Source organism: Theobroma cacao, chromosome 2 (assembly GCF_053813885.1).
Source record: "Theobroma cacao isolate CCN51 chromosome 2, ASM5381388v1, whole genome shotgun sequence".
Taxonomy (NCBI): Eukaryota; Viridiplantae; Streptophyta; class Magnoliopsida; order Malvales; family Malvaceae; genus Theobroma; species Theobroma cacao.
Genome location: NC_142640.1, coordinates 40,900,393 through 40,972,481, shown reverse-complemented (window position 1 = coordinate 40,972,481; position 72,089 = coordinate 40,900,393). Strand labels below are relative to the sequence as shown.

Below are 72,089 nucleotides of genomic sequence, written 5' to 3'. Positions count from 1 at the left end.
AATTTCGGAGCAAAAATATGAATTTTTACCCACTAGGGGCATTTTCATAATTTACAATCGAGACTGATAATTTGCACCACACTGAGGGACATTAAGTTAATTTGGGTGCAATTGAGGTATAGAAACTGAAAAGAATTAAATTGGAGTTTAAACGGACGCGTTAGGAATTTAATCGGGTGATAAGACGAATTAGGCCAATACTGAGTTTAGATAGTTACCAGTGCATTTTTGCATTCCATATCATGCATTGGTAGTCAAAATTAGTTTAATTTTGATTTAGTACCAACTTGGTGAAATTTTCGATTTTGTACTATGTCAAGGTGGTGAGTCCTTCGATAAAGGCAAGGAAATTGCATCCGAGGACCAGTAGACAAAGTGCTTCGAAAGTCTGCATTCTAGACATTGTGAGTAAACTTACTGTCATTTTAATTATCTTGGGTGGTTTTTAGATGCTTTCATGAATTCTATGGAAAAAGGAATTTAAAAAGGCAAATTTTCATGTTTTATGAATAAATGAGTTTCAATGAAATTAATTTATAAATTGTTTTCGAATTAATTATGATTTTGAAAAATAGAGTACACGGAGACTGTTAATTGTGGCAATTTGATTGTTTAAATTGATTGGCTTATGATAAATCGAGTATGATTGGCTAGTTGGCAATTGTATTGAAATGCGAATTGTTTGGTTGCCTTGAAAAACTGCGAATTACAAAATTGCCATATCATGTTATTGAGTTTTATTATATGGTGGATTATATATTAATTAATCACTGCAGTAGGGGGTTTCTGTGGACCAGCCTTTTAGAGGGGTACGGTAAACCCCATTATATTCTTATCTCAAACGAAGAGGCGCGTAGGGTATCTCTTAGGGTAAAGTTTAGGGTTCACTTCACGCTAAACCATCACGTGAGGGGAAACTCAGCCAACGCCAAAGAACGGCTATGTTTTCAAAACAAAAATATGATTTATGTGAAATGTGAATTTTAATAGCCTTAGTAGTCTCGGTAGGATGCCTCGGTCAAGGTGTCCCCGAGAATGGATTTATGGCACAAGCTTAGATTTTTATGAGATTCATAAGCCTCTTTACGTGTTTTGAACAAAATGTGTTCTAATGCTATAACCCAGTTTATGATGATTTACTTTATTGTCTCCATGTACTCAACTCTAGATGTTTATGATGATGTCTGTTTACTCATTGGGATTTTATAATCTCACCACCCTCATTTCCACCCATTTCAGGTTCAGTATAGACTGTAGATAGCTGATCTCATCGAGGACTATCGTTGGATCTGTATTTTTTCAAACCGTAGGTTCACAGTCCTCTTTACTTTTGTTTATTCGGGAGCCATCTTGTTATTGTAAATTAAATTAAATATTTTGGCTTACTGTATTTAAGTATGTATAAATTTATTTAGCTTTTACGCTATAAAAATTATTCACGTATAACTCTATAAATATTGTTTTATAAGAAAATAGAATATTTTACTTAATATTTCTTTTATTTTCTTATTATATTGAAATAACCATAATTTCGTTTTAAATGAAGATTTTAGACTTTTAAACTCATTTTGAATATGAATTATGTGTTTTGTACTTGTATATTACGTTTTAGCCAGTTTCAAAATTTTTAAAAAAATGACCAAAATACCCCTGTGAGACGAAAAATTAATATTTTATTTGTTTAAAGTTGGAAACAACTTAAAATCTTTTAGAACACGATATTTGACAATGGTTGCTCACAAGGGAACAGAGAAACTGATAGTAAAGCCTTGCGGGATTTCGGGTTGACATTTCGGGCAATGAGTGTCTACCAGGACACCGCGACCGTTGTCACGGGCTCGAGGGGAGTACCGGGTCATGACATCAGTAATCAGTACAACAAAGAAAAATTGTTAACATGTCCAATGATTAATCTTCATATCTCCTATTCATAAAAAAAATCAAAAATTAAAATAATAATTAAATGACTATATTAATTCACCCTATGAATCTAGTAATGAATTCCACTTGGAATATCTTTAATTCCTTTGGCATCATTAGCAGTTTCCTAGTAATCTTAGTATGTTTTCCAACATACCAAGCAATTTGCATTCTAAACTTCTCAAAGACTCTTGCATTTTAGGAAATGCTCCACCATTTCCATCTCACCACCAAATGAAATTATTTTAATCACCTTAAGGGTTAACAAGAAACAAGAAGGTATATTTTTAGGTTCATGCCATTATAGATCTCTAATAAATGCTTGAACCCAAAAAGAACAAGGATATCGTAAAAGATTGCAACTTTACAAATGCATAGAGTAACTGTTAGATGTACTTTAATTCATACAGTATAAAGGCGAAAAGTTTCCAAGTTAATAAAGCTTTCAAGCAACTCAGTTAGTCCAAGTTTTGGATGCAAACATTGCCTTCTAATCGATAAATGGATCAGGTTAGGAAACATAGGTAAAGGCTTTTTGCACAAAATTAGAGCCTAAAATTAAAAAAATAATAATAAAACAAGGGAGTGTAAGATTATAAAGTGCAATAAAACTGCAAATTCAATATATTACATTACTGAAAACCATAAATCCATTAAGTAAGTATTCACAAGCATCCTTTTGTGGTCTCTTTTGATACTATCAATAATGGGACATTACCAACTATATTTGAAAAAATTACAGCATCAATAAGAAATAGTTAGTGAACATATCGAATGTAAATCATCATTGCATGAAAGTGATCAAACATTACTAATTCCATTTAACAGATTAGTTGCAACATCAAGGTTGACCAACTAACCTAAACGAGGATGTAGAGTACTCATTGCAGCATTTAGAAGAGAGTGTAAATTTACTAATGAATCGTTGTTTACTATACCACCAAGTAATTGAAGCAAACAAGACTTGGGGCATTAAAGGCAACATGAAAAGCTTAATTTGAGTTATTAGGATGATGAGACAGAGTTAATCTTTGCAATGAAGGTTTAGAAATATCTAACTCTATTAAACTGTGAAAATCCTCAAAAAAACTCTATGAACAACTTTTCAAGTACAAGGCACCCAGACAAAAGCCTTCGAAGGAATAATAATCTACAAAGTCTACACTGTCAACATGGAAACTTTTTAGACTTGAAGGTAGACATGAGTAAGAATGGCCATAATAATATGACGAACATGTACTTTTAATTTCATGACTGTCTTATTTGTAAAGAGACTCGTAGGTAGCATGGCATTACAATCTATCAGGTCCTAAGTAGTTAAAACCTAGAATTTGATTTAAGTCTAATTTAAATCATCACACTCTCAATTTAATACAAATTGCAACCTTTATGTGTGACCCATTAGGTTTCTAAGATATTGGCAATGGAATTGAATTATAATATTATTAATTAATTTAATTAAATGAATCATATTCAATTTTAAATTAACTAATTCAATTCCATATACCATGATTGGCATCTAGCAATGCATCATGGCCACCCAATTGTTAAGAGAGTCAAAAAATTCTTTGACAACCTTTCAATGTATAGTTTTTCAGTGCAATTCATTCCCTCATCATATATCCCGAAGATGATAAGAGCTTGGTGCAGTGCTTACTCTTATTGATCTCCATATTTGTTCTTACAGTTAGATCATTAGCTTTATGGAGACTTATGAAACTCATTTCATAATCTCCTAATCACCTTGGCCAAGGATTTGATGAAGCTAATATCAATCAAGAACTAATGAGATATTTCCCTTTGAATCACTTGGTGTGATGATTCCTATCTTAACCACTCATTTGCCTTCATATGTTTCATATTATACTAAAAAAAAATTCTATTTTGGCATCCTTGATTAGGCCCCAATAAGGATGAAATCAAAGCATAATACTCCACATATAAAACAACCTGGTGTCTCAAGTCTAAAGAGTTGTCAAACCCTGCTTTGTAAAATAATTATGATGTTATTCACATGCTCGATAGAATGTTTGTATATTGAGGAAGCCCGAGAAATCGACAAAAGACGGTATTGCCCCTAGAGGTGCTGTGAAGTTGATTTGTACCTCAAGCTAGTTCAAATGAAAAATTTAAAAGGGATTTGAGAGTTCTGAAATCCCAAAATCTACTTGGAATGGTGATTCGGAGTTCGAGGATCAATTTGGAATCAATCAGGAAATTTGACCCGTTATGGGGTAAAATGGTCATTTTGCAATTTGAGGACAAAATGGGAATTTTTTTTTTAAAAAAGATTTTCTTGGACCCATTTGGCATATTTGAGTATGATATGAGTATTGAAGTACAATTGGAAGATTTAGCAGTGAAAATATATGGATTTTTGATATTTTTAGAGTATAGGGGTAAAATGGTAATTTTGCCATCCGAGGATGAAATTGAATTTTTCGAGAGAATTTAGATCAAATTTGATTACATGGAGCATGATATGAGTATAAGGAGTGAAAATTATGCATTTTGGTAATTTTCCAATTTTTGGGGTAAAAATATAATTTTTCACTTTTACGGGGGCAAAAGTGTAATTTTTAAAAAAATTTGCTCCACCAAAACTTTGAAAAAGTCTAGAAATTTCATGGAAGACATGGATAAGTGAAGAGGATTGAGTGGTAGAAAAAGAAAGTTAAAAAGATGGCTAGAAAAAAATAAAATAATAAAATATTCAAAAGGTAAATAAAATAATAATATTTTATTAAGCCTATTAAAAGGCTTGAAAATTCCAGAATTATTCATTGGGAGGGTCAGCCAAAACCAGCAGGAGAGAGAGAGAAATAAGAACAAACCCTAGAGTGAAAAAATTCAAAGAAAAAGTGTGATTTTTCAAGGAATCAAGTGTTTAAAGGTATGATTTTTCAAGCTTAGCTTAAGATTTATCATTTCCATGCATTTCTCCTTATTTTCTATGGTTAAATTATGTGTTTTGATGATGGATTCAAATCTGATCATATGGGTTTAGAGAGAGAAAGTTGTTAGATTAATTTGATTTTGAACTATGTTAGTGTTTAGTGTTAGTTTAGCATGTTTATGAGTAAAACAACAAGAAAAATATTCATTTTCTCCATGAATTTCTCTAGGCCGAATCTAGCCAATGGTGTGTGAGGATGAGGTTGACTTTATTTTAAGAGAATTAGATGGAAAAATGATGAATTATGAGGTTGGAAATTAAATGGGAATTTTGGGTGTAAAAAAATTGAAATTTTTACCCATTAGGGGTAAAAGCGTAATTTATGATCCGAACTGATAAATTGGACCACATCCATAGTCATTGAGGTATTGTGGATATAATTGGATAATTGAAATTGAAATGGATGGAATTGGAGTTGAATTGGAGATTTTAGAAATTTACACCGTGTATAGGCGAGTTAGGTCGGACACATGATTAAGCGATTGTCTAAACATTTCACACCCTATCTAGTGCATACGCATGGATAAGAGCCTGAAATAATATATATTGATTTGACACAAATTATTGAATTTTTGTGTCATGTATTGTGGATAGGTGGTGAGCTATCTGATACGGGTAAAAGACTACACCCAAGGACCCAGAATAGGAGTATATCTACTCCTAGTACAGTGAGTAAACTTACTATCGTCTTAATTATCTAGAGTAGATTTATTTAATTGTGTGATTTTATGGAAAAATGGTTTAATTGGAAAATTATTGTGTTTTATGGTAAAATGGGATTTTATAAAATAATTTTATAATATTTTTGAAAATTTAATAATTATTTCAAAAATAGAGTAATTGGAGACCTATACTATGATTGTGTTGTTTATCCATGATTTTATATTAGATGGCTTATGATAAATGTGGGTATGACTGGTTGTTTTTATGATTTAAAGAATATGTGAACTGCTTTGATTTGCCTTGAATGTGTTAAGTGAGCCATGTCATACAATTGTGATTTTATTGGTTGGTGGATTATAAAGTGGGCATTGCAGTGACGGGGGTTCCGTGAGCCAACCTAATTAGAGGGGCACGGTTCCCAATTATTGAGCTTACCTTGATTGGAGAGGCGCGTAGGATAACTCCCGAGGTAAGATTTGAGTACACTTCACGCTGGCCACCACGTGAAAGTGGGACTCAGCCAACGCCAAGGAACGGCTGTGTTGTCAGAGGTGAAATGTGTTTGTGTGTGTGACAATAAACAGCCTTGGCGGTCTCGGTAAGATGCTTTCGCGAGGTATCCCCGAGAATGGATTTTTAGCAAGGGCCAAGTTTTTGAAAAATGCATAAGCCATGTTGAGTAATTAGATGAAATCCAATTATTTATATGGGTTGAGATGAATTATTTTAATTGTCTCCTATTACTCGGCTTTAGATTATTTTGATGATGTCTGTCTACTCACTGGGATTTTATAATCTCACCCCTTCTTCCTATACATTTTTCAGGCTCAGAATAGGCAATAGACTATCAATTGCATCGAGAAGTAAATTTCGGAGTTGCATCCTAGAAAGTAAGGTTATAGACTTAAATTTTCTCAGTTATTTGGGGGCTCACGTGTCATTGTAATTTAAATTACATACTCCAATTTTCTATATTACAGTATGTATAAATTTATTTTGTTTTTATGTGCAGAAAATTAATTTTTGATGTTTCAAATATATATATATATATATATATATATTGTTTTACATTAAAATAGATTATTTTAATTAATATTTTTATTTTATTTTATTTTTCAAAAAAAAGAAAAGAAAAAAAGAGAGAGAAATGGAAAAACTGGTACGAAAGCCTTGCGAGGTCTCGAAGGACATTCGGGGGAAGAATGTCTGTCGAGGCTTCGCGGCGGTTGTCACGGGCTCGATGGGAGTTCCGGGTCGTGACAAGAGTAGTTACACAATTGACACATGAGAAGTATTGTACAAACACTTTAGTGAAATACCAAATGCACTTCTCATGGCGGGTCATGTTCAATGAACTCGCTATCCCATGGCAAGCACCCACATGCTAGTTTCAAGTATCTCTATACTTCAACCTATGAAAACGATTGCTTACTTTACAAGTAAGAAACATAATACAATGATCAAGAAACATATACTTTGATGCCCTGTCTCAATAATACAATGATCAAGAACTTTTAGGAACAATGCTTTAATGCATAAGGATCTCATAATTGTATCCCAATATAATTCCTTTGCAAGGCATATATAGTTCCATGGGCTTTATCTACATAAGTAAAAAAAGTAATTAAATTACAAACTTATGGATAAAGAACTACCTCAATGTTATTATGAATAACAAAATGTCATACATGAATATCTCAAAATTACAGTTCCCATACAACAACAGATTGACTTGAAGGGCTTATCCTAATAGGAATTTCCTTCTTAGTTAATAAGCCCCATGTTTCTCAAATATGTGGAGTTATAGATCTTAACCAAACACATTCATGACTTACCTCACAAATTGCTAAAATTTCTACGTGGTTAGAAGAAGAAGCAACTATAGTTTATTTTGCAAAATGCCATAAAATAGTCATACTTCCTTATGTGAATATGTAACTTGTCTAGGATCAAGCTTTTTGTGGATCAGATAAATATGCTACATCTACATAACCAATTAAATCTAATTTCAATGCATTTGAATAATATAAGCCCATATCCATTGTTCTTCAAAGATATCAAAATATATGTTTGATTATAGTCTAATATCTTTAAGTTAGAGAAGAACTATATCTTGCTAATAAATTCACAAAAAAAGATATATTAGATCATGTATTACTAGCAACATACATTAGTGCTCTAATTGCACTAAGATATGGTATTTCAAGACTAAGAAGCTCTTCATCATCTTTGCAAGGTCGAAAAGGGTTTTTTTTTCCCATCTACTAACGTTACAACCATTGGTGAACTCAATGGATGTGTTTTTCCCTTATAAAATCATTTTAGCACTTTTACTATTGATGTGTGTATCAAATACAAACATTCAAATGGAGATTAAATCCCTAATTAGGTCAAGTTAGATTAGATTTAGGTGTTTTTAGTTATTTTATTAGTTTAGTTTAATTTATATTTAAATGTTTATTTTAAGTTAATAATGTTAGTTTTATGTTATTTATGTTTATTTTTATGTTTTTGTAAGAGTAGGATCAAAAATAACTTCAATTGGTGAAAAAAGGTGCATAATGGACAGGTGCTTTGTCTGCACATGTTTAGGTTTTTCAAGCATATCTCAGACTACAGAAGTCCAAATGTTGTGATTCTTTGACAACTGAAAAACTAAGAGGAAAGGCTACGACTTTGATATTTACCACTTCACCCAGTTCTGATTGAAAGATGGTCAAAATCTTTGTCAAAATGTAAGTATTGTACTAAGAGAACAGAAGTCAAGACAAAACCCTTGAGAGCCATGGCTTTGAAGAAGGAGAGCCATGGCGCTCAAGGTATTTACGCTTATGAGATTTTGGAAGTTAGGCACTTGAAGGCAATTTATCAAGCTTTTTTCGAAGGTTTTTAAGGGAGCAACAAGCAATTTCTCAAGAGAAAAAGAGTCAAAAACAAAGTAAGAAAGTAAGAGAATTTAAAGGAGAATCAATATCACAAAGCTTCAACTATTAATTTTCTCTCTCTGCTTTTATGTTTTTCTTATTTTCTTGACTTGGATTAATGGCTAATTTTCTTTGAATAAAATTTTTAGTAGAGATTATGAGCTAAACTATTTCTCTAGAATTGTGGTGGATTTCAACATATAGTTTAAATATTTGTTTCTCTTTTATTTACTATGAATGGGTAAAATTTTGCTTATTAACATATGTTTCTAATGATTTTAACTGTCTGATCAACAATAACTGATTTATGAATCTAATTAAGACTCAATAGAGAGATTTTAGATTGGACTAAGATTTGAATAATGTATGTTCACATCACTTAGGTGATTCAATTCGCGATTCCAGTTAACATACACCAATTGTCATACATAGCAAAAGTAGAATACTAGCTTAATGAATCTTATTTAATTGATTACTACAGACATATAGTGACCCAATTAAGTTAGGTATTTGTGCAAGCATCTCGACGGAGACATGCACATACCTGTGGATTCTAGATTAGTAAAACCACCAATGAATATAAATAATAAGAAAAGTTGGTATCAGATGAAGTGTTGAATAAACCCATAGTCCTAGGTTCCAATCTATTGCTTTTCTCAATTGAATTTTTAGTTTTTGTTAATTAATTTAGTATTTACTTTAATTTAGTTTCAATTAATTTTCTAAAACATCAAGTTACTTGAATAAGATTAATTTGTCATAATTTTAGTACTTAGTGAACAATTAGAGCAAATCTCTGTGGGATACGATTCTAAACTTACTGTCTATATCACTTGTTTGATACGTATACTTAAGTGTATTAAAATTGACAACGGCTATATAATTAGATTCATGGACAAAAATTCCATTTGTCAAGTATTCAATCTGAAGACCCAAACAAAACTTTGTTTTTATTAGGTCTTTCATCTCAAATTCTTTTTAAAGTAATCCATAGCTTTTAATAACTCTTTAGGAGTTCTAATAATGTTTAGGTCATCAACAAAAACAGCAATTATCACAAATTCAAATCTGAATCTTTTTATAATAACATATAGGCATATAGGATCATTTTAATAGCCTTTTTTCCAACAAATATTCACTAAGGTGATTATACTATATGCGTCCAGATTACTTTAATCCAAATAAAGATTTATTTAATTTGATCAAATAAATTTCTTGAGAATTCAAATTTTGTGCTTTAGGAAACTTAAATCCTTTAAGGATTTTCATATAGATATCGTTATCAAGTGAGTCCTATAAATAGGCTGTAATTATATCCATCAGATGCATTTCAAGCTTTTCATATATCACCAGACTAATTAAATATCGAAATGTAATTGCATCTACCATAGGAGAATATGTTCTTCATAATCAATATAAGGTTTTTGGGAAAAACCTTATGCAACAAGTCGTGCTTTATATCTCACAATCTCATTTCTCTCATTTCACTTTCGCACAAATACCCATTTATATTCTACTAGTTTTACACCATTTGATGTACAGACTATAGGTCTGAAAACTTCACGTTTTACAAGTGAATTCAATTCCACTTTGATTGTGTCTTTCCACATTAGCTTATCATTTCTATGTATACATTCTTCAACAGATGTACCTTTAAGATCCTCATTTTCTATCATAATATTGAGCATTATATTATACATAAAAATATTGTTAAGGTTTATTTCATTACGATTCCATCTTTTCTCTGTCATGACATAATTTATTAAGATCTCTTCATTTTTAGTGATATCAGGTACCTGAATTTCTTTTGAAATTATGTGAGGGGTTTCTTCTGGAGTTTTTGTTTCCTCTTCTTGACCATCTTGAATATTTGCTAATTATCTTTTTCGATGATTTTTATCTTTAGAACCAATTAGTCTCTTATACTTTTGACGTGTCTTAGACTTATTAACAAAAACAGATTGTTCTACTAGGACATCAATTCTGATTGCAGCATTTGCAACTGGTATATGAGATTTAGTTACCCTATTTAGGTCAGTAAATGCATCTAGTAACTGATTTGCTATATTTTGCAAATGAATTATCTTTTCAATTTCTTATTCAAATTAATTTATGCAAAGATCAAAACTAGATAATGATAATGCATTTCAAGACATTTCCTTTTTCAGTTGTTTATTTTCTCTTTCTAAATTGAAAAAATTATTTCATCAAAATGATAATCAGCAAACCTTATTGTGAATAAATCTCCTATTGATGATTTTAGATATTTAATTATAGATACAGATTCATATCCAACATATATTCCTAACCTTCTTTGAGGGCCCATTTTTGTGCATTATGGTGGAGCAATTGGAAGATATACCACACATCCAAAAATTTTTAGATGGAAAATATTTGGTTCCTGACTATAAACTAATTGTATAGGTGAGAATTTATGATAACTTGTTGGCCTGATACGTATAAATGTTGTTGCATGCAAAATGGCATGCCCTAAGCAAAAATTGAGAGTTTAGATTTTATAAGCAATATCTTTACAATCAGTTTAAGACACTCAATAAACGATTCTACTAAACAATTTTGTGTATGAACATGAGCAACAGATTGTTCAACAGTTATTCTAACTAATATGCAATATTCATTAAAAGGTTGAGACGTAATTTCACCAACATTGTCACGACAAATTGTCTTGATTGCATAATCAAAAAAATATGCTCACAAATGAATTATTTGTGCAAGTAATCTTCCAAATGCCAGATTGTGAGTTGATAATAACCACACATGTGACCATCTTGTCGATGCATCAATTAAAATCATAAAATATACAAGTGGTCCACATGATGGATACATGGGTTCACATATTTAAGCCTGAATACATTCCAAAAATATAAGGAATTCAGTCCCAACTTTAACTAGTGATGGTCTTATAATTGATTTACCTTGAAAGCAAGCAACACATGAGAATTCATTCAATTGATAATTTTTTTGGTTTTTCAATGGATGACCATATGAATTTTCAATAATTTTTTGCATCATTCTGGATTTAGGATGGCTTAACCGGTTTTGCCAAACATTAAAATTATTAGTAAGCTTCTAGTTTACTGCAGCATAAATTTCAATCATTCTAATTTTGTGTAATACATTCTAGAGGACAAAGCAAGTAATTTTTTCAATACACATTTTTTACCCAAGATAATAGATGTAATATAAAGGTATTCGATGTCTCTTTCATTCGTTTTCTCAATATGATATCCATTTAGACGAATATCTTTCAAACTTAATAAGTTTTTTTAAGACTCAATAAAAAATAATACATCTTTTATTATAAAACTTTGTTCCTCAAAGTAGTGAAATATTAACTTTTTCGAAGCCTTCAATTAATTTTGTACTACTAAATGTTGTATTAACATTGGCTTTTTCTATTATCAAGTGAAAAAAATATTTCCTATCTTTAAATATAATGTGCATTGTAGCAATATCTATTAGACATATATCTTTATCATTGATCTTGAATCCAACCGATGAATATCCATATCCTTTTCAATAAAATAAAATATATAGTAAGAAACTTACAAATTGACATAAGAGAACATTAAATATAAAATTTATTATTAAAACACATGAAAAAATCTTCCTAATAGACTTATGCCAATAAAGTTATACTAAAATATACTAAGTTCCTAATAAAGTTATACTAAAATATACTAAGTTCCTAATAAAGTTATACTAAAACACATCAACAAACAATTTAAGAAATTTCATTCTTGAGATTTCCATCACTAATTAGATGATCGATTCGTCCTTCAGGGTGAGCAAAAAAATTAGCAATGGCTATCATCTTCAACAAAATTTGTTTCAATAATTTTTCCTCTATCTTTCAATGACGCTTGATATGTCACGACCCGAAACTCTCATCGAGCCCGTGACAACCGCCGCGACGTCCCGATAGGCACTCATTACCCCGAATGCCGATCGAAACCCCGCAAGGCTTAGCATCAGCTTCCGCATCTCCCCAGTGAACGACAATTATTAAATCTCACATTTCAAAAAAATCATAAGTCATTTCCAAATTAAAACAATAAAATATTACTTTCTGGCTCATAGGGGCATTTTCGTCATTTTTTTTCGAAAATACCGAAACTCGTCAAAAACATGGTGTAAAAGCTAAATATATTCATACATACTTTAAATCAAATAACTGAAGAATAAAATTACTTTTACAGTGACACGTGGGCCCCCAACTGACTAAGAAGATGTAGGGCTATGAACCCTTACTTTCTAGGATGCAACTCCAAGATTAATTCTTGTCTTAATCAACTATCAACAAATTGTTCTGAGCCTGAAAAATGGATAAGAAGAGGGGTGAGATTATGATAACATAATCCTAGTGAGTAGACAGACATCATCAAAATAATCTAAAGCTGAGTAATAGGAGACAATTAAAATAATTCATCCCAACCCATATAAATAATTGGATTTCATTCAATTACTCAACATGGCTTATGCACTTTTCAAAACTTGGCCCTTTCCAAAAATCCATTCTCGGGGATACCCCGCGGAGGCATCTTACCGAGATCGTCAAGGCTGTTTATTGTCACACACATAAACACATTTCACCTCTGACAACACAGCCGTTCCTTGGCGTTGGCTGAGTCTCACTCTCACGTGGTGGCCCGAACGTGAGGTGCACTCAAATCCTACCTCGGGAGTTATCCTACGCGCCTCTCCAATCGAGGTAAGCTCAATAATTGGGAACCGTGCTCCTCTAATTAGGCTAGCCCACGGAACCCCCGTCACTGCAGTGCCCACTTTATAACCCACCAACCAATAAAATCACAATAGTACGACATGACTCACTTAACACATTCAAGGCAAATCAAAGCAGTTCACATATTCTTTAAATCATAAAAATAACCAGTCATACCCACATTTATCATAAGCCATTTAATGTAAAATCATGGATAAACAATACAATCATAGTATAGGTCTCCAATTACTCTATTTTTCAAATCATTATTAAATTTGCAAAAATTTTATAAAATTATTTTATAAAATCTTATTTTCTCATAAAACACAATAATTTTCCAATTAAACCATTTTTCCATAAAATCACACATTTAAATAAATCTACTCTAGATAATTAAGATGATAGTAAGTTTACTCACTGTTCTAGGAGTCGATATACTCTTATTTTCAGTCCGCGGGTACAGTCCTTTACCGGTATCTAATGGCTCACCACCTAGCCATAATCCATGGCACATATTTCAATTAAATTGTGTTTAACAGTCATAAGCTATTTCAGGCTCTATATATATGCATGATATGAAATGAAAAATGCACAGGTAGCCATCTAGACCCGGTATTGACCTAAGTCGATTTTTCATCCAATAAATTGACCAATGCGTCCAATTTCACTCCAACTTGCTCCATTTCTTTTCCAATCCCTCAATTCACCAAGCACAACTAATTAACACACAATTAGGTAAAATTTATCTTCACTTTTCTTCTTGGAACTTTCGGCCAACAATGGTACACTAACTCCGTGATTTTTCCTACTTAATTTTCTCTCCATAATTCATTAATTCCTACACCAAAAACTATTATTTCTTAATCAAATCACCTAGAATAACATCTCATTCTTCCTCTTTATTCACTTAGAGAATTCGGCTATTGATGGGCACCAAACCTTTGGAGATTTTCTTCACTTGTTTTCATGCTAAACATCATTAATCACCTAAAAACACTAACATACCTAAAAATCAAACCAATCCAAGATCATTCTCTCTCCATACCCATTTTGACCAGCCATGAATTCATCATGAAAACATGTAATTTAACCATGAAAATTAAGGGAAAATGCATGGGTAAGGTAAATCACTAGCAAAATCAAAGAAATTTTACCTTTGCTTGATCAAATCCTTGAATTCCAACACTTTCTCTTTGATTTTTCCCACCTAGGGTTTGTTCTTGGTTTCTCTTCTCTTCTGGTTTGGCTGATCACTATGGGAGAAATGGGCTGATTTTTTGCCTTTTTATAAAGAAATAATAAAATAATAAAAACATGCCACATGGCATTTCTTTATTGGCTCAAATTTTAAATATTTGACTTTTAATTCTTTAATTCTCCACCACACATTTCTCATGTTTATCCATTTCCATGATGAATAAAATTCCTTGGTCTTGACAAGTGTCGAGGGTGAAAATTTACCGATTTGCCCCCGGAGTGACAAAATTACCATTTCACCCTTATACTCCAAATTATACCAGAATTAAAATTTTTCAATTCTAAACTTCAAATCATACTCCAATACTTAAATCATACTCCAATAAGTCAAATGGACCAAAAAAAATCTTTTCTAAAAATTCTCATTTTATCCCCAAGTGGCAAATGACCATTTTACCCCTGGATAGTGAAAATTTCGGTTTGACTCCAAATTGATCCTTGAACTCCGAATTACCATTTTGAGTCATCCATGAACTGTGAAACTCTTAATTTCACCTTAAAATTCCTATTTGAACTAGTTGAGGCTTAATCGACTTAATGTTACTATTAAGGGCAATATCATCTTTTAACGATTTCTCAAACTTCCTAAATATGTAACCATTCTATTGAGCATGTAAATGACGTCGTAATTATTTTATAGAATAGAGTTTGACATGATAAAGTTCAAAAAGATGTTTTGGCATATGATAGATATATAACCAATGACCTTTCATGGCACATCGATAACAGACATTTTCTATATTCTTTTTATTTTGTCCATTTTTGACTTTTTCTTGTATCCTTTCACTATTCATCCACTTCTAGTTGGTGTTCTTATTATCAGAATAATAATTAGTGTAACCACCACAATTGTGATAATTATGGCGACTTCTTCCACGTCCATAACTATGACCACAACCACGACCATAATTTCTAAATGATTTCAAATTCACTTTGAGGAATAGAGTATAACCAGTTAAGAGAAATTCATGATTTTTCATCAATAGCTCATTATTTTTTGTAGCCACAAGAAGACATGAAATCGTTTTAAAGTATTTCTTAAAGCCTTTGTCATGGTATTGCTATTTCAAGAACACATTTTAGGGTTGAAAGGTAGAGAATTTTTTTTCTAACATATCGACATCAATCACCTTTTCTCCACACAATTTTAGTTTACAATTGATTCTATATAATGTTGAGTTATACTCACTCATAGTTTTAAAATCTTACAATCGCAGATGCATCTAATCATAACAAGTTTTTGGTAGAATTACTATTTTTTGATGGTCATATCTTGCTTTTAGACTTTTACAAAGATTGATTGGATCTTTTATTGTGAGATACTCAATTTTCAATCCCTCAGAGAAATGGTGGCGAAGGAAAATAATTACTTTTGCCTTAGCCTGATTGGATGCTTTATTTTCTTCTTTGATTGTGTCTCCAAGACCATAGCATCTAAATGAATTTCAACATCTAAAATCCACGATAGATACTTCTTGTTAGTAATATCAAGGGCCACAAATTTAAGCTTTATAAAATTTGTCATGATGATAGTTTAAAAGAAAAACGTAAATGTTAGTATTACACAAAATATCGTTATCGACACGTAAAACAATAAATTGGCTGATGAAAAATAATTAATATAAAATTAGAAGTTGACTTATTACAGATTGATAACATATGGGCAAAACAACAAAGCGAAAATATACAAAAATAACCTGAAGAAAATTAAACTTTGACTTTGAGGTAATGATGAAAACTAAATGATCTCAAAACTTGAGAGATTAAAGAATCGTGCTGCTAACGTGTTATGAAATATAACTTGAAAAAACAACTATAAGAAAAAGTATTTAGAGAAAGTAAGAAGATCTTATTCAAGTGTGTATTTACAAATGAAGTGAGGGGGCCTTTTTATAGGCTACAAATGATATCAAAGCTTAAGAGATTAGAAAATCGTGTTGCTAACATGTTATGAAATATAACTTGAAAAAACAACTATAAGAGAAAGTATTTAGAGGGAGTAAGAAAATCTTATTCAAGTGTGTATTTACGAATGAAGTGAGAAACCTATTTACAAGCTATAATAATACAATAAGCTCAATGTAAATATTTCTAAGAGGGGGTGAAATGGAATATTTCAAAATTTCTTTTCAAATTTAAGAAAAATAAAAATTTCTTAAACCAAGTCCCTTTTTGGAATTGAGCAAGTCAATAAATTTTTTGTGGAGAGAAAGAAGTTAAGAAAACAAATGAGTTTGTGAAAAATAGATGGCAAAACAACACAAAAATTTTTACAAAGGTTTGGTCTCCCTTAGATTCACTAAGGAGTTTAAAATTATCTATTGAAATGAAAAATAATACACTACCTTTTATGGATCAAGCATAACCTTACAATGCAATGCTTTTTATGGATTAAGTACAACCACTCTATGATAACCTTATTTTATAGAGTTATTTGGTCAAAACTTAGGGTGATTTTATCTAAGTTCTTGAGATTTAAATATTAGGAATTTTGAGTCATTTGTTTTGTTTTCAGTAAATTATATTGGTCTCAATTGTGATAAGTTATTTTATGATGTTTTACTTTAAGTTTAGTTATTATTTAACTGCAACAGAACCTGATACTTCAAGAAGGAACAAAAAAAGTCATAGCCATGGAAGGAAGAAGCGTCGTGGTGCCTCTACAAGCAAAAACACTTCAGGCACACAGAGGAGTCAATACCCCAGCCACTAAAAAGGCATAGCTACGGTGCTCATACGTAAAGAAGACTTCTAGTGTAACCGGACTTCTATTTTGACATGAATTCGAGCTCTATTTAATTTCCTTTTCAAAAGCACATTTAAGCAACAATTGAGTAGATTTTTCTAAAGGAAAAGAGACATTGAAGTTAGCAAGAAAGCACAAAAAGCAAGAAAGATTGCGAATCAAAAGCATGGTAAATATTAGAGTTCTTTCTTTACTTGTTATCTTTATACTTTATTGTTTAGTTTTGATGATTAAATTTCTTTTATGGATGATGTTTTTAAGAATTGTGTTGAACTAAATTTTTTAATCTAGAATCGTAATTAAACCCAATGTGCAGTCTAAATTGTTAATATTCTTTCTTGATTATGATTGATAGTGTTTGAGTTGTTTAATTCAATCTTGTTTTTAATGCGTCTGATAGCCTGATCACCAATTATATTGATTTAGAAACCTAAACAGAACTGGAAAAGGGAGTTTAGAGTAAGTTATGGATGAAATAACATATGTTCAATATCAATTGCATGAAATGATTGATTTGATTCGTGTGTAGAGTAAAAATACAATTACATGTAATATGTAGCCATAATTAGAGTCTAAGCTTAATGAGTCTTTCTTGATTTCAATTTGCATAGCAATACAGTAAGTTCGTTAATGAAGATATTTTTATAAGAACATTAAAAAAGACTTATAAATAAATTAGAACTTTAAGTTAACAACTCCAGCCTATCTAGTAAGTAAAGAAAGAATAGTAAAGATTCAGATGAAACATTGAGGGGATATTGTGGTTGTAGACTTTTAGTTTATGATATTTCTCTTTTATAAAATTATTTTGTCTCATTTTGTTCTTAAAAGCTAGTTAAGTTCTTGAGTTTGGGTTAGAATTTAGTTATTTTTAATAACTTTTCTAATTAGTTTATTTTTAGTAAGTTATTTATTTTATGCTATTTTTATATTTATTTGCTTAGTTTAGTTATTACTTATTACTTTTTATACTTTTGTAAGATTATAAGGAATAAGGCTTCAAATTGGTAAAGAAAGGTGTTTACAGGACCAAAGCTTTGTTCATATATGTTGCAGTATTTTGAGCATAAATTCCACTCTATATGTCCAAATGAAGTGATTCTTAAGCCATTAGAAAGCTAAGATACAGAGCTACAACTTTCATGTTGACTAATTTGCCCAATTCTACCTCGAGATTGGAGAAAATTGCATTGGAATTTGATAATGTAGTAGAATTTTCATGAAAACCTAAAGCTAAGCCTTTTGTGCCGAGGCGTTAAGAACCCAACTTTAAATTTTCAGCCCAAATGTTAAAGGCTATGGGCCAGTGTATGGTTTGGAAGACAAGAGAGTCCTAATAGGGTTTTAACACTTATTCTAAGCCTCTATAAATGACTTAATTATGTTAGGTTTAGGATTAAGAAGAAGTTTTTAGTTTTTAGAGAAGTTAGCTGATAACTATATTATATAGAGTTATTTTGACACATTTTGAGGGAACTAAATCTTTGAGATATTAAATTCAAATTTTAGCATTTCAAGTGTTTTTCTAGTTTAAGTTAAATTACATGTTGAGTAGCTAATTTAAGTTATTTGAATTTAATTTTACTTTATTTTGCTTTAATTTACTTTAAAAATAGTTATTGTTGATTTCTCCCATTGGTTTTGTAAGATATTTACTGAGAAAGGTTTATTTGAGTTAAAATCACACAAATATGGTGAAGGCTTTATTCGTATATGCTGCAATATTTCAAAGATAACTTGAGCTACAAAAGTCAATTGATGAGATTCCTAGTCCATTGAAAAGCTAAGAGAATGAGCTACAACTTCTATGTTTACCACTTTTCTTAGTTCAAATCAAATCAAGGTGAAAATCATATTGAGAGATGTTGGATGATTGTAGTCTTCACAAGGCAACATGTTGATTGAAAGCCGCAGCCTTGAGTTATCCAAGGTTGTGGCGCTGAGGAAGTTAGTGCTGTAGTGCTGAGAAGAACATGGCTGTGGCACTGGACAAATGGAGTGCATCATACAAAGTTCCAACACCAAGCTACCATGGCACTACTTCTTCAGCACCATGGAGCCAGAATACAACCACAGTGTCACGGCGCTAAAGAGGGTAGCGCCGCGATGCCAGATGACTTTCCAAAAATTTACTGTTTTGTGAGATTTTGGAAATTAGGTCTTTTGGAGCTTATTTAAAGAGCCTTTTTGGAACATTCAAGGGGGAAAACAGCAATAGCTTTTCTAGAGATTTGAAGCTAAGAATCAAGAAAGATATCAAGAGTAATTGAGAGATATTCAAGATCAACAAAGTTTCAACATTAGTTTACTTCTCTCTTTTATGTTATACTTGTTTTCTTGGTTTAAATTCATGGCTAAATTTCTTTGGATATTATTTTAGTTAGATATCATGAACTAATTTGTTTTTCTAGGATTATGGTAGATTTTAGCATGTAGTTTGACTATTAGTTTTTCTTTTATCTATCATGAATGGGTATAGTTTGCTTATTCAAACATGTTCTTAATGTCTTTAATTGTCTAATCAACAATAAATTGATGTGTGAATCTAATTGAAACTTGACGAAGAGATTTTAGATTGGAATAAGATTTGAATAGTGTATGTTCATGTCACTTAGGTGATCTGATTCACAATTCGAGTAGACATACACCAATTGCCATGTATAGCCAAATTAGAACACTAGTTTAATGAACTTAATTTAATTTATTCCTATAGACATATAGTGAACTAATTATGTTAGGTATTTGTGCAAGTATCTTCGACAGAAACTTGCACATAATTTTGGATCATAGGTTAACAAAACCACCTAGGAAGATAAATAATCAAAGAAGCTGGTATCAGATGAAGTGTTAGATGAACCCATAATCCTAGGTCTTTAGTTTATTGTTTTTCTCAATTAAATTCAATTTCTGCTAGTTAATTTAATGTTTGTTTTAATTCCATTTTAATTAACATTTTGTAAATTTTAGTTACTTAAATAAAATTAATTTGTTATAAAATTTTAGTACCTAATGAAAATTTAGAAACAAATCCTTGTGGGAACGATACTCTACTTTTACTATGTTATTTGTTTGCGATAATATGCACTTGCATGAAAATTTGATAAGAAGTTTTTTACGTCGTTGCCAAGGATTTTGTTTTCTTTATTATTTGCTAATATTAAAATTCCACAAATTAGTCTTAAAATAAGTTTTATTTATTTATTTTGTAGGTATGTTCAGTCGTTGTATGAGAATAGCAAAAAGCTTGGAGATTATACTTTGAGATCCAAAAATTGAGAGAACATTCCACAGACTTCGATGAGAAAATTAACAAGGTTTTGGTAAAACAAAGACAATGGCTAATCGATAGGATGAGTAGCAAATCCGAGAACGCATAGCAGCTGAAAATTGATGCTTAAGAGATTATGCTATCCCATTGGTGCAAGGAATTCCATCAAGCATTCGAAGGCCAGCTATTCAAGCCAATAATTTCAAGATCAAGTTGGCAATCATCACCATGATTCAAACTTTAGTCCAGTTTGGAGGTCTGCCAAATGATGATCCAAATGGCCATATATTAAACTTCTTGGAGATATGTGATACACAATGGGGTCAATGATGCAATTCATTTAAGGCTTTTTCCTTTCTCTTTGAAGGATAAAGCTAAAGCATGGTTAAATGCACTCCCCACTAGCTCAATAACAACATAGGATGATTTTGCTCAAAAATTCCTTGCTAAGTTCTTTCCTATGGCCAAGATAGCAAAAATAAGGAATGATATCACATCATTCATGTAACAATATTCTGAATCATTGTTTGAGGCTTGGGAAAGATACAAAAATTACTTCGGCATTGTCTTCATCATGGTCTTCCAAAATGGCTTCAACTGCAGAAATTTTACAATGGTTTGAGTGGTCATGTTCGGACTACCATTGATGCCACGGCAGGAGGAGCTTTAATGGTTAAATCGATTGATGAAGCATATGATTTGTTGAAAGAAATGGATGTGAACAATTAACAATGGCTAGTAAAGCGGTCAATGCATAGGAGAGTAGTTAGAATTCATGATGTAGATGTTTTTTTGGCATTATCTGCACAAGGAGCAACTCTAGCTAAGACACTTGAATCTTTTGGTACTAACTTCATTCAAAGTCCCTTTGTAGCTTGTGAATATTATGGAGACAATCATGCAAGCCATCAATGTCCAAATGTGATAGAAACAGTGCAATTTATGGGGAATAGACAACAGAATAACCCCTATTCCAACACTTACAACCCAGTTCGGATCAAATCAAGGTAAAACTTGTGTTGGAAGATGCTTGATGACTACAATCTGCACAAGGCAGCATGTTGATTGGAAGCTCGACCTTGAGTTACTTAAGATTGCAGCATTGAGGAAGTTAGGGCCATATGATTAGTATATAGAATAGGAATATACCTATATGTTATATATAACTAATTAGATTAGAGCCTGAACTTAGTGAGTTTGTTTTAATTTCAATTTATATAAGAAAATAGTATTCTGATTAAAATAGATATTTTTATAAAAGTTTCAAAAGAGTCGTATAAATAATTGAGGACTCTAGGTTAGCAATTCAATCTATTAAAATAAGTTAAGAGAGAGAGGTTAAATTTAGATGAAGTGTGAGGGATATTGTAATCCTAGGCTTATTTAGACTTATTTTTCTCTAATTATTATTATTGTGGTTTTTAGTTTAGTTTATTGTGATTTAGTTTTATTTAATTTTTAGTTTAATTGATTGATTTCAACTGTTTGGATGAGACTAAATTGTTATAATTTTAGTATTTAACAAAATTTTAGATCAATTCTCTATGAGATTGACACTCTACTTATCATTATTTTATCTGTTCGATATATATACTTGAGTGGATAGAAAATTAGACAATACTTGATTTTAGTTAAATTAATATTGTTGCATTTCTAGTTTTAGTTTTAAGTTTATTTAATTTTCAATAGTTCTAAAATTTTATTATTTGAATAAGATTAAGTTATTTTAATTTTAGTACTTAGCAAAAAGATTTTTAGTAATTCTTCGTGGGAGCGAACTTTACTTTTTATTATATTACTTGTTAACGATACATGCACTTGCATGGTAAATCCAACAATACTCTACCTTTTACTTTGGTTAAGGTATAACCAATCACAAGTATACAATAAATGAGATGGTTATAGCTAGAATTCCTCTCAAGGGCTAAGTAGCAAATTAAGGATAATGTTAGGTGAGGAAGAAACATAAGAATTGAAGGTTCAATAAATGATACAATAGAAGACTCAAATTCTTAAAGAGGAGAACAAAAAGTATTGAATGATTGTAGGTGAATTCTTCTCTCAGAATTGTGTTTCAATGTCTTCCAACCTTCATAAATGTGGTGGGAGGTTGTAGTTATAGTTGCTGAAGCATCCAAAGTAGTTGAAGGTGCATTAAATGTGAAAAACGCTATTTTGCACTATGTTTCAAACTCCAACGATCACTATTTATTGATAGATTTTATGATTTATCGATAAATTGCCTTCAATAAATTTCAAAGTCACTTTTATCTATCGCTAGATATAAGTATCTATCAATAGATGCAAGTCAAGGTCCCTTTGAAGTGTTATCGGGTGGCTATCTATCGATAAATGCACGACATCTATCAATAAATGCAAGTCAGGGTCCCTTTAAAGTGTTCTTGGGTGGCTATTTATCGATAGATGTGTAGCATCTATTGATAAATGTTCATAGTCTTTAAGATCCAACTGCCAAAATAACCAAGTATCGATAGATAATCTTCATCTATCCATATATAAGTCTATCTATCGATAGATGAAGAACATCTAATGATAGATGGAAGGTAGATTCTCAATTAAAAGAGTCTTTTTGCTTGTTTTCAATTTAAAGTTCTTACCTTTTTCATTAAAACCTTTCCAAGGACCGTTTAGACTTGTTTGAACATTTAAAAAATAATTTTGATCACTTGTTTGTCAAATCAAAACTTAGAATCAAATGAAACGTTAAATCTAAAAGCTAATACCTTTTATCCATATAGAATTTACAAGATGAAAATAATACTAAGAGATTATATAGATGGATTAAATTCTAATCTTAATCCAATCTAATATACATCTAAATTTAGATATACATAAAATAAATGGATATTTACAAAAATATTCATAACAAAACTTTTCCTAACTTTTTCTTACACTTTTGTTGAAAACTAAGGAAAGTCTCCTCACCTAATGAGTACTCAAGAAAATCACTTTTTTCTTTGAAAAGGTTTAACTGTCAATTAATTCGGTATTTTATGAGAAAGGATCCTATATTAAATCTTTTATTCATTTTTCATTTTTTATTTTTGTTTTCTTTATTTCTTCCTTTCTATCTTTCATGCCCTTTATCCATTTAAAAATTTCCTTTTTGAATTTATCTGTTGTAAATTTTACTTTTTTATTTTTTTTATTTATTGATATCTTAATTTTTACTCTATTTTATTTCATTTTAAAACTATCTCTTAAACCAATCATTTGCAAATTTAAAAACGAAAGGAAATGAAAATACTAAATATTGGAAATATTTCTAAATTCTCCGACACTTATGGTAAAATTTTAGAAATTTCCTCAATTAAGAATTTTCAAGGAAATTATCACTTACAACTTTCTTAAAATTCCACCATTGGTTAATTTCTATTTACTTTCATTTTTTATACCTTTTATTTTTTATTTTTTCTTAAAAATAAAAGAAAACCGTTGATGTTGGAATTTTTTTTCTAAATTTTCCAACACATTTTGTAAAAAAGTTTAGAAATTTTCTTCATTTAGAAATTTTCAAGAAATTGATAACTTTCAACACTTTAAAAATCCCATCATTGGTTAATTTTTATTTACTTTCATTTTTCTTGTTTTTATTCTTTCTCAAAAATAAATAAAATCCTTGTTACCATAAAATCTCTTTAAATTAATACCTTATTAATTAATTGAGATATCATTTAATAGATAAATTAATAATTTATAAATTTATATATTAATTAATAAAAAATTAATTTATCAAGGTTTTTTTAATTTTTTCAAAATATTGAACTTAATACATGTATTGTGTATTGTGATTATACAAATATTATCTAATTAACGAATTATGAATTATCATTATTCCTAACAAGCAAATTATTGAAAATATCATGTGAAATGACAAAAAAGATGAAGTTGAATACGATAGTTCTGTATTGGAGCTCATTTCGCGCAAAGATGCACTCAAAGCAACAATCACATTGTATAATTTTCTCTTGTAATATGAGAACATTATACCAAAGCTTCTTAATGCATTAAAAAAAGTTAAAGATGAGATCCAATGAGACATTAATTTCAAGAAGAAATATATAACATTGGAAACATATTTTACAAAGGCCTCTTAAGTAGAACCTATGTGTTTTGATATATAAAGAGATTATTAATTTATATATCAAATGAGATTTCTGTGTTTTTTTTTAAATATATTATCTTATAAATTTAGCAAATTATTAATTTACCACGTTGGTCCCAAATCGAGACCCATCCAAAATATTATTTAATCAAAGTTATTAATTTATCGAGTATTAATTTATAGAGGTTTTAATGTATTGAAATTTTTTTTTTGAATTCCCAACACTTTTGATAGAATTTTAAAAAAAAATTTCTCACTTAAAAATTTCAAAAAAAAAATTGTCACTTATAAATTTTTTAATTTTCCATCATCAACCACACTCATTTACTTTGACTAACTAAAACTTAAATGATATGCGTATGATGCAAGTAAATAAATGTGACGATGCAATATGTAAATTATTTAAAATGTCATTTTTCACGCATTTTTTTTTTGGTATCCATACATGTTATTATAATTATCTAAGAATATTTTTCTTGTGAAAATAATTATTGGGATTTCCCTAGCACTTATGGTAGCATTCCATAACCATTTTCACCTAAAAAAAGTTTATGAAAATGGCCACTTGTAATTTTTCTAAAATTTCCTTTTTAGGAGGTTTTTTTTCCCTAAATAACTATTATTTTCAATTATTAAATTTTCAATTTGTAAATTTTAATTTTATCATTTTATTATCTTTTAATTACATTTTTAATAATTTCATAAATTTAAATATACAAAAACATAGAAATTAAATAGACAAAATAAAAATGGGGTAAGGCATATACCTCATGTGGGCTTGACCCATGGCAGCTGTGGATGGAGTCGAATTTGCCATTTCCTTCCTCTTCGGATATTTTTTTTTTCCTATTTAACAAAACGACGTCTTTTTGGTGACACTTTATCTAACCACCTCCCCCCTTCCTTTTTTTTTTTTTGATCTTCTTCCTTTCTCAATCCAAGTGCAATTCTCTCCTTTCCTGGTCTTGGATTTGTCTCATGAAGAAAATACTGTATATGGCTATAAAAAAATGTTTTTAAACTTTACAAACGTAATTAAAAAAATGTTGCATGTGTTTTATTTATCGAATTAATTTATTAACTTTTGTTAAATAACCTTAATAAGATTATTATATATATTTATATGACAAACCTTATACTATTATATTAGTATTAAGCTTAACTAGGTTTTACTAATTAAGCTTGCCATTGTTTTCGAGCTTAGCCTAGGCATACTCAAGACCGTCCATATGAAGTTAAAGTATATAATTATTGAAAATTAAAACAATAAAAAATAGTTTTATATTGAAATACATTTGATATTTGAAAAAATGAAGTTTAAATAAAATACATACTAATCTTTTAAAGAGATGTATTACCACACTGGCGCTAGAAGTGGGTCGAGTTTGTAAGGCTTAAGTCGATCCTTTACAACTGTATAAACGTGTTCTTGCACCATTTGCAGGTTATATATGTGGATTGGAATAATCCTGGCTTTTCCTTGATCAAAAGACTAGATTTTACTTGAGTGATCCAAGCTGGAGCTTAAGTAGTCATCAAGAGGAGTCAGGATAGCTTGATTTAATTTACACCCCTAACCGACAAAGGAGGTTTGTTTCCTGGCTTTAGTGACCTTAACATTATTCATAGGCGTCAAAGAAGTTTTTGCTACAGAGACTGGTAAGTAACGACTGCATAAGCAAAGACATTAGAGGGGAGCAACATCTAAGTATGTAAAGCGATTTCCTAACAATCACATCAAGCACTTGGAAGGAAAGAAGCCCTCTGAAGTCAACCATTTTGACAAATCTTTAAGCCTTTAGTCACTAGATTAGATGATAAAAGAAAAGAAACAGTGTATTAATTAATTTCCCCAGGCTCACGCTGGCTGGCTTTTGATGTTGAAAAGATAGGTTTTACTTTTACACTCCTCTCCTACTATTTCTTGTTATTATGAATGGTGTGCTTTGTACCCAGGCCCAATCCCCTTTTCTGTGTCTGCTGGGACGGCTTGAGCGAGCAGGCCTCCCACTGATAAATTAACTGCCGAAAGTTTGTAGGGTCCTTTTCTGTCTTACAGCACGTATAGTACCAAAAATTGAGCCCCAAAACCACAATTCACAAGACAAAATGGCAATCCAAGCTGTGCCTATACCTTTTTCTTTTTTGTTTTTTGTAAAGGGATAATGCCCCCGACATAAATAAACAACTCCTATGCACAACTGCAAAACCCCGAATCATGCTAAATAACTAAACTGCCCCTGATGTTCTCTTTGGTCACCGAGCCTGTCCTCTTTGGAAGCTGCTACCTGCCACACCCTTCCTCCGTCCCTCTATCAAACAAGCAAAGCGTTCCCTTCCTAATATAAAACAATTAAAATCCCTCAATGGACTAAATGGGGTTCATTGCATCACATACTGAATCGACTTATTAAAAATGGGGTTCCACTAGTGCCAAAGTTTTCCAGTTTCTGAGGTAGGTAATCTAAAACCTTGACTCAGTTAAAAGTGTTAGAAGAGTCTTTGCCTTGTGTTCTTGTTTCACCCATCACAAGTTAGTATATTTTTTTTATTATTACCTAGTCTTCTACCTAAGCAATCCTCTTACTTGTAAATCTTAGTCAAGGTTAGATTTTTGTCACACATTATTGGCTGAACTGAGCTGGGTTTGTTGAGGGTGCAAGAAATAATGTGCCCATTGCTTGTTCAGTTTAACTTATGAGCTGGGTTTAATCTCAAAGGAAGCAAGGGAACATGGTTTCCTGAGATTCCATATAGGTGACTGGAGTTAGTTTGATCCAAGAAGGTTGAAGGAACGGGTGTTCTAGCATGCTCATTTCCTAAAATGTCTTGGATACACTCCCAAATCAGGATAAAAGATGGTCCTTTGAGTTACCATCATCACTCTCTACTTTCTTCTTATTCCTCTCCTTCCTCCTCCCCTTCATTGCCTTACAATAGTGATTACCAAAAGCAACTAAACCCTTCATCATCGTCATCTTCAGCTAGTAAAATAAGCCCAGTTGTTTTGTTCATCATAGTTGTTCTTGCTGTTATATTTTTCATATCTGGCCTTCTTCACTTGCTTGTTAGATTTCTCATGAAGCAAAGGTCTCCCTCATCAGTGTCTGAATCCAACAGATACCCTGAATTGTCAGGGTCTGATGCTTTCCAAAGACAGTTACAACAACTCTTCCATCTTCATGATTCAGGTCTAGATCAAGCTTTTATAGATGCTCTACCAGTGTTTCTTTATAAGGAAATAATGGGGTTGAAAGAGCCATTTGATTGTGCGGTGTGTCTTTGTGAATTCTTGGAACAAGACAAGTTGAGATTACTTCCTATGTGTAGTCATGCTTTTCACATAGATTGTATAGACACATGGTTGATGTCTAATTCTACTTGCCCTCTTTGTAGAGGGACCCTTTTCACATCCGGGCTTCCAATTGAAAACCCAGTTTTTGACTTTGAATATCCGAGGGACGAAAATATTTTATCAAGCAATGGCGGAAATGGGGTGTCCCTTGTCCCAAAACCAGCAGAGAATGACATTGGAAAGAGGGTGTTTTCTGTAAGACTAGGCAAATTTAGAAGTTCAAATGATGGAAGAGGAGAAGGAGAAGGAGAAGGAGAGGGTGTATTAAGAGGAGAAGGAGAGACCAGTCGCAGTAATTTGGGTGCAAGGAGATGTTACTCGATGGGGTCATACCAATATGTGGTTGCTGATTCAGACTTGCAGGTGGCTCTATGCCCCAGCAGAGGATGCAATGGTAGTGCTAGAATGAAGCTTGTGAAAGGGAGAAGTGGACAAAATGGGAATTCATCAAATGATGGGGATGTAGAGGGAAAGAAAATCAACATGAGAAGTAAAGGTGAAAGCTTTTCAGTGTCCAAGATCTGGCAATGGTCGTCTAAGAAGGGTAAATTCCCAAGTCCTTCAGATACAATAGGATCTTCCTCTGTTACTGTTGGCTTGCCATGGACTGATAGAAGAACTCAGGTTAAATGAAGTTATTTACTGTTCCTTTGTACGTCATCACATATTCAATGGATCTATACATTAAATAAAGCTTTTCCTTTTAGCGTTTCCTTTCGCTTTTCCTTCAAAGAAAATGATTCTTTACTACCGCTAATGCTGAAATATGCTTTCTTTAATGAGCGTACTTTATGACTGTACAAAATAAAAATGTTGTTACTTCATGGCAAATGGCAATGTCCTTGGTGTGTTCAGTAAAATTCCATTTAGTGCCTAATCTTAAGGCCTTTGTTTTCATCCTATGGACTGCAAATATTGATGCAAGTGATTCCTGGATTTTACTCTCTGCCAACAATATACACCAAAACAAGAATAAAACAGAAAAAGGAAGATAGGAATCACTGTGAAGTCAAATCACGTGGCGCTTTCTCTGAGCGTCTCTGCAGCCTTTTTCATTTTTTTGGGTTTTTTTTCCCTCTTTTTGCTAAGATAAATTCCCTCCCTTTGATCTTGTAAGAGGAACCTTTTTCGCTTTTGTATGATGAGGGCGGTGGGATCCCTAAAAAGTGCTTTGAGGGACTCTTGTGTGTGTGGCCATTATTTGGAAAGTTGACATCTGAGGGAGACACAAGTCTGTGGATTGTGGGGTCATCAGAGTTTTCTATAATCTAATTATAGTCCTCATCTCGTGTTTACCACATAATTAAGTGAAATGTCATGACATGGTAATATCAAATACGGTGTGCTGCTAGCAGCTTTGCATACAGTGTTTTATTCTGATACTTGGAGAATTAAGGGAACATTCATGCAGTTGGAAAAGAATGATATTAACTAAACCCCCAACAACAGTTTTTCATTAAAATGATAGAAAGATAAAATATTTGTTTAATCATAAAAGTTAATTGCATAAGTAAATATGTTTGAGAGATATTTCTATTATTTAAGGCTGATGGTTTGGTGCCCACATATGAATATAGAGAGGCAAGGCATGTGAGACTGGCACATGAGCATCCCAAAAAACATGAAGCGCAGTGCCGAGGAGGAGTGAAATAAGATGACAGCAAGTGAGGGAAAAGTCAAAGGGATGTATGAGCATGACAGGCATGAGGGTTTTGGTGAGCCACGAGATGATAATAATAATAACAACTCCATGAGAGAGAGAGAGAGAGGCACACAAGTCAAAACTTGTACCAAATGCAAATCGGTTCCATGATTGATAGCAAACGTGCATGGGTTATCGAGCTTTGGTGGAAGAATCCAAGGTTTCTTTTATGCTAGTCTTCTTTCTTTTTCCTTGTGCATTTATTTGCCTAATAGACTTCAAGTCTAAGTTAGTGTCCCTCCCTCCCTCCCTGATACCAAGCATATGCGCCTGCTCTTGGGAGATGAAGAGTAAGACCACCCAATACCCATGTGCAATTACTATAACAAATCAATTGTTCAACTATTAACATTTCAGATTTAGTCTAACCATTATCATCCCTTCTTAAGTTAGGTCTCACAAATCCCTCCTTTGCTAATAATGCTTGCTACAAATTAGATTCCCAAGGTCATAAATCCGTGCTTAAAATTGCAACAACAGCACACCTTGTACTCCAAATATAACAAATTTTCTCTTTGTACCAAAGGCAAAATTCAATTCCCACATTCCCGTCGCACAGCCAAAAAAAGGGGTTTATAATAATATACATAAATCACCTAAGAGGAGAAAAATTGTGACCCCATTTAACACAACACAGACCCCAGCAAAATCTCATGCCACTTGCTACACGCTATATGCCCCCGGATACAAGAATTGAAACCAAAGATTGCACTATCACTACAAATGATAACAACCAAGTTTCTCAGATAAAAGAAAGAAAGAAAGAAAGAAAAGGTAGTACATGAATATCTTCAACATCTCCGTAAATCAATGACCAATCAATCTCACAGGTCACAAATCACGAGGGAAATTGCTGATTTGTCCTTCTTCCAAAACGTCTTTGTTGTTCATCTTGTAAGCTATCCTTGTGCGCATTACCAAGGATTTCTGAAAGTATAATACATTTAGGAACTAAGCCTCTGTATAAAAGACACAATGAAAGAGGTGTAGCAGCAACCAAATTATTTATTACATATTGGCATACCACATTAAGAATCTCTTTCCAAACATATGTAGCAAAGACAGATTCACTGTCAATATAAGATATTTTAATTCTTTTCTTTTGCTTCAGTTCTTTTACTTTTTAAAGACAAGTCTCAGCTCTAAACGGTGCTGTTCTGCTACCCAAAGAAAATTAAAAAAAAAAAAACCAAATAATTGGAAAACTAGGTGGTTAGAGACTTGAGGGAAAAAAATTTTCCTGCCTCAAGGTTCCTAGGTACTTGACTTTCTTTTCTAAGGCACAAAAGGAAATCCTAAAATTTAGGGAAATAAATTACAATCACCCCAGACCCTAAACCACTATTGTCTCCTCCATAAAAGAGAAAAAGAAAAATTGCACATACATTTCAAATCTTGGCAATAGTGGAACTACATGCAATACATCAAAAGACAGATACTTGAGTTAAACACTAATAAAAGAAACAAAATAAAGAAGCCCAAAGCATTGATAAAAATTGTGCGAAAACAGCTTCGTCGACTGACACTAGAGTCTACCAAGTGCTTAAACCCCTATGATCAGAAGTAAAAATTTGCTTTTGAATGATAAAACAACAAAATAGCATCACAAAAAGCCGAGTGGAGGATGGGTATATAGAGGACAGAGAGCATCATCATCATTACCGTAAAGCAACTTTAACTGATGGTAAAACAACTTAATATATGTGACAATATACTGAAGCTTTCTTAGTTTTTTTTTTTTTTTTGGTACAAAAGGGAGTACTATGACTCGAAGCAAGGATCTCTATCCATATCCCATCCCATCCTCACAACTTGGACTTAGCCCAAGTGGTATCTAAAGCTTTCTTTTGCTAAGTCCTGAGATTCAGAATTAGTAACATTAAGATCAATAAAACTCAGTAAACATACCTTCCCGTGTTGGCTATTAGTGACTTTCAAATTTTGTGTGATGGAACCATTACCACTTGCAGGCAAAGTATTGCTGCTGGCTGGATCCAAGTGCAACTGAAGAAACTGCAGATTTTAGAAGCAGCAAAGAATATCAGCATTACAAAGAATAGAATATGCAAAGCCTAACAAAAACTATAAAATAAGATTTACAAACTTCAATAACCTTTTAAGGAACATACAGTATTATAAATTTTTTCAAATTAATGAAGCCTAGATTTAGGAATACTACATACAAGGCTAAATAAAATAAGTATTCTTCAGGGAAAAAGAGAATAATCAGTGAGGACAGGCCCTAAGTTACAAAGTTCTTTGATTTTCGCATAAATCAATGATAAATAAAGCAACATAGGCAAAAAGTGATGATGCAAAATCTACCTCTAACAGATGGCAGTGAAACCCAATTATAAATTTCTATACTATAAGCACACCAAGTAACAGCAAGCTCTGTAAACAACCATCTTGAGTTACCTTTGGAACTGCAGCCTGGAAAAGAAAATCATTATAAACATTTGGTGATAGATTTGTAAAAGTAGCCTGGATCAACGTTGTTTGTGGGTTTCCTGGTTGCTTTGAGAAATTGAACGTCATCCTTAAGGAGCTGCTCTCATATACAACTAGAGATGGATAAGCTGGACCATTTTCCTCTGCCCAAAGAAAAGAAAACTATAACTACTTTGTCAACTACAAATCCACAACATCTGCCAAACAGGGTTCCAAAAATTTTACCATGCTTTTGAGGACTGGGGCCAAACCCATCCAATAAATCCATCATTGAAGCAGCACTCGCAGGAGAAGTGGCATTTGGAGAAAGTAAGGAAAGCGATGTGAGGCCATTTAAGTTAGCAAGTGGTGCTTTATTGTCTTGGCTGGAGGATAATATGTCAGAAGTAGATGAGCTGCTTTGTGCAGGAGGCAATGTTCCAAGTGACAAAAGATCCAGCAGAACATCTGTACCAGCTTTTGGAGGCTGACTTGTGCCTAAACAGTCAGAATAAAATCAAGCTCTTTTAATCAACAGGAAAGAAGTGATAAGTCACTGAAAATTATTCACTTTTAACAGTGAACGAAACATCTAAGATTTTTATCCCATGCAATACAAAGTTCTCTTTTTGGAATGATGGCCATAAAAACAATGACTAAGAAATAACTTCTTTTCTTTGGCGTTGTTACACTCTCAAAACAAATGTCAATTTAAGTAATTATTCAAGGTAACCATCATCATATCCATTATACATTCAAAACCAATTTGGAATTCCAAATTATAATTATAGGAAATCAAATTTAAAAAGTAATTTTATTATGTTCTTCTATAGAACAGTCCAAATAGTTGGTTTGAGTCACAAAGTTTAGAGCCTACTGATTTCAATCAACAGGTGTTTGCCTGAAATAGTCTCCTCTATGATTATCAGATATAGATGATTAATTCTCATCAAGTCAGAGATCCATAAAATGGATGAAACACCAAATATGTGGATCTTGAACAGACTCATTACTCTGAAATGCTAACTTCCAAAATTTACACTGCAAAATCCTAAGAGCTTGAACAATAAGGTCGTTCAAAACAGAAGCATGCTTGAAAAAAAAAATTTACTCCTCAAATGTTTCTCAAGATGCACAACTATGGATTCAACTAACCTGATGGTGCTGAAGCTGGTGATAAATCAACACCAAGAAGATCCTGAAGAAAATCACCACCAGAAGAACTAGGTGCAGGGACATCATCTGAACTTAGGTCAAGTAAGTCTGCAATAGGAGCTGCAGCTGGTTTAGCAATTCCATTTGGAAGATTACGTGGTGCCCCAGTGGAAGAAGTTGAAACAGCTGATGGCAAGGAGCCAGCCCTCCTTCCACTGAAAGTTGCCTCATCCAAAACTGGCATCCTTTCAACCAGTGCAGATCTATACAAATTTATCCATCAGCTATGTAATTCATAACCATACCACAATGCGGGAAACCATCTAAAAGCTAATGAGGTAAAACACAAAACAACTTTTCTAAATCATATACCTAATGTTCTGATGCTTCTGAAGAATACAATTAAATTCAATAGATCGTTGCTGCAACTCAAGCACAAGGTTTCCTTTGTTTTGGACAATTATATCCCTGATCCTCCTGCAGATAGCAATCAATGAAAATTTATCATTTTCGTGCCATATAAACATATAAGAAGAAATTCTACAACTAATTAATGCATAAATTTCACAATAATTAGGATGGTAAAACCAAATTGCCAAGATCATTTAACCCCTACACCAAGCTAAGAGGCCAGTGGAAACATATAATCATGGGGAATGAGTGTGATAATGCATGCTGGCAAAACATTAACATACTCTGAACAAGAAGGAAAACGAGAAGAGAGCTTCAACAGAGCAATCAAAGCCATCGCTTTAGTAGTGAGATCAGAACTATGACGCTTAACAGCAACCTCTATGGCATCCACAGCATCAGACTCTGTTACCTGCTTAGGAAATAAAAAATGACTGAAGTCAAACAGTATTGGAACATGCAGAGTGATAGGTCTAAAAGTTCAATTTAGTTAATGCAGCCATTGGACAAAAGAACAGGACCCTGACATGGAGGACTTTCAGCTCAGCAAAAAGCAAGTTAAGAATCAAATTAGTTTAACAATCATCCTGGATTTATGTGAGTCCGCAGAAAAGACCCAGAGTGACAAAGCACTCCATTGCATGACTCCTGTTATTTCATCTGATTGCAAGCAAACTCATAATATTTCAACCAGCAATAACAGAAAAAATACTTAAACAAGAAATTTTGAATAAAAACAGAAGGTACATTGAAATTCCTTGTAAAGAAGGGAATTGAATGGTTCCTTCCCCATTTCTAGATCTGCAAATCACATCGTCCGTAAGTCCAAAATCAAGCCATACTTGGTATTAGATTATTTTGATTAATTTTATCTTTAGAATAGATTTATCCCTCAGTAGCCAAAATGAATTTGATTGTTATAAAACAAACTTCAACCAGGAAATATTTCAGTTATAACCACTCTAAATGAAAATGAAAACTCCGAAAGAAAAATCTAGAAAATTCACTATTTGATGAAGCAAAAGGAATAGCTTCCATGTTCTTTACTACCAGTTAAACAAACAATTGATTACTGATTCCCTTTACAGCTGATCAATTACTTTTAAATTCAATTTAACAGCAAACATGGCATAAGTCTTGAAGTCATAAATTTATGAAAATCTTTGCAGAAAAGGTCCTAATCAACTTTCTTCAATTAGAAGCTTCCCTATACATACTCAAGTTCATATAACACAGCCTATTACCTGGCTGGCATTTCCCTTTTTCTGACAGTGTAGAAGCACAACATGTAGACAGTAAGTGCATGCAAACTAATCCATGGATAAGGATGCACTTACAGTTATTGGGTCTTCAATATCAAGCATCCCAATATTATTCACCAACATGTCACCATATTCACCAATACACCAAACTGCCACTCGAACAAGTGTTTCCTAACGGAAATATCAATATGCATTTGAATAATTAAGCAGATAAAGAGTATCAAATTCAGACAGATATAACATCCAAAATAACAAAAAATACCTGTTCTGTTGATGTTTGCAATGCTCTGTACAATGCCCTGACTGTATATCCATGGAGGTCAGTAGCATTACTTATGACAACAATAAGGGCATGCCAGACTTCATCTTTTACAAAATTTCCAGCCTACCAAGCAAAGGATAAATATCAGTACTCTTGGAAAAAAAAATATTTAATAGAAACGTTAAAAGAGCTACAAAGATAATTAACAAATGTGGCAGTTCCCAAAAAATGGTAAAGGTTCATCCTCACTCCCTTTTTCTCTCCTAACTAAAATTTTGTTTAGTAGAAACAAGAATAGAAATCCAGCAGATCGTGGAGATTCTCACACTAGGCAAGGGAAAAGAACAAGCGTTCAATCAGTTACTTGAATGTTTGTGGCCAATGGCCCAATTTTTTTATTGACACTTTAGTTTCATCAATAAAATGTGAAAACATAGACATAGCAAAATGCAAATATAGTACCGGGTAAGATAGACACTGGCTTACATCCCATTTCCCACACTTCCCAGCAAATTATAATGCCTATTCTTCCGAATTTTCGCCCAATTTATTTTTGCCTTCTTTAATCATCCATCTTCATCTATAATATAGTTTTTAATAAAAAAACCTTCATATGGTCTACATGCATTAATCAGCGACTAAACTACTAACTTTCACAGGGTTCCAAAAGTGTTTGCTTTTCTGTTATGCCCTAGGTCCCAAAACCACTAACCCAGCAACTTTTCCAGATCCAAACCACTGGTCTTGATTAAGCTCAAGTTATTAGTAGTGGTGGCTTGAAGCCTCATATGGATTTCAATAATTTCGTCAATCACATTCCTAAATCCTAATTGACATAGAAAGAGCATCACAACCCTCCCCACTGAAATCCTTCATATTTTCATTGGGTCATACTTTACAATTATAAGTAAAACCAAAAGGACCAAGACCATACCAGCAGCCAACCAGACTACAACATGATCTAAATACCATATGCAATGGCCCAGCAATGTTTCAGGCCTAAACCACCAATTCTTAAAAGTAAAAAGCTTAAAGTCAAGTTGTTAAAAGTGAGTAACTAGAAGCCTTATGCGGTTTTCATTAATGCTATTTACTCCTATCTGATGGAATATTCCACTTCAGCCTTTTATAGTTCATTCACTCAAAAGCAACAAGCAGCAAAAGTAATAGCTGAGACAGGTTCAACCACTAGGTTTAACTTGAAAAATCAAGCGGATGGACTTATGCAGATTGACAGCGAACTTGGCATCACTTGGCCAACATTACACAAAAAAGAAGCATTAATATTGCAAATTATTTTTATAAACTATCACTTAAATGATGCAAGCATGTATTTCTCTTTTGTTTGCAAGGATTAAAACACAACAAGGTCATAATGTTCAACAAAGAAGGTTTGTAATCAAATGAGCAAAGATGAAGACAAAATTTACACCTTTAACTAATGGACTGACATGCAAAACATGAGATAATCATGAATCAACAATTAAAACGATAAGCATCGATGAAATGATAATGTAACAAACAATAGTAAGAAAATGTAAAGTATTGCAAGACCTACTCAAAGGAACAAAGACAGCAATGGATGCAACTCAAACAAGAGAGAATATAGTCACGAAAGAGGAACATGGACAGGGATGAATACAGTGGAATACAATAATTAAAGCATCTTTACTGCTAAAATGATGCTATGAATGACAACAATACCTCAGAAAGAACTTTGAGCATCTGATCAATGTACCAAATCTTCTCTGGGGAAAACCTGAGGCAACAAAAATGATTGTTAATGGACAAAACAATGCTGCAAAGAACTTCCCAAACAAATCTTTCAGCATACTGTCACCATTCAACAGAAAAAGGTTGCCCAATTAACCACAAGAAAAATATCATCCAACATAAAGAGATAAGTAAAAGGAACTTCTATAAATTAATAAAGCAAGCAATCCATTAAAATAGACAAGATCAAATCAATTATGTGAAATAACTGCCTTCTCCAGGAGTAAGAACCAACCCTTTTAAACTGTCCTAAAAAATGGGGTTGGAGGAAGAAGAATACATGGCATATACAGCTACATACATCTATGTATGCATGTACATATCTAAGCACATACACGCAATATATGAAAGTACTGAGCCAAGACAAAGCATAGCAGACATTAAAAGCTAAAGTAGCACTTCTCATGTAACTAACAAATAGTTTATAACTTACTTTTCAACGAGGGAGCAAATCTTGGCAGTAAGATCTCCCTTAAATTCTTGATCGCTTACTTCCAAATATTCAATTAGCTCTTTTGTCAAAGGCTTCACATTGTTTTCATTCACTAGCAGGTATACAAGTTCAAGTGCCCTTTTCTGAATTGAAGCATCTGAATCCTGGAAAAAGAAAATGTCAAATCAAAAACTTCTTTAGTTGCACATTAGAAAACCAACTTTTTGACACTAATGGCACTTCATCATTAAATCAGAGTCCACGTCAAAAGCAACTAAGAAAATGCTGGAAACTCTTTTTTATTGGATAGAGTACCAAGGATCAAACATAGGATCTCTACCCAATTCCTACTCCACCCCAACCCTGATTCAAGCCCAAAGGGCAATGCTGGAAATAGCTACAGCTCTAAAAATTGAATCCCTATATATCTGTCCAAATATCAATCAAAACACAAGGAGAGTAACCAACCAAATATATATATCATAGCAGTCACATATAAGACAACTTAAGGATTCCCTAAGATAAAACATAAAAATAAAAAGAAGAGAGACAGCTTAGAGGGTCTTTACCCTTAAGGTCAAAAATAAAAGATCCAGTGATATCCATATAGAGAACTAGTCCTCACTGCTTTAGCAAGTAATAAGAGAGTCTTTATCCCTCACATATGGGATACATCAAAGGTAGCAATAAATAACAGAACCAGAGAATCAGGAAACCAAAGCTGAACTCCTTGAGTGAGCAAGAATTAAATCAGAAACCTTTTTGTGAATCATCAAACATGAAATTAAATATCCTCAGCCAATACCTTTACACATTCCAAAATTGTTGCCCTGTGCCTCTGCACCGCTTGAGCATCCACCATCATAGCCTTCATAAGCATGTTTAAAGCAACATATCTGAAAAAATGTGCAAGGTTCAGTTTCATAATATAATAGATCAACAAGGAAATAGAGTAGCAAGAGACATACAAAATCAAGATAACATTTGAAAGAGTTTACCTAATATTATTGTCACGATTTGACAAGAATCTTCCCAGGATATTAATAGCAAGCACACGTAAACCACCATTATCTTCAATGCTCATGATGGTTTCAACACATTCATAAAGAATAGCATTTCCTGCATTTTTGTTTGACTCGGTTTTCGTTGCCACCTAAGGGGAAAAAGAAGCAAATTCCATAAACAAAAACGAGATCTAACACTGTCAAATCAGTAGACAAAGGAAAACCTTAACCTCATCAAGAGATGAAATGTTGTTGAAACCATGAAAGGAGTTCTCTGCAACATTTTTAGCTTCTACTTTTATTGCCAGAAATCAGCTTTTGAAGCAATATCCAATATACCCCATATAGTATACCATATTAGCAATGAATATGCCCCGACCAATTTCATTGAGGTTGTTCTCATGAGCAGGAGCAAGATTTGAGTGGAATATCCAATGTATTTTCTACAAGGACAGAACTTGTATACTTTCATCATGCAATACCATCTTATATCATATTATGAAACAATAAATCCCATTCCTTCAATAAAGCAATCTTTTTTTTTTTTTTGCTTTCACAACAGTTTTTTCAGAACCTTCACTAAGAAAATCTGGTGTAGTACTGCCATAGGCATGCACATGAAATTTACAGCAAAAGAAAGAGATGCAAACAAAAACCCTAATGTCGTTACTAATTGGTGAGATAAACAATAAATATATAGAATATTCATCATCCTTAAATACTTCTTTCAGGACTTTGAAGATATTACGATAAAAATAGATAGGTCACAGGAAAAACAACACAACTGACCTGAGCCAGTATGTCATTCATACAGTCACTAGCATCAGCATCTCCCTGACCCAATATCCGCAGAAGTTTCAGCAATCTTATATGAAGAAAGGGATCTGTAATGCCAGCAATGTCATACTCAGGTGCATAGGGACTGTTCGCAATATCCCTCAGAGTTTTGACCAAACCATCAGTACACTTCTGCAATGATGATTAAAGAAGTTATTATCACAATTAGAAAGCTGACCACATATCCATTTTGACAAGTGAACATGGTAGTTCTTCCTCTGTTAATGCATGACTCTAAACCTAAACAAGTTCATGACTCCTACATGACTCCTACAGAAACCAAATTGCAAAATTAGCCTGAAGAATGTATCTTAGCACCAAGAGATACCCCAAAGTTTAGGACAAAACACCAGTAAACTTGATCCTTTTTCTCAATCCTTTTGATAGTCAGTACTCTTCAGCCAGAAACAGTATAAAAGGATTGCTGGCAAAGTAGACTGCTATGCCAGCATAGACTCTCCAAGAAAACCAGAGCAGGAACTAAATATTTACAAAAATTTTGTTCATGATACCTTTTTTCCGCATGGGCAAACAAGCATAGCAAAAAATTTATGCACTCAATAGAGTTTTGTATTTCTGATACTATAGCTATGTACTAAAAAAGCCATAACCAATTTACCTTTCTAAAATATTCAAGGGCTTCTGAACTGACTTTACATAGATCTGTACAAAGTTGAACTCCTGTTATTAGGACTCCATGATGCTTTTCTTTAAGTAGGGAAGCAGCAGGATTTATAAAGTTTTCTGCCAGGTCTGGAACTTTCTTTATGATCCGTATGGAGCACAATGCTGCCTACAAACAACAAATAGAGTCAACAGGAGTTAGAGATTGACGAGCACTAAAGAAAATGAAAGATAACCTACAAATTATCAAATAATGTGCACAATGTGAATTCATAACCAAACAGCACTTGCTAGGGGGGAAGGAAAAAAAAATCAGGAATTGCAGTCAGTGCGCAGAAGAAAATGAAAGATAACCTACACTTTACCATATCATGTGCATGATAAGAATTCATAACCAAACACCACTTGCTAGGGGGAAAAAAGAAGAAAAAAAGCAAGAAACCTGTTTAGTGAAATCAATACTTTCATATACAAATGAGTAATTGTAGATGAACCAATTTAGTACATCAGAAAAATGCCTTCACAGAATTGCTGGCAAAGGGTAAATAGATGTCTTTCCCTCAAACCATCAAACAGGCAAAATTGAAGTTTGACTTTCTTGGAGTCACTACAACATCAGACTCAGGGGGTAACGTATGTTGGCATTTTCCCTTGAATGACTATATGCTGCAAATTCTTCTGTTTACGATAAAAGGACAAAGAAATATCCAGATTTCATAAAAATAGCTGCCATATGAAGATTGCAGAATATCATTCAACAAATATCACACTATCTATGAGGTAGTAACATACTTACATCACATAGTTGAGGTCTCAGTCTTATGGCATATAGTACTTAATCATGAAATTACATGGATGTTTTTAACCTTTGTATTGACAAAATTACAAAGGCATTATTAGAAAGAAATAAAGAACACAAACCATAAACCTTGGAATGCTCATCAAAACAACTCAAAACTTTCCAATTCCTGTAGAAGAAAGGAGGTTGGAGAAGTTGAAATTTTTTAAGAGGGATACTCAGTAAGGTTTAAGCATAAGAAATTCACAAATTCTGGAGTCCAGCGGCCTCCTTTTCCTCCTTTACTTTACATCTCACCAAAATCAGAATCTGTGGCTTACAGGACCTTAAATAAAGAGTAGGACACACTTACCTTCTTCCGGATATTTGGATCTCGAAACTGCAGCAATCTTTCTACTTCTGGTGCAAGATCACGGGCCATTTCTGCTGAACAAATATTTCCAAGAGCACAAAGAGCAAGTCCTACAATATACTGGTTTGAATGATTGAGATCTCTTTGTAAAAGTTAAGGTTCCAGCAAAGTAAAGTAAATATGTCCATTTTCTTAATTTTACCCTAGTAATACCACATAATCAGGGACAACGCTATTCCTCCAGAAAAGAAATGATAAAAGGGAAAAGGAAATGGGAACAAATTAAGCTTGAGAAAGTCTACACATAGGATACTGCTTTAATGAGTTTGTGACCAACATCAGAACTTCTTGTCTTTCATCAAGAAGCAACATAAGGCCAAGATACCCAATCCTCTTCTCCGGAAATCCAGCAGATGCAATCAACTTCAGGCACTCCATTTGGCCAAAATGAGTGGGATATCCAAGCATTTGAATAAACATGAGCTTTGCCAGGTTACGGTGCCTATAATCTTGATCATTTTCATTAATTGCAGCACGAATTGCAGCACACTCTTTCCTTACAACAGCACGTTCTTCTGCTGCAGTTTTGCATGCTCGTATGGCCCGTATCATGTCCCTGCATTGAGCAGTAAGTTTGACCATTTTTAATTAGTGTGCATATAGTCAATTCAATCATTTAGATTCATCAGCATTACTTAGGACAGAAAATGCACAAAAGATGTCTTACTCACTAATCAGATTCAGGCAGTTTTAAGCAAAAATGAAATTATACCATTGATAGAAAATCATTAAAGGAAAAAAAACATTCTGAGTAACCAACCATATGTCCTGACTGAAAAGAAACTTTCCATACTAGGATGTGAGCATTAATGGTCCCCTTTCCTTTTTTTTTTTCCTATAAAAAACTTATATAGCTTACAGACCCCTTTTTCCAAATATAAACAAACAGTTCTTGTCAACAATTTCCTGAACATGAAATATTCACAGATGCTTATGAGAGACGAGAACATATATTTCCAGTTACTAGTTAGTTCCTGAAAAGCAACACTCACTACTGATCAGTCCATATGGGAAGCCACTCAAGAATAAAGTTATCTAACGAAAAAAGACAAGGAGATCAAAATCTTCAAATCCATGAAATATGGGTGAATCCAGTAATCTAATGCAAAGTACTGACTCAGAAGTTCCATGACAGCGTATGGAGATTATCATTCACAACCAGATCTGCCAACCAGATTCTTTTGCTATCTCAAATTTTTTTAATGGTGTTAAACCTAAATAGAGACAAATACAACTATTAGGTTCCATTGCAACAGACACAGGCACCTTCTACAATCACCTAGCAGTCTCCCTGAGGAAAAATGAAAAGAAAAGTAATCTAATTTTACAAGCTGTGCCTAAAAGTGTTATAAGTTGTACAAATCAGTTTTGACATACAACCAACAGAATAACAAGTACAACCATGTAACCAAGTTATTCAGATTGTACTTCAGGTAACCATATTGGACTGGATACTTACATACATGACTACCTATGACTGTATGTTATATTTAAATTACCACTCTCTCAAACTATTGCCACTACTTACTCATGTTTAAAAGTTCAACATAGCGTAGTATCAAAATTCCAAGAATAAACTGCATAACTTTCATTTATAGAATGCAAGAAGAGGAGAAAGTAAGGCTGTTAGTACTAAACCAGCCAATAGATTGGTTTCCCTCTAGAAAATAGGACCTTCTGGCACCAATGCTATTTGGCGCATCATTTCATACTATCAATATTCATGAAAAACAATAGATCAAGCCACTCTTAAACCAATCACTGAATGGGTTCGTCTTAACTGCAGACATTTCTACATTTTCATCAATAGTTGCAACTAACTCAAAGCACATCAAGAAGAAAAGGCAAAGCCAACTCGAAGAACCAAATTATGAAACCAAAACAAGTTGACGAACTCCACTTAGCTCTAAATTCAGATGCTATCACCTCTTAAGTTGTACAAATTATAACCGAACTCACATAATTTCAACCACGGCAATCAAAACAACCACAATTGAACCAAACCCCAGCTCTTTTAATCATAAGACCAATCAATTCAATTTAAAAAATAACGTGTTCTTGATCTGATTTTCAAATTAAAAGGAAAAGGGAGAAATTAAAAGAAGAAATGGTAACAGTAGAAACTGGAGCTCACCGTAGACGGGTACCGGACGAGAAAGGATTCATAATTGGGTCCAGGGTTGAAGCTTTGTAGAGAGCTCAAATCAGATCCAATCAAATTAAAACTAAAGCAAATGCTGAGACCAAATCAATCGACAAATTCACCCCAACGGAATTAAATCGATTTTGTTTCCCGATTCTAAGAATCTGTAATTCAAGATTTAAATGTTGGAATTGGGAGATCTAAGAAAGAGAACCCAACAGAGATTTGGATCTGAGCGACAGAGAAACGAAGTCTCCGTTTTCCTTTTCTTTTCTATTTCCCAGTGACGATGAAAATGCTGGCTGGTTCATTTGTCTTTGTAAAAAAAACACAAAACGAAACGGGAACTGGGAAAGGAAAAAAGAGAGCACTCAAATTTTCATTTGCGACTTGCGACTGATGGGTGGATCCCCCGCGGGTAACATGAAAAAATGACTCGAGATCTGCTATTGGGTCAAATTTACTTATTTCATCTTCGGCTTCATGTTGTTACGGGTCAAGGCGTGATTTCATTGGCCTGTGAAATGTTTGTAAATGACGGCCAAGGAACGAAGTCGATGTCCACTTATTAAACGTTTTTCCTTCCTCTTTTATTTATTTATTTATTTATTTATTGTTTAAGACTGTCATTGCACCCAATTTTACTATTTTCACAAGTGATGGGCTCACGATTTGGAAAATTACAGCTACCACCTCCGGATTTGTTTTCTTACTATTACAATAAAAGGTTTTGATAATAATATTAGCAATTTTTTCTTAATTTATTATCTCAAAATCTCTTTTATGGATAAACATTTACATATATCTATACCAGTGATATTATGAAGGGTAGGTTTGTTTTATAAGCAAAAAGGATATAACACTTAAAAAAATCACCTTTCAAAAAAAATTTTAAAAATCTCTTAAATAAATTTTTTATTCTTTCATCGTATTAAATCAAACTCTTATGCTTCCAGGATTATTAATTAATTAACGTTGGTCAAAACATCATTTGTAATTTTATGCCACTCAGTGATGAGATTTCATAATAGACGGCGACTTAATATGATTACATGATCATGTGGTATTTTTTACTATTCATATTAAGGTCATGTAAGTATAAAATGATAAGTGATTTTTTAATTAATGATAACTTTTAGCTATAAGAGTCTATTTTACTTGAAATAAAAATATATAAACTTAATTGAGTATAATAGAAAAATAAAATTTTATTTAAATTTTTTTGAATAATTTAGGAAATTTCTAAAGTATTATACCAATGGAAAAATGAATAATTTTTGTCTACCATTACCAAAATAAATGAATTTATTCTAGACGTATTCTTTGCATTAAATTCTTAATTTTTTTATAAAAGATTGTAAAATATAAGATTTCTATTGTTTGTGCTTAATTTCTAAAAAAAAAATCTGCATTTAACTATCAACTTCTGTGAATTGTGTTAAGAATACTTATTTTATTTTATTTTTTTAAATGTCTATTTGGATTTATTTTTTATACATAAAAAAAATCATACATGGCATTAAATGTTAATTTAAACTTTTAGCGTCAATAATAATAAAATTTTGGTCAAAATACTCATCAAGTCCCTATACTCATGCATTTGTCCAATTTAATCCATATACTCAAAATCGAAGTAATTTAGTTTCTTAATTTTGAGAATTGCTCTAATTTAGTCTCTTCCCTTAACGACATCTAATTTTTCCATTAAAGGTGATGGCATAGTGCTGACGTGTTACTTTTTTTTTTTAAATAGTTTTTTTTTTATAATTGAGGGAGGGGAGATTCGAACTCTACTCTTTAAGTAGGGGATCATGCATCAACTAATGAGTCAAATACTCGAGTGCACTGACGTGGTACTTTTGATGACATTGCAATGTCATATTACATTAACATGATAACGTGGCAGTACCCCATGGCATTAATATGATGATGTGGAATGCTGACATGACCTTAACATGCTAACATGTTGGTGCCACATGTAAATGTTGATATGGTAGATCGAGAAAAAAATTTTTAGAGATAAAATTTGTGTCACGTCATAGAAATTAAATTGAACAAAAATTATAGTATAGGGACTAAATTGAATAAAATAAAAATATTTAGGAACTAAATTAAAAAAAATATTTCAAAAATACAAATATTTAAGTAGATGATATATATACTTATTAATAAGTCAAATATTTAAGTGTAAAAGATTTATAGTGTTAAAATATATATATATATATATATATATTTTTTACTTTATTATTTGATTTCAGAACATGTACATTAATTTATTTTCTTTTCAAAAAAAATTCATACCTAAAGCCAAATTTGGATGGATAACTTGCATTATATGAAAATAAAATAATATTAAAAGGCTAAATAAATTCGCTTTTTTCTTTTATTTATAACGGTATAAAAATTTAAAATTTATATTCTAATTTGACTTAGTTTTTAACTTAAACTGAATTAAAAGTAGTAAAATAAGTTAATTTAGTTATAACTTTCACAATTTACAAATATCCTTTTTTTTTTAAATTATTCAACCCTTACACAATTTACTTTTTATTTAAATTTACTCAAAGATTCTTATAAAACGATTTTATTTAAGTTCAAAAACCACAATCAAATTTTACTAAATTCAAGTTATTAATTTAGATCTACAGAAAATTCGTAAATAAAAAGTAAAATGATATAAATATTTACAATTATATTTAACTTTATCAACTATAAATACAGTCTTTAATCTAAAAAATTATAGCCTAAAAAATGTAACTTGAAATATTAAACAAAATAAAAACAAAAAAATAAACAAAAAATTGAAAAGTTGGAGTAACTTAGATTCTATAGGTGTAATAAGAGGACTTTTATGCCCAAATTGAGCAAATTAGAACGATGATTTATTTTATAATTCTCATTAAAAAAGAAAAAACAAAAAAAAAACAAGAACAATGAGGCTCATGTGCACAAACATCGTTATCAAGGAGCTATTTAGTCTTTAAATTAAAAGAATTTAAGAAAAAAATCCAAATCAAAATTGAGAAACATAAATCTGTCATTATTGCCCTAATTTCGTAACAATTAATTGATAAATTAATCTTCTAATGAGAAAAACAAAGAAGGGAGAAGAAGACTTAGGGGTGGTCAAGAAGAAAAGTAGTTGTTGCCTTTTATAACTACGAAAACAAAACCCTAATTCTGAGCATTTTAACGGTTTTATGTAAATGACGATGTTGTCCTTTTATAAGTATATATTCAAGATAAATATTGAAATTTTTTTGTAAAAGGGGAATTGAAATTTAATTTTTGTAAAGAAGATAAATTAGTGTACTTATTCTGGAATCAAATAATCAAGTAAGAAAATATTTATATATATTTTTTAACATCATAAATCTTTTACACTTAAACATTTGGCTTATTAATAAGTATTTATATCATCTACTCATATATTTATATTTTTCAAATATATTTTTCATTTTAATCCCTAAACACCTCAATTTTGTTTAATTTAATTCTATACTATACATTTTGTTCAATTTAATCATTATGACGTAGCACAGATTTTTTTTTGGTAAAATTTTTTTTCTCAATCTACCATTTCAACATTGTCATGTGGTATCAACATATCAGCATATTAGTGCCACTTGGCATTGTCACATCATCACATTAGTGCCATGTGGCACTACCACATTATCATGCGATGCCATGTCACCAAAATTGTCATATTAGTGTCACATCAACAGTGACATCATTACCTTTAATGACAAAATTGGATGTCATTGAGAGAAAGAATAAATTGGAGTAATTCTTAAAATCAAGAGACCGAATTACTTCGCTTTTGAATACAATAACGAAATTGGATAAAATGCATGAGTACAAGGACTTTGTGCGTATTTTGATCTTAAATTTTCAAATGTATGGAAGGTTTAAACTTCTTTGCAAAATCTTGAAGCTAAACCAAGCCCGTTCTAAGTTCTCTGGGGTTTAAACCACAAAACTTATGTAAGTATTTGGCAATGAAGATGAGATAAATTTTCACAACATGTTTGGTATGGGGAATAGCTAAGCTATTCTCCCTCTATTCTCAACTACTATTTGCTTTTCTTGTTTAGTTAGCTATTTGGTAAAGAATAGCAATTCTTAAGTTTTACCTATTCCTCAAAATCAATAAAAAGCCATCTTTAACTAAACCCAACCCCCCTTGGTATTATTTATTCCATGCTTGATAAAATAACTTTCAGAATCATTAAGATGAAACTACCCCTCGTAAGTTTGTTGGTCCCAAAAGGAAGGCTAAAGGGGGTGAATAGCACTCAAAAATATTTTTAAGGATAGCTCTTAAAATTTAAAATATGTTCGGAAAATTTACGATGGATGGTTTGAAGACTTGTTGATGTTAACAAACACCAAGTAAATAAAGGTTAAGAGAAATGGACAAAATACAATTTTTATAATGGTTCGATCCACCTAACCTGCATCCACTACCTTGATCTTCTCCATCAAGGATTTGCAACCCAACTTTACTAGAACTAGTGGAATTAACAGCTTCCACTAAGCTTTTACAAGGTGAGTTTCTAACCTAAGTTTCAAACCTTTTACAACAAATCCTAAGCTTACCCTAACTTAGACTACCTTTTAGAGTGTCTTGTACATTTTAAATGAATAAGAAATACAAGATAAAAGGAGGTACAAATGATCACCTAACTAACCTTATTTATACAAGCTTCAACTCAAACACTTTCATAAAGATATGAGTGAAGTACAAGTGCAAAAGAGAAGATTTTTGCTCTTCTAAGCTTTTCTAAACTCTTAGTAACTTCTCTCTATCATTTTTTACTGTTGGAAAAGCTTTAAATACTTGGGAGACTGATTCTGGCTATTGGAGATAGTTTTTTGTTGTTATTTTATCTTCTAGCGGTTAAATTCGAATGTGTTGGTAATGAACCTTTAATCGATTAAAAATAAGTTTTAATCGATTAAGCCCTCTCTGACTTGTAGTCTGTTTCATTGTGGCTTTAACTTATTAAAAACTTTTTGTTTTCAAGCAACATTCTTCATTATCCTTTCCTTAATTGATTAGTCCTCCTTTTTAACTAATTGAAGTTTTTCTTCCTTTGTCCTTAATCGATTAAAATAGGCTCTAACCAATTAAGAATTCTCCAACTTGAAATCTTTTGGTTTGGCGTATTTGAATGGTTACTATTACTTTGAATTTGAATTTTTGACGCTTATAGGTACTTCAAACTTGAGCTTTAATTGGTTAGCCCTTTTGATTAACCGATTAGCAAACTTTTGTGTTTAGTTTCCAGCACCCTCTTAATCAGTTAAGCCTAATGCTAATTGATTAAGGCTTCTTTGTCTTGCTTTTATATAGTGCCCAGCTTCACCTTTACTAGTTAAGGTTTCATGTTAATTAGTTAATAATGTTATGTTTTCACTAATCCCTTTCTTCTTTCCTTTCTTAACTGATTAACTATTCTAGTATCATGGCAAGCTTCTTAACTTGCTTTCAAACAACATTTTCATTAAGGGATTCAATTTTAATCTTGCACACTTAAGAATGAAGTTAGTCATCAAAGAATGATGACGTTTTGTTATCATAAAAAACATATGAAGTCAACATTTTCTGTTTCATATTTTTGATGATCACAAAACACTCCTAGATTAAGAGTACAATATCTATGTTCAGTATGAATGCTTTAAATCTTTATACATAATGTGGATTGCTCCCCCTTAGCTAATGTATCTAGTTTTCTTTAAAAATTTACAATGAAATATTTATAATATCTACAGTAGCTAAATAAGATATACAATATCTGCAGTAACTAAGTAAGATATATTGAATATCTATAATAACTAGCCCATAATATTAAATAAAACCATAATTAAGCATTACACATATAAATTAAACATAAAGACCTATCAAACTTTATTTAACTTAATCTTCCTTCTCCCCTTTTTTATCATCATTAAAAAATATATTCAAAACTCCCCCCTTAATGAGTATATCTAGATTTTCATTTAATCTTTAAATAAGACTTTAATAAATGGGAATCATAAGCACTCATACAATTAAATCATACAAGCTTATAGATATAGTTCAATAATTTAAAGTGTTAAGCTTGTAACTATATAAGAACATATGTATGAGAGTTAAACGTTTTAAAAACTTGTCAAGGATCACTCAAATAATATTCAAGCAAATTTAATCATTTTGTCATAATAAAAACTATAATAATTTTAAAGCTAACAAAGTTTAGAAAACTACAGCCTTACCCATATAAAATCATTTTTTCTCTTTCTTCCTCCTCTCCCTCATTCTCTTCCAATCGCATTATTCTCTTCCACCATTTCCAACTCCGCTAGTCGCCACTGCCTCTCTCTCATCCACTTTCCAATTGCGTTGCTTTTATCCACTATCCACTTTTCCAACTCGATCTGCAATCAGGTACTTGTTTGATGTATAGGAAAATGGGTTGAACTGAACATGCTCCCGTGCCTTATTTTTTTGTTCATTGTATGATGTTTTGGGTTTAGTTTGCTGCTGTCTTATTTTTTGTTATTTGGTTAATGTCTTGGGCTTGCAACTATCTTTATTGAACAAACCAAAATTATTCAAAGGGCATAACATTCTTCATAATGGGAAAAAACTTATTCCTTGGTGAGTTTTCTTTTTATCAAATATTGTACTTTAAAAAGATTATTGGGAAGAAAATATTGCTTAGATAAGTTTCTAGAACCCTCAAGAAATTTCTCTTTCCTTTTTGTCTGTGCCGAGGTCGAATTTTGCATCATAATAATATATACAATGTGTTATTTTGATGAAAATAAATACTACTATAATAAAAGGTATTTTCATCTTTCTATCACCTATTCCTTTCTTATTCAAAGTTATTTTTACTAATCAAATACTGTAATAAATCATAATAGTAATTCATGTCCTATTCATTGTACTAAATTACATAATAACTATTTTATTCTATTCTTATTTTTTTTTATTCCCATAGAATAACTATTTTATTTTATTCTTATCTATTCTACTAACCAAATGTACTTTCAAGGTTTTAAAACAAAAGTTATAATTTGAATCGTTGCAAGATTAACCCTCTTAAAGGGAGATTATGAGTTATTGAGTGAAATTGTGTGTCTCCAAAAATACTCATTAAAAAAAATAATTGATGGACAAAATGAAAATATATATATCCGTAAGAGGAAGAGTTAATTTACATAGACATAAAATCAATTAGTTTTACATTTTTTTATAACTTATGTGCGATTAATATTTTAATAAACAGGTCACTGGGTTTAACAATTTATTCATAATGCATGTATTTTAAGTCAATACGACGTCTTTATAATATTGATCGAGAATATTATCTTTTTTAATATATTTATACGATCGAAATTTTATTGTGTAAAATAAATAGTTAGACATTTTTATCTAACTTAAAATTTAGTCTGCATGATTTATTTAAATAGATTATGAAATATAATGGTTTGATACTCGAACAAAAAAATATAAAATTGAATTAATTTTATACTGATATAGACTGATATGTTCTTTGCATTTATATGTATAATTGTAATGTCTAAACTTAAAAGTCCAACGCACTTCTGGGTTCAGGTTAAGCTAAGAGTTTTCTACATCCGAACTTGACTCAATCTAACTTTAAACCGTTTATTTTACTGAATAAATAATATATTTGATTAAAAATTTAATTTGTAAATATACTTGAAAACAATAAAATTAAAATATAGTCTACAGTCTAAGGCTGACTTGGGTAGCTCTCTAAGGTTCTGGTCCGAATTAGAGTCGGCTGGCGGCCGGTCCAGGCCAAACTTAATTCTCTTCAACGAATTGTTGGGCCATCCCTTAAGAGGAGGTCGTCCATTTCTGGGCCAAGTGGCTTAAGACTATCAATGATCAAGCATATCAAAGCCGAAGGATCAGATCAAGAAATTTGACGGTCCCAATCACACCTGTATTGTGGCAACGATGATCAAAGTTAGCGCAGAAAACACCTGATCCACAAAGCAATTTACAGGAATTCTCTCTCCCGTCCTTTTTTTTCTAACTACGTGTTCTACACGTCTGGAAAGAAAAAAGGCTTATACTTACCTGTCTTGCTTAAACTAAAAGCACTGGAGAATACAGGAGTTCTGATCATCGTAATTATAACTATGGCTTTACAATTGTCTTTGATCACTCTCTTCCTTTTCTTCAGCTTAGGTAAATCAATAATTTCTCTGTATTTGTTTTCCATAATAGACGCCGTTATTTTTATCACTCTCTTCCTTCTCTTCTACTTTTACAGTTTCTAGCGAGATAATACTGGAAGAGGGGTACACGGTGACCACAGTGATCGACTGCCACAAGCTGAAGATATTTCCATATTCAGTCCTAGCTCTTCCTGGCTCCTCTGATCTGCTGGTCCTTGATTCTTTCAACAGTCACCTCTACACTGTATCATTTCCCCTCTCTAACGGTACTCATCATCATTCATCACCAATCCTACCGTTTTCTTTAATATATATATATATATATATATATATATATATATATATATATATATATATGTATATATATATATGTATATTTAAAATTTTTGAAATAATAAAAAAGAATAAAATGGCATGAATATCTTAAAATTTTAAATGATTTTTTTCATAAAAAAAAAATGCAGAAAGCGAGGTAAAACGGATATCATCAGGAGAAGGAAAGGCGGGTCTTTGGGACGGAGAATTGGGCCAGGCCCGATTCAATAACCCGAGAAGCTTTGCACTCGACGCTAAAGGCAACGTTTATGTCGCTGATAGGGGCAACCACGTCATTAGGAAAATCACCCCCTCAGGTCTCAGTTTTTTTGTTGTTTTTTCGCATCCATAATTAGTGATCCGTTTTCTTATTAAAAAATTTGAATTCTCTTTTTTATTTCTTTTTTCTTTAATTTTATAAAATCATTAGGTGCTGTGACGACGATCGCCGGCGGTTACTCAAAGACAGTAGGCAACAAAGACGGGCCGGCGCAGAACGCAACATTTTCTAATGATTTTGAGTTAGCTATAGTCGCGGAGAGATGCATTTTACTGGTTGTGGAACGCGGCAGTCAATCGGTTCGCCAGATTGATCTCAACCCGGCGGATTGCGCCACAAGCTCTCCATCAGGGCAAATTTTCGGTATCAATTTCTTGTTTTAATTGATGCACCTTCATACGCACAGAACATGAATTCACTTTTATAAAGTTGCTTGCCGATTTGTTTTACAAGTTTATGCGGCCAAAGCGCAACCTTTCAGTGATTTCAACGTCCGAATAATATTTTCCAAAACATTTTGTAGACACATGGTTTGATCCTTTCTTGTCTGAATTAGGGACCATCTACTGCCTGACTTATGTGTGTTTTTTTGCTAACATTGTTGTTTTCGATGAGCCACAGCTTGTTTGTGTCCTCTAGCTGCCAAGTGTTTTTTGTTGTGCCTGCAGTGAGATGGATTTTTTTTTGTTTTCGGTTGAGGATGTTGCTGTCAAGTCTGGCTGGAAAATGGTTTTTGTTTTGTTTGGGTTGATATGTTTTTGGATTGTTTGAGTTCTATCTTCTATCATTGCTTTTTTTGGTGGATAAAGAGAGAGATAATGAACAGCTTAATATATGCAGATATTTGATTTTCTCAAGATATGCCAAAAGGTTGTGATCAGTGAAATCTTTGAACATTTCAACCATCATGGATTGCATATAATTAGTTGATGTAGATGCAAAAAGTGTTTATATTTGTATGCTGTCCATATTCATGCCCCATCCACATCCGTCCATAGCCCCTTACGTGTCAATGCTTCATGAAATTTTGACATTTTTTCTGTAAAAATGCAACTTGATAGCATCGTTTATGGAAGAAAAAATATATGTTATCACCTTGCTTTCTGTAAGAACGTATTCTTAAGATGCTTATGTGTCTTTTACGGCAGTGTGCATGAGATGCACTTGCATTTAAATTCACTTGGGATCCAAATTTTTGTATTTAACTCGAAAAATCAAAGCTCAAAGTGTACATCGGCTCGTAACTGTTCCCCCTTTGGGTAACATGTTAATAGCTCTTTATCTTTTCATTATTTCTAGAGAACTAGTGTTACAGGAAGGAGAGTCTGTCCCCTTGTTGAGAATTATTCTAACCTATATCGGATGCATTAATATTTAATACCAGTACTGGCTTTAACCTGAAGGGATAGTAATTTATTGTTTGTATATTTTAATTTTTAAGGGCTTGGAGCAGTTACAATTTGGACCCTAGGTCTGGGACTTTCATGTTTACTGGGCTTATTTATGGGGATTTTACTTCGCCCTTATATCATCCCCCATGTAAGTATCACTCATTATCATGTTATTCCGCAGTCCAAAAGGATTAAGTACACTTTTTCTAACCAAGCTCTGTAGACAGGAAGGCCTCACCCTCATCAGATTCAGCAAGATATGGAACCATTGCGTAATCAATTTGGGGAAACAAGTAGCGATACTCTGCTACGACATCAAAAGCGCAGTTGCTAACTCCAAGCTTTATCTATTTATGCTGAAGCTCTTTTGGTTGTGCCTTTCTCACATGTCTCTTTTGTTTAGTGTTAATTTTGTGGAATATCGTACTTCAGAAAAGGATATTGTTTCTTTGCTTGATTCCGATGACTTGAGTAATCCTGAGGTAAAAAAGTCACGGATTTTTTCTGATCAATTGAAAGATTTGATCTGTTGTGATGAAAACCTAGAGTTGCCATACACATCTGAGTTCATTTTCAAGCAAGGAGATGGGAATCAAAATGGCAGTACCGTGTTAGCTGACTGCCATGGAAGGATAGACGCATTGATACAAGCTAACGTTATGGAGTTTGCAAACGAAGCTGAAGAAACTACTGCAATAGTGAAGCCAGGTGCGAGCAGCTCACGTTTAGTGAAGAGAAGATGAATGAAGTAGGAATGTAAATTCTGTATCTTAGATGCCTAGGTATTGTTATGGGCTTTGTAATACGAGAATCGGTGATAATCCTTGATATTCAACTATCTAAACATGGTTGTGCCTGATGAAACTACTGTATACATTGCTAAATATCAGTGGGTTTACGCTTCCAAATTGCATCAGTTCATGAAGAAACGCATCAATTCGATTGATGTGCTTGGAAACAATCTACGCATGTGTGGTGCGTCTTTCACTTTCTTTTCTGGGCAGTGGAGCCTGGAGGGATAGGCAAAAATTATTCAGTTGTTTGAATGGGAAGGAAAATAATAAGAGAAAAGAAATGCTTCCGATATCGACTCAAATAGACAGGTGTTCACGCTATTAATGGGCCGCAGTTGCGATCAACTCGTTAATAATGCATTTTTTCAACAGGATATGGGTAATGAAGGTTGACCCATACTACACACAGCAGCTGGGGTCGCTGTGTGCTTGGATAGAAAGTATTCTCTGACAACGTGAAAATTTGAAAATAGGAAAGATAGTGTGGGGCGTGATGGGTAAAGTGAGGGTATCATATAGATTATGCCATGATTATAATTTTCCCTTCCAAAATACTAAAACATGGTGGTGGATCTTCAACCTTCTGTCTAAAGTAACATGATTGTTTATACATATCCAACATTTCTACCCATAATGAAATCACGTGCACTGCAAGCCCAAGACCTTCAAATTTTGTATTATGAAGTATGAGATGCTGTTCCAATATTTCTACCCCTTCGACTGACCTCATTTGCCACAAAAAATTGCAGAGAAAATTGGACAACCTTTATAAGAAGCTGACAAATGAATAAGAGAAAAGAGAGTTTCATGATGTTTTATACCAGTAGCCTTACAATATTTAGGCCGGCCGAGACTGAACCCCAGGTAGCACTAAAGCTGCTCCACAGGCCACACACACTCATTTCTCTATCAACAAATCGTAACTGCTTTATCCTAAATTTTTAAGGACCAATATCATGCTTCTAAGGAGGTAAGTACTCCAAAATCTCTGTTGTGTGTGATTAATAACCCCCGTTGTAACCCATGTTTGATCGGAACCGAATGTTGTGATGATCATACGTTTGGTCTCCATAATCAACAGGCTTTATGACCACAGCTTCCCGCTTTCCTTCTTGTTCTTGAACTGCCCCAAAAACTATCTCATTGGTTTTCTCATTGCTCTGCTCATAGTAAGTATGCGGGGTGGATGACTGATAGCGATGATGATGCTGCTGCATATCGGTATCCCATCCACTGTAGAAGGCCCGGCTTTGACGCAACTGATGGATCTTTTCTGCATCCTTGGACATGAAGGGGTACATTTTCCGTGGAGTGGGGGTTCGTGTATCAATTGAAGGGGGCTCATCTTCATCTGGTATCACAAAGCTCTCTTGTGCAGGCCAGGACATTGAGTGTTTCTGTTGTTGCTGGTGCTGGCTCTGATATTGATAGCTTAGTGGCTTCTTTCTAAGACCAGGAATTACTCCTCCCAAAATTTCTAAAGCAGAAACACCAGCATTGGCAAAAAGCTTCCCAAGGGATCCAAAGAAGCCTTCTTCTTGCTTCTCTGGTTCATCTTCAGTAGGGATTAAAGGTGGCCTGACTGATTTCAGGGGTTTCTGATATGGACTCGATACAGCAGCATTCACTTTTACTGATTCCTGATCCTTCATGAGCATAGTAACAAATGTAAGCATTTCACTATGTTTTAGAATATTTTTAATCTTAATTTTAGATGAAAGTCATTTTGCCATTTTAGTAATGAATTACGCAATATGAACTAGGGGTGAATTTCTTTTCTAACAAAAACAAAACAGCTATCATGAAGTGAAAAAAAAAAAGGGGAGGGGGGTGAGTTTGCTGTCCCTCATCTTGGATCAAGCTTTGATCTCAAACATCTATTTCTCCTGTTATAGAACAAAGCTTAGGATTGAGGAACACTTTCTGAGATTAATATTTTACATACAAGTCTCAGCCAAAGCAAAAGCCAAGCGAAAATATCCCCAAGGAGAATCATATGTAAAGAATTTGCATATGAAAAATAACACTGAATACTTACATTCTGGGAAGATACAATGGTGCCCACTCTACGTTGCAGCAAAGCTAGCATGTAACCAAAGAAGCCAGCTGCGACAAGAATTGCAACTCCTGCAATGACGGAAATTATAATGTATAAACCTCCTATACCAACAACAAATGAAAGATCTTCAGGTGGATTAGTTTACCAAGAGGAAAACCACTTCCATACTGATAAGCACAGTCATCAAAATGGAGTTGAATCTCTCTGATAGCTTGATTTCCTCTATCTATCACGAGAAGGGAGCAACTGCTTCCAACATAGACCACATCAAAATCATTAGAAAACTTTGCATCTTCACTTGGTCCATCTACATGTCCCCCTCCCAGGCTCCATTTCCCACCAGCAATTGTTGTAACACCTGAAGAATATTTCACTTCTTTCAGCAATAGTTGACAACCATCCCTATTTTGAATGCTAGTACTGACAGCATCCTTTGAACATTATAAGACATTGAGAAAGTTTAAAAGCTGCTAAGCTTGCCATAAAAACATAAATAATCCAATTGACATTTTTTAGAAATATGATGGCAAATGTTTAGGACACAGAATAGTAGGGACATGGAGGTAAGAGGCAAGGAGCATAATGTATATAAGACTTATATATAGTCAAGTCAAAATAAGAAATGCACTAAATATTACTCTTTAGGACAGCTCGGTGATTACATTTCTTACCTGCATCACTTATCTTCCTGATTGCCATGTTCATAGTGTCTGCAATATAAATGTTCCCTCTGTCATCTATGGCTAGCCCTTTTGGATGGTTCATCCTTGCCTCTCTGGGCTTCCCATCTACATGTCCAGAGTATCCTTCAGGGGATCCAGCAACCAGCCTAGGTCTACTATCTGCGGTTCTCCCATAAATTTAAATGGAATAATTACAAGAAAAGACTTGCCCATGGGAAAAATCAAAGAATAGGATTACTATAGAATTGCATGAATAGACACCTATACCTTTACACATGATCAATCTCAACAGAGGTTTTAAGTATGCACTAGAGTGAAAAAAGAGTAAAATGGTTGAGATGTCACACAAGTGGACATAAAAATTGCAGTGAATGGGTTACTGCATAAAAACAATTTAATAATAATAAAACTGAGCAAGAATGCAATAAGAAAGTTCCATTAATTCACGAAATGTCTATGATAGATACAAGGACAGCATTTATCAATTACCAGGTTCAGATAGAAAAAGTTATAATCCTCCAAACGACAGAACTGCTTTCAGTGATAGATTTATTTGTTGCTATCTTCTTTCCAGCAAAATGTAATAATATTGATAAAACATCGGTAGAACAACTATACCATTTTTTCTAAGTTCTGACTAATCAATAGTTTTGCTACTGGAATGTTATCTCTTATCTGGATCTAACTTTCAAAACTTCAAATATAAAAATCAGTCAAAATGCATTTTGGATTACATTAAAATGCTTGACACATGAAACAACTAGCCCTAAAAAGGCCATGACAATAAAAAATTGCACTGAGGACTGAGATGGAAATGGGGAAGGTACAACAACTAGGCAAAAACGTGCACTGTCCTTTATGAGGCAAGTTGAGTGATTGGACTTGACTGCCAACAGATGCAAATACCTCATGTGTTTTCCATTAATAACAAGACTTGGAACATTCAGTAACCAAATATAAAGTAAAGAGCTCGATTAAACAAACAAAGCAAAACATTCAGCTACTAAAAGGCAAATGCAACAAAATTAAAACAAAGCCAACCACTTGAATAATATCCCAAGAAAGAAGAAACCCACTTACATAGAGATAAGGAAGCAGAAATCCGATAAAGGTTGCTATTAGCAGAGTCCAAAATCAGCAGCTCACCACTAGGCAAAACCTCAACAGTGTGAGGCTCGATCCCAAGCTTACTTCCATCAAACACAGTCTCCACATTGTATCCACCCTCAAACTTCATCATTGGACGGCCAGTAATTGCTATATACACATAAATCCCATGGACGCCACTATATCAGATGCCAATCTCCAAAGCCAAAGACAAAAAAAAAAAAAAAAAGGAAATGTGAGTTCTATTAGTCGGCGATCTAAACCTGTTTTGGTGGTAGTTTTGAGTGACCATAACCATTTCATAAAAGCAGACAAAGCATTAGAGAAAAATCCACTAACGATCTCTGCAAAAAAAAAAAAAATCAAATGCCATCAAAGCAAGTGTTTAAAATAAGCGTTAAACTAAAGGCAGATCAATACGAAAGCAAGCTTCTTCTTTTTTTCGTTTGGAGCTTACTTGCAGGTGAAGAAGTAGTAGGAGCTGAAGAGACACCTCCAAGAAGAAGCAGAAGCAAAAGAGCAACACCCAAAACCAGCACATTTTTACCCATTGCTGCTTTCAAGTTTCAACAAGAAAAAAGAAAAACCAACAAAGCTCTTAGATATGAAAAGAGAGTCACGCTTTACAACATTAAGAAGAAACCCAAACCCTAGTAGGAATCTGGGTCTTTTGCAGAAAATTGAATGGACACTGTGAGCAAGAGAAAAACAGTGTGCTTTTTTAATGGGGTTTTTCCTTTTTTTTCCTTCTAGTTTTCAATAACCATAAAAAGGAGAGGGTGAGAGAGCAATGCGTATAGAGTAGAGTGAGTGTGAAGAGGAGGAGAGAAGGGAAAGAAAGAGACAAGAAAGGGAAGAAAAAGCAGTGAGAAAAAAAATATGCCAAATAGCCAGAGGGCCTTAGTGTGACAGTGAGAGTAAGAGAGAGAGAGAGAGAGAGAGAGAATCAATATGATGTGATTATGTCTTTGAAGGCTTAAATACTACAGGGTTTGGTTTTGTTACAGAAAAAGAGAATGGTTTAGCAACAACGTTACATTTATTCTCTACCTAAATCCCCGGTTATTTTTTCTTTTCTTGTTTGTGTATTTTTAATGGGCATTTTTGTTCATACCGCTGGCACTGATGTTTTGCTTCGTCCACCTCTCTATACACTTTCTTTCTCTTATTTCTTTTATAGAAATGAGTAAAGAAATGGCTACTCTTTTACTTGCTTTTATCTTGGGAGCATTGCCTAATGTCTAAAGTCGCCACTGTAATTTGGGATCTAGATTTCCCACGGTTGAGCATTCAATAATACATCAGCAAAAGGAAAGGTGGGCCTCTTTAAAGCCAAGGGCATGCTGGACTTGTTAACTTGTCAAATGTAGACTATGCCTGCCACTGCCAGGTTTCACTCAGGTTATTAAAGAGGAAATTAGTCGAGAATAATGCTTACTTTACCCTAATGATTTTCATGACAGAATTTTAGTTGGTGGTCTTGTGGTCCACCACCATCCTCTCTTCTATATTGCTCTTGCTGAATTCACCTGACATGATTTGTAGTCTATATAACCCAGTAAAAGATTTGGGTGTAAAAAACCAAGGAGAGAAACTGGCAGCAAAAATGGGCTGAGCAAGCCACCCAACCCATTTTCTTCTTTTGATTTGAGCCATGGACAGGCTTGGTGTATCAGGTGATGAAAGTTAGGTTGGTGAGAGGAGGATAGCGACCTCTGCTTGCCCCATAGCAAGTTGTCAATTTAAATAATGCCATGTGAAATAAGGATAGCTATCAAGTTGGACTTGGTCGTCTTTAAAGTGATGAAATATATACTTGTACTAGTAAACAAAGGCTCTTTTGCACTAGGGAGGCAGATTCCCCTCACTCCCTCCTTTCAGTTCTCTAATGAAATGAAAGATTTTAGAGATGCTAAAATCAATTGCAAAATGGCAGCTTTGTATCTTGTTGGTCAACAAATATTTTCTGCCTTATTTTCGTTGCTGATCATGAATGCATTGGCAATGGCATAGGCATGGCACATGCTTGTGTCTTTTGATATAGGGTCAAGGGTTTGCCCAGCATGCCAAGAGACCAAAAGAAGGAACAAAGCGGAGCTGATGTAACAGCTTCCATTGTGCTTCTTGTTTGTCTTGACATCACAAAGAGAGAACAATTGCTACGGGTAAATATCAGGCCTCTCCCACCTTCTTCTTCTTTTCTTTTTCCCTCTTTATTCGATTCTCTTTCCTTCACCGAATCTGACCAATGATTCCCAAAAGGACTGATCATTTTTTTTCCCATTCAGAACCTTTACATTGTTGCATTGGGAACAACACGAGCTAGACTTTGTGTCTATAAAAAGAGGTCCAAGGCCTTGTTGGGCCTAGGCACATATTCCATATATCTTACAACCCAAACAGCTCATTCAATCTTGAACCAACTAGCAACTAAAACTTAACCCAAATGTCTTTACTCTACTTTTAAGATGTATAAATCCTTTTCTTCGGGGGGACCATTTCTCATGACATGCCATACTGAAATCAAATTGGCATTTTGTATTGGAAAGCAATGTATCTATACAAGTTAACGGTGCCTCTACTCAGTAAGAAAACTACTGTAAACACGTGTGAACTGATCCCATAATTTTTGCTGGCGCTATGACCGACATCACCATATACAAGAATAAAGCATAGTTGTCAGGTCTCCATCACAGTCAAATCTCCCAATCACCCTCCGGCCAAGTGTACCATTTCAAGAGCTGGTATAGCATTACAACTGAATCTGGCGAGTACCGACAACGCTTCAGATAAGTTATAATCGAGAATTCCCTCATTCAGGGAAATCCCTTGAAGCAAATCAGAGATTCCATCACAACTCGTAAATTTGTGCCAGCCACTCTGTTTAAGTCAAGCAGTACTCTCAAAGGAAACCTGGATCTCAGGGAGGCACCTAGGCTTTGAACTAGTAGCAGTTGCAAGACCCTGAAGCAATTTCAACACGTCAGCAGCATCATCAAGGTAATACTTTGCTTTGCTAGGTTTTCGCCCAACAGTGCATGCGAAGATTTCTGGAGCCACGGGCAAGGATGGATTAGAAACAGATGTTAATATGCTCTCAAACATATCTTCATCGGATTTATCATCACCAACACACATCACAAAATCAGGTGGCTTCCCGCCATTGACCATTCTTGACAGAACCTTTTCTGCAACCAACCCTTTACTTACTCCCTGAATAATAAAGAACATTGATTAGAAAGCTCGATTCAACAACACTACGAGCATAGATATTAGAAAGGGAAGAGGACAGGTGCCAGCATTTCGAATGGAAAAACAAATTTGTCATACCTGTGGTTTAACTTCAACAATATGCTGGCCTCTCCTAACAACTGCTGGTTCATTTGCAAGAACATTCTCCAGATGATCCAACAATTCCTTGGCTTGGCATGACCCAAAGTCAGGGTCTGCGTCTTTATGGTGCCACACCAAAGCACTCTCCTTAGTCTCTATGCTGGAGCCATCTGTTGCTTCTCTATACAGGCTCATAACAGGTTCCACAATCCTTTTCCATTCAAGGTCAGCACCCACAGGGCTGGTTTCCCATTTAGAGTCTTTAATCCATCTGCAGGAAGAGAATGGAAAAGGCCTTAATTTATTTTAAGGCATTTAAATTTACTGCTAGCTAAATGTTCAAAACATTTTAAGGAGCATACCTTATGAAGTACCCATGTTCAGCAGCTATACCCAGCATCTCACATGGAGCAAGCCAATCACTAAGTGAAGTTCTCCCTCTCCCACTAACAATAAACACAGTGTTCTTAGGATCGTCACAAAGAGTCTTAAGGATAGAGATAACTTCAGGGCTAGGAGTTTTAATAATGGAAGCTTCAGGAACAACAGTGCCATCATAATCCAGAAATATTGCTCTTCTATTTGTTCGCTTATAAGATGAAACAATGTGATCAATACCCAGCCTCCTAAAACTAGGAGAAAGAGAGACAACTCGGAAACCAAGGCCCAAACCAATGCCCCAGCAACGTTTACTATAATGATCTTGGCATGCTCTTTCCAAGTCCTGGGCGAAGCTGTGAGCCCAATAAGCCACATCATGAGTACTAACATACCGATAGTGTTTCTCATGTCGCAATTGCTTCTCAGACTCAGGGATGGTAATAGCTGTATTTAAGGCCTCAGCAACGGCATCAATATCCCATGGATTTACCCTAATCGCTCCACTTAAAGAAGGTGAGCAACCAATGAACTCAGACACAACAAGCATGCTTGTTCGTGAAGAATCTGACTTTATACCCAGAGCCTCATCCATAAACGGAGTTCCCTGCCTACAAACAATATACTTGTATGGAACCAAGTTCATCCCATCCCTCACAGCATTAACTATGCAACATTCTGCAAGTGCATAATAGGCAGATTTCTCAAAACGAGGAACAGGACGATCAATCAAAATCACAGGCTGATAATTGGGTGAACCATAAACCTCATTGATCTTTTTAGCAGTCAGATATGTCTCCTTCTTTGCTTCCTGAACATCCTTCCCAGAGCCCCTAGCAGGATTCACAATCTGAACCAGGACTACTTTACCCTGCAAGTCTGGATGCTGCCGTAGGAGCTGCTCCACAGCCAGTAGTTTTAGACTAATGCCCTTGAAAATATCCATATCATCTACACCAAGAATCAATTTTTTCCCTTCAAACAGCTTCTGAATCTCTTTGACCTTGCAAGCAGTAGAGGAAAGATTTAACACTGATTCAAGTCGACCCATATGAACTCCTACAGGCAGAATTTTAATAAACACTGTGCGGCCAAAGTAATCAAGACCAATGTGCCCTCTTTTAGATTCATAATCAAGGCCCAGCATTCGACTGCAACAAGACAAGAAATGCCGTGCATAATCAAATGTATGAAAACCAATTAGATCACAATTTAGCAAGCCCCTCAGAATTTCATCCCTAACAGGCAATGTTCGATATATTTCTGATGAAGGAAATGGGCTGTGGAGGAAGAACCCAAGCTTGATTCTGTGAAAGCATTTCCTCAAAAATGTGGGAAGAACCATCAGGTGATAATCATGAACCCAAACATAATCATCATCTGGATTTATTACTTCCATAACCTTGTCAGCAAAAATTTTATTAGCAGAAACATATGCCTGCCATAGAAAACGATCAAACCGATCACCATGGTCTGGACAAATGGGCAACATGTAGTGGAAAAGTGGCCACAACTGCTGTTTACAAAAACCAAGATAAAACTTCTTCTGCAAATCTTGAGGTAGAAATGTAGGGACACAATTAAATTCCTCTAATAGTTTTTGGGCCACTTCCTCCTGTTCACTGGCATCTATATCAACCTTCAGAGATCCCACATATATAACCTCCGTTTCAGGAGAAAAACCATCCTTTAGTTGTAGTCGGAGTGAATCCTCATCCCAGCTGAAGCGCCATTCAGAGGTTTCTGCATCTCTTTTAGCATGCAAAGGTAACATATTTGCCACTATAATTTTGCGTTCTCTACAACCGGAAGAAGTAACATCTGAATCCCCATCATTACTGCTACAATAATCCACGTCAGAGATGATCCCAGGAACAGTCATCACCCGAGGGAGAGCTCTTGGAGTTTGAGGAATATCAAGTAGGTCTCCAGAAACTAGGTGTAAAAAATTTGCACATGTTCTTGATGCCATGAAAATTTTATTCTACGAAGGCATACGAAAAAAACCCGCACTACAACAAAATGTTCGGATTAAAATGTCAGAGAAAAATAAAATATAGATCAATTGAGCGCTCATTCACATTACTCAAACCAAATAACAGAGTAACTTTACTAACACTTTATAGATATCAAGCCCGGATCATTCTTTCTGGATTTTTTTCTTTACAGTTGTGACTTTTCACAATATTTTACAACATTTTCTTACAGATCATTCTTTAGCATTCTCATATTAATTGTTCAGTTTAATAGTATGGCCAAAACAAATAATAATGATAACAATTAGTACAAAAGAAGCCTTAAAGAGTTTTCTTTGTCTTATTCTTTGCCAAAACAAGATCCGAAACCTTTCTTTGATCCTAGGTAATATCTCTACCAAAAAATAAACAATAATTTAAAATAATAAGAAACAAGAAGAGGGCCAACTGGATAACCAAATAAAGGAAATCAAAGAAAAACTCGAAATCTTAGGTCACTGCTACGCACAAACAACTTCAACAAATTAATATAGTACAACAAAAAAAAAAACGAACACAGAAAAACTAAAAGAAACGAACACAACTGAAAACTAATGATACAGTTCATGGTCGAAGTTACACGCCAAGAATCTCAGCAGAAAATAAAGATTCTAGTTGATCGAATTTCTTTTTATCTAATTGTAAAAAATTATAAAGGTAAAACCGATCAACACTAACTATACGGTTCCTCGGTTCAACGTAACCAAAATAAACGATATTAACAAAGAAAAGAAAAACATCGATTTGGTTTCTTTTCCCCGCATTTTCTAAGCGACCAAACAAGAGATAAGGAACACTAGAAGGGACTGATAGTGAATCAATAACAGTAGATCAAGAAGAGGGAGGGAGTTAACAAAACGACGGTGCAACGGTCAAAATTCTGGAGGGAGCTGCTTACCTGGCCGTTACGGCGGTTGAAAAATCCACGGCCGATGAGAGGCGGTTTTGGGGGGTTAAACGGATATCGGAAAGTCGGTTCAAGTTGAAGGAGATAAAGTAGAAAGAGGAGGAACGCGTGAGGAAAGAGGAAGGAGGACAATGGAGGGTGTGTTGGATTTTCAATAGAGATTGGAGAGAAATAAAGAAAGAAATGAGAAGAGTGAAACAGTGAAGAATATATATATATATATATATTGTTATATTTATTTATTATTGTATTGCCATTTGCGAATAGGATAATATCAAAGTTTGCCATCTTTACCTGGGTTACTTTTTTAACCATGGTTTTTCTTTTTTTGGATTAAGCTCTTGTTTTTACATAAATACCCCTTTCTATTTGGCGCTATTTGCCTATTTGTAAACAGGGAAGGAAATGGCATAAATTTTGACATTATAGAATAGAATTCAAGTGATTAAATTGCAAGTGAAATTTATTACATTTTGTTATAAATTGAATTATGGTCTTTTTTAGGCTATTAGATGGTCAAATATCTTGATTTTTTTAGAATTAAAATTATAAGTAATTAAGTATTTTTGTTTTACTACTTTTATGGTTTTAATATCTGTTTGTGATTTTATTTTAAAATAACTTTTGCTAGAAAACAATATTTGCTTATAAATGATATTTTTAGGATAATTATATTGAGAATAGCAGCAATTTGCATTATTTTACAAAAAAAATAACAATTTGCATTATTAATGCACCCATTTTTTTATTTGAACATCAAAATCTCAAAAAATAAAATCTTAAATTTTAATTGTTGAAATGCTCAATTGTCTAGTTGGGAATAATTAACAAAATATGCAGAGAAATTTAAAAATATTTATTTTACCTCAATATTGTATAAATTGCATGCATAATCAATATGGAGATAGTTTAGATGATTTGGATTAATATTATTCGAATTGAAACTTTGTTTTATTTCACTACTTTTTTTTTAAATAGGTGGTTTATTTCACTACTAGTGGAGCTTTTTTTTTTTCTTTTTTTTTAATGATACTATTAATAAAAAATTATTATAAAATTGATTTGTGGAATTATTTGAGTGACCAAAGTCATGTTGTTTATGACTATATGAAATAGTAGTAATACTTTTTTTTAATTAATATATTTTCTTTTAACGAAGAAAAGGTAAATTTTTTTGGGCATCGATGTGGAGAGTGGAAATTAACATGAATTTACCTATTGTTAGGTTGCGACCTTGGGGTTGTGGTCTGAAGAATATATATACATATATTATGCATAATTTATTAGAATGAAATATGACAATTGAACAATAAAGATTGTTCTTTCTCTCTTTTTTCTTTTTTTTTTTTTTTGTCTTCTACATGAAAGATTTGGAGGTCTGGTTGCAAACAATAATTATTCATTATCAAGGTTAAGCTATAATTATGAGAATGTGAAGAAAACCCTGGGTTGATTAAGGTTGATTAGGGGTAGGTTTACTAACCGAAACAACTATATATATATATATATATATATATATATATATAAATTTAGGTAGAGAATAAAGAATATTATCCTCCAACACATTTTGCCTTGTCTACTATACTTTGTTTTCTTAAATTAATGGACAAATCATAGGTCAAATGTGGTGAGATTAAGGCTAGGCACCTATATGTTAATTTTTTTTTTTGGCCACAGACTCCAAGTCTAACTAAGCCCTACCTATTATAGTTATTGTAAAATATATTATCCTTTGTGCATTGGCTAATTAGGATTGCTTTCAATATCTTAGTTAAAGATGTACTTTATACAATGTTAGCTAAATTCTTATTCTAAATCTTTTTATTTTTATAAGTTTTGGCTAATTTAAATTGCCTTCGTAAATAATTTTATCTCCCTCCTTAACTATGACTATTGTTTTCTTCGTCTTTAAGGAAGAGACTCCACAAACAATGCTGGTATTATAAAATACTAGTACGTGATTAAGCTTTAAACAAACCCTAGATATTTCTACACTTGTTTTAAAATCGGGTGCATGCATCAGCCGACAGGACAATCTTCACAAACATCTTCCACTCTCCCCTTTTTCCCTCCTATTAATACTAATATTATTTTAAGTATTTCTAAGCTACAAAACTGGAGGGGGTCTTTGTTGTAAATTCAAGTAATGGCATGGGTAATTTGAAGTAAAAGGCCAAAAGCATTAATTAATTGTTATAAGTTGAAACTCGGGAGTGGAAGAGAGGGATGAGCTGTGTGCTAATAAATGACAGCCTGGGCCACGCGTTTGGTTCCCACAAAATAAGTAATTATTGTACTAATAATTTTTTCTGTGTTTTTTTCTCCTTCATTCTTTAATCTACTTACAAACCTCAAAAAATGAAAAAAATAAAATAAAATAGACTTTGACTTGGGCTAGTCGAGGATGACCCCAGACAGCACGCCACTTCAGTTTCCTAGCTGGCAATTTGGATAAGCATCGGCAATAGCAATACCCTAACCCACTTCAATTTAAAAAATTAAAAAAAAAAAAGAAAAAGAAAAAATCCCCGCTCTCGTGTTTCGTGGTTATTCACCAACTATTGTTGGACCCCACAATCTATGCGGCCTTTCGCTCATTTAGTTGATTAAGGGTTTAAAATTCAAAATAAAATAAAATAAAAACTTTAAAATATTCAATAGTAGTCCAATTATGCTACCATTTACTGCCTTGTCGGTAACAAAAAATTGTTACTGTTTGATTTTTTACGGTAAAATTTAATAACTTTAGCGAATTAAATTTCAAAAAAGACATACTTAAAAAGTGTTTAACCGGTAATTAATTTAAAAATTACTTATAAAAAGTCAAACAATGATAACTTTTTGAAGTTAAAAATAAATATATTTATGTACATAATCAAACAGTTAAAATTGAGAGGCGATAACGTTTATTCATAAAAAAAAATAGGAATCATTTTTCATATAATCCCCACGTGGGTTTATATTTAAAATTTTGCTTGCCATGGAAGTATAGGGGATAAGAATAAGATGCCAATTTTGGTTTCCAGGTTTCTGTTGGGTACACCAACCTCTCTTTCAATAAAAAGATGGTACACAAAACAAGGCAAGGGGTTAGGTTAGAGATAATTGGTTAATATTTATTGTTGCTGGACATCACGTGCTAATTTGTTCTTGTTTCTTAATCCAAAAATGTTCGCAAGTAAAGAGGGGGAAAAAAATAAATGCCGACGAAATTTATGAGTAACATCTGTCATACCAAGTTGTTAATCATTTTTAAAATGTTTTAACACTGTTGTTCGGACATGCATGGTTGATGACAAACACGTGTTTATTCATAGTTTTGTAGGTACAATTTAAAGTATATCAAATTAGTATTATTTCTATAATTATATTGAAGTCTTCAAAATTTATAATATATATAAAAAATACATATATCCAATTAACATATCATCAAAAAATTATATTTTTACTTTTCAAAAGAAAAAGAAATTTAAATTTTTTGAAAAAAAAATTGACAAAATTTCAAATTTATGTTAAAACAATATTATTTAGCAATGGAAAATGATAAAATAATAAATAATCTTTCATTGAATTGAATTAAACTTGTTCAATTTGCACCATTTTTTTTTCTGCTGTTGTATTTATACACCTCCCAATTCGTATCAATTGAAAATAAATTAAATTATTTAGAAAAAAATATGATATCAAATGTTCTAATTATGTAACTTAATTACTAGCACTGTTCCAAATACATTAAACATAATTCTTTTCCAAAGGTTCAAAAACAACATTTAATGGAAAATCTAACCCTTGCTTTTACTTTGGATTAATCCGGTTTAATCTAAGTTGAAGATTAATAATTTTGGTTAGTGAACTTAAGAAGGGTAGGATTTTTCCCTTTAATATATGATGTCATATAGAAAAATAGATGGCATCATTAGATAGTGTTTTTAAAATTTTTAAAATAATTAAAAAAAGATTTTATGAAGATTTTAGAAAATATTGATATTTTTGAATAATGTATTAAATTAAATAAATAACATAAATGTAACATAAACATTAAATTTGTGAATTGTGATGAACATGGATTTTTCACATAAACATTCACGTCAGCATATATATAATGTTCTTTCAATAAATACTAACCAATAGGGCTTATAAAAAAAATTACTAACCAATAATTTTTGGGTTTTGGATTTTCTGTCGAAGATCTTTTGCATTTTGATCCTATTGGCACCTTTGGATGCAGGTGTCAACAAGAAAACGATGTCGCAGAGGCGACGCAAAGCATTTTCAGCCTGCAGTGGTATTACGGTAATTCCATGGAACACAGAGTCTTATTCAAATTAAAGATTAACATTTTTTTTTGTTTACTTTTGAAAGGAAAACCAGATAAAAAATAAAAAAATTCTTCTTCCAATATCCTCGTCCCAAACTCAAAACTCCCACCCACCCTCCCGTACGGACATCGAACACGTGTAACACTCCCTCGTTTCCTCACAACGACCTAATTCCTGAACACAACGTGGGACCCGCCTAGGAACCGATTTTTTGGGGGGCCCATCTTATCTGTCCACGTCGTCTCAATGCTCGAAATCGTGGTTATCTTAGCCTTCACACGTGGTTAGCACGTGAGGGTGAAAGGAAGAGCGTTGGGACTCGGGGGAGGAGGGTAGAACCTCCGAGAAAGAAATCGAAAAATTTCGAACCACGTATGGGGCCCAGGTTTTATCTGGTCGCCGCATTCCACGGATTGGCGAAAAATATAAAAAGGGGGGCCCATTTCGTCTCTATCCAAACCCCAATCGGATGGTCCGTTCAACCTTTTAGCACAGAATGTTCCAAACGTATCTTTCACGCACCGATTTTTTCTTTTTTTTTTATATATAATTAATTTTGTAAGGGATTGTTATTAATGAATAATGAGCATGACTCAAAATTTGAACTTTACATGTCATAATCATGAACATGACATAACATGGTTGCTGTGATTTTAATATGAATATCAAGTTTTTAACCATGAATAAAATGATTTCCAAGATAAAGAATAATTTATTTTTTAATCCTTCCCAGATTTTAAAAAGAGAATTTAAAAGTTACTAATAGAAATTTTGTCATTGATGCTTTTTGAAAGTAATTACAGAGTTTTTTTTTTAAGATTTGAAAAAAAAATTTAAATAAATAATCGTATATTAATTAATAAACTACATGCTCGATATAATTACAGAATTTTAGCTTATGAATCTCATCATAGTTGTTGTAATTAGCACAAGCTATTGCACTGCTGGGCTCTAATAAACTTCCAACAAAGTCACTAGCTGTTATATATAAATAAGACAATTGAAATTTGATTAGGTAGCAAGGCATCTCCTATTGATTGTCAAACATCAAAAACAAAAATCAAGAGATCGAAGAATCCTTTTGTCATCAAAAGGTTGAAATAGTTTGATTTAGATCTGCAGAAAATTATGAAGCTTGGGATGTAATCTCTGTCGCGTTGACCTTTTTGATGCAATCGTTTTATGCCCTGATGGATTGGTCATGGTCGGTGCAAGATTGGGATGAGCAAAAGGGTGGAGGGCGAGCATCTGTTTTGTCAAGAATATATGATTGGGACTTATATAAGTCATATTCTAATATTCTCTTTTTCTTTTTTTTTTTCCTTTTGGGCACGTCTAGTTTGATATCGAAAGCCTTTACGACATGTATAACTAAGTATTGAACTAAGTTAATGCATTTGTTCTTACCCATTACAGGAATTACCAGAGAGAGAGAGAGAAAATTTTCATTTTCTCTTTTTAATTCTTTTAGTAGTATATCTGGATGAATGGCAAGATCTTAGTTCTTACCAGAAAAGGATAACTCAATTATGATTGTTTAACCTTTATCTGAGGGATAGAGTTTTGTCTTCAATAGCATTTCTCTTAGTATATATTGAATTAAACTACAATTATTATTATTATTATTATTAATTTGACAAAGGAGATTTAAATCTGGTTTTTGTGTAAAAATTACGTGTACTATTGAATTTGAATTTTTATTAAAAAATTAATTTTATTATTTATTTATTAGATAAATAAATTATTATATTAATTATTGTTTCATATATATTATATTTTAATAAATATTTTGTTTATTTATGACATATATAATATGATCATAAATTATTCAATAACATTATAGAAAACTAATACAGTTAAACTTCTATAAATTAATACCCTTAGACCATGAAAATTTATTAATTAATTGAGATATTATTTAATCGATAAATTAATAATTTATTAATTTATGCAATCAATTAATAAAAAATTAATTTATCAAGGTATTCTTTAATTTTTTTCAAAACATTGAACCTCGTACATGTACTATATCTTGTGATTATACGAATATTACCTAATTACTGAGTTACGAATTATCATTGTGCTATGTATTTGTTTGACTAAAACAAATTCATGAGTGTAATTAGTTTTATTAAATAGAAATCATAGATCTATTCATTTGGCAAGTACGTCATGGGAAATGACAAATAAGATAAATTTGAAAATGATAGTTTTATACTGAAGTCTGTCTCGTGTAAAGATGCACACAAAGCAATAAGCACATTACATAGTTTTTTCTTTCAATACGAGAACATTACACCAAAACTTCTTATGTATTAAGAAAAGTTAGAGATAAAGCCCAATGAGACATTAATTTCAAGAGAAAACAAGTAACATTGGAGTCATATTTTACAAAAACTTCTTAATTAAGTCATGTATATATATAATTTTGATGTATAAGGAGATTATTAATTTATATACTAAGTGGGACTATTGTGTTTTTTTTTAAATGTATTATTTTCTAAATTTAATAAATTATTAATTTATTACATTGATCCTAAATCAGAACCAGTAAAAAATATTATTTAATCGATGTTATTAATTTATCGAGTATTAATTTATAGAGGTTATATTGTAATTGATAAACTATTAAGTAGAGATTTATAGTTCTTAAATTCCCTATTTATCAAAATTGTTATAGGTTATAAATGTAACACCATGTTTAAAACTTCTAGTTGTTATATACGTATAAAAGATAGATTATTTTAACTTCACCATGGCAATAGTGACTTTAAAACTAACAAATGGCTGTAGTGTTTGAAATACATACATGAAGCATGACCTAATTAAAAATTATTATATAAGCTTATTAGTGTCAATAATTAAAAGAAAATTCAATTTACAAATTATTGATTGACCTTAGACTTGAGAAGTCTATATATTTTGTTCAGTATTCATATGACTTTGATGTTGCCACATGTGATTCTAAATATATAGGTTATATCTAGATATGTTAACTTATGTACATGTTAAATAAATTATACTGGATGCTTAATAAAAAGATTTACATTTTTTACTGAAAAAAGATATTCGAGCAATTTTTATAAGATCATTAGACTCA

The 72,089-nt window shown here is 32.8% G+C and overlaps 5 protein-coding genes and 2 non-coding genes across 9 annotated transcripts; 2 read left to right on the top strand and 5 right to left on the bottom strand.

Annotated features, from left to right (window-relative positions):
• Window positions 1-20,953: 20,953 nt before the first annotated feature.
• Window positions 20,954-21,059, bottom strand: LOC148764286 (small nucleolar RNA R71). Its single transcript, XR_016024870.1, has one exon. It is a non-coding gene; the product is annotated as a small nucleolar RNA R71 (small nucleolar RNA).
• Window positions 21,060-27,065: 6,006 nt separating this feature from the next.
• LOC18609418 (RING/U-box superfamily protein) lies at window positions 27,066-28,672 on the top strand. The gene has a single exon (XM_007044518.3). The coding sequence runs from the start codon at window positions 27,429-27,431 to the stop codon at window positions 28,590-28,592; it is 1,164 nt and encodes a 387-aa protein (XP_007044580.2). The 5' UTR covers window positions 27,066-27,428; the 3' UTR covers window positions 28,593-28,672.
• A 1,475-nt stretch (window positions 28,673-30,147) lies between these two features.
• On the bottom strand, window positions 30,148-43,570 carry LOC18609417 (AP-1 complex subunit gamma-2-like). The gene is made up of 18 exons (XM_007044516.3): window positions 43,198-43,570; window positions 41,317-41,619; window positions 41,004-41,145; window positions 39,848-40,021; window positions 39,181-39,360; window positions 38,386-38,540; window positions 38,193-38,283; window positions 37,388-37,551; window positions 36,886-36,940; window positions 35,182-35,304; window positions 34,995-35,090; window positions 33,942-34,069; window positions 33,619-33,723; window positions 33,247-33,509; window positions 32,338-32,589; window positions 32,080-32,255; window positions 31,570-31,674; window positions 30,148-30,588 (listed from the first exon to the last, which is right to left on the bottom strand). Exons 1-18 carry the CDS (start codon window positions 43,227-43,229, stop codon window positions 30,493-30,495), a joined length of 2,640 nt encoding a protein of 879 aa, XP_007044578.2. The 5' UTR covers window positions 43,230-43,570; the 3' UTR covers window positions 30,148-30,492.
• A 2,450-nt stretch (window positions 43,571-46,020) lies between these two features.
• On the bottom strand, window positions 46,021-46,112 carry LOC148764285 (small nucleolar RNA snoR8a). Its single transcript, XR_016024976.1, has one exon. It is a non-coding gene; the product is annotated as a small nucleolar RNA snoR8a (small nucleolar RNA).
• A 5,035-nt stretch (window positions 46,113-51,147) lies between these two features.
• Window positions 51,148-54,302, top strand: LOC18609416 (NHL domain-containing protein). Of its 2 annotated transcripts, none has more exons than XM_007044513.3 (6): window positions 51,148-51,418; window positions 51,504-51,674; window positions 51,873-52,040; window positions 52,154-52,366; window positions 53,445-53,542; window positions 53,622-54,302. In XM_007044513.3, the coding sequence occupies exons 1-6, from the start codon at window positions 51,370-51,372 to the stop codon at window positions 54,135-54,137; spliced, it is 1,215 nt and encodes a 404-aa protein (XP_007044575.2). In that variant the 5' UTR covers window positions 51,148-51,369; the 3' UTR covers window positions 54,138-54,302. The 2 variants fall into 2 exon arrangements, with proteins under 2 accessions (XP_007044575.2, XP_007044576.2); XM_007044514.3 differs by having other exon boundaries at window positions 53,618-54,302.
• A 629-nt stretch (window positions 54,303-54,931) lies between these two features.
• Window positions 54,932-59,046, bottom strand: LOC18609415 (uncharacterized). 2 transcript variants are annotated; one of them, XM_007044512.3, is made up of 7 exons: window positions 58,495-59,046; window positions 58,301-58,381; window positions 58,011-58,187; window positions 56,919-57,089; window positions 56,393-56,605; window positions 56,227-56,315; window positions 54,932-55,828 (listed from the first exon to the last, which is right to left on the bottom strand). In XM_007044512.3, the coding sequence occupies exons 1-7, from the start codon at window positions 58,586-58,588 to the stop codon at window positions 55,190-55,192; spliced, it is 1,464 nt and encodes a 487-aa protein (XP_007044574.1). In that variant the 5' UTR covers window positions 58,589-59,046; the 3' UTR covers window positions 54,932-55,189. The 2 variants fall into 2 exon arrangements, with proteins under 2 accessions (XP_007044574.1, XP_017970873.1); XM_018115384.2 differs by having other exon boundaries at window positions 54,932-55,834; window positions 58,495-58,999.
• A 1,509-nt stretch (window positions 59,047-60,555) lies between these two features.
• TPS9 (trehalose-phosphatase/synthase 9) lies at window positions 60,556-64,865 on the bottom strand. The gene is made up of 4 exons (XM_007044509.3): window positions 64,662-64,865; window positions 61,733-63,760; window positions 61,368-61,641; window positions 60,556-61,250 (listed from the first exon to the last, which is right to left on the bottom strand). Exons 2-4 carry the CDS (start codon window positions 63,718-63,720, stop codon window positions 60,927-60,929), a joined length of 2,586 nt encoding a protein of 861 aa, XP_007044571.2. The 5' UTR covers window positions 63,721-63,760; window positions 64,662-64,865; the 3' UTR covers window positions 60,556-60,926.
• Between the last annotated feature and the right edge of the window lie 7,224 nt (window positions 64,866-72,089).

Coding starts and splice junctions, on each gene's coding strand:
- LOC18609418 (XM_007044518.3), top strand. CDS start 27,429: ATGTCTTGGATACACTCCCAAATCAGGATAAAAGATGGTCCTTTGAGT.
- LOC18609417 (XM_007044516.3), bottom strand. CDS start 43,229: ATGAATCCTTTCTCGTCCGGTACCCGTCTACG. Junction 40,022..41,003: donor ATCCAAATATCCGGAAGAAG/GTAAGTGTGTCC, acceptor TGTTGTTTGTAG/GCAGCATTGTGCTCCATACG. Junction 35,091..35,181: donor TGCAAACATCAACAGAACAG/GTATTTTTTGTT, acceptor TATTTCCGTTAG/GAAACACTTGTTCGAGTGGC.
- TPS9 (XM_007044509.3), bottom strand. CDS start 63,720: ATGGCATCAAGAACATGTGCAAATTTTTTACACCTAGTTTCTGGAGAC. Junction 61,642..61,732: donor GAACATGGGTACTTCATAAG/GTATGCTCCTTA, acceptor CTCTTCCTGCAG/ATGGATTAAAGACTCTAAAT. Junction 61,251..61,367: donor TTGTTGAAGTTAAACCACAG/GTATGACAAATT, acceptor TTTATTATTCAG/GGAGTAAGTAAAGGGTTGGT.
- LOC18609415 (XM_018115384.2), bottom strand. CDS start 58,588: ATGGGTAAAAATGTGCTGGTTTTGGGTGTTGCTCTTTTGCTTCTGCTT. Junction 58,382..58,494: donor TACTACTTCTTCACCTGCAA/GTAAGCTCCAAA, acceptor TTTTTTTTGCAG/AGATCGTTAGTGGATTTTTC. Junction 55,835..56,226: donor CCATTGTATCTTCCCAGAAT/GTAAGTATTCAG, acceptor ATGCTCATGAAG/GATCAGGAATCAGTAAAAGT.
- LOC18609416 (XM_007044513.3), top strand. CDS start 51,370: ATGGCTTTACAATTGTCTTTGATCACTCTCTTCCTTTTCTTCAGCTTA. Junction 51,675..51,872: donor ATCATTTCCCCTCTCTAACG/GTACTCATCATC, acceptor AAAAAAATGCAG/AAAGCGAGGTAAAACGGATA. Junction 52,367..53,444: donor TCCATCAGGGCAAATTTTCG/GTATCAATTTCT, acceptor TTAATTTTTAAG/GGCTTGGAGCAGTTACAATT.